The 72,089-nt window shown below is 38.6% G+C and overlaps 2 protein-coding genes across 3 annotated transcripts; one reads left to right on the forward strand and one right to left on the reverse strand.

Annotated features, from left to right (window-relative positions):
- The first annotated feature begins 11,657 nt into the window (after window positions 1–11,657).
- On the forward strand, window positions 11,658–17,931 carry LOC104214175 (KH domain-containing protein At5g56140). 2 transcript variants are annotated; one of them, XM_009763803.2, is made up of 7 exons: window positions 11,658–12,003; window positions 13,171–13,256; window positions 15,133–15,278; window positions 16,056–16,175; window positions 16,248–16,376; window positions 17,009–17,152; window positions 17,266–17,931. In XM_009763803.2, the coding sequence occupies exons 1-7, from the start codon at window positions 11,897–11,899 to the stop codon at window positions 17,413–17,415; spliced, it is 882 nt and encodes a 293-aa protein (XP_009762105.1). In that variant the 5' UTR covers window positions 11,658–11,896; the 3' UTR covers window positions 17,416–17,931. The 2 variants fall into 2 exon arrangements, with proteins under 2 accessions (XP_009762105.1, XP_009762106.1); XM_009763804.2 differs by having other exon boundaries at window positions 16,260–16,376; window positions 17,266–17,770.
- A 5,263-nt stretch (window positions 17,932–23,194) lies between these two features.
- LOC138873410 (uncharacterized) lies at window positions 23,195–23,916 on the reverse strand. Its single transcript, XM_070151880.1, has 2 exons — window positions 23,523–23,916; window positions 23,195–23,418 (listed from the first exon to the last, which is right to left on the reverse strand). The coding sequence occupies exons 1-2, from the start codon at window positions 23,914–23,916 to the stop codon at window positions 23,195–23,197; spliced, it is 618 nt and encodes a 205-aa protein (XP_070007981.1).
- Between the last annotated feature and the right edge of the window lie 48,173 nt (window positions 23,917–72,089).

The following is a 72,089-nucleotide window of genomic DNA, read 5'->3' on the forward strand; positions in this document are numbered from 1 at the left end:
ATAATTTTTTATAAGATGTGACAAAATATTTTTTTGACATACAATAAATATGCAACCAATGATATATACATGCGGCCACACAATAATATCCATTCTCTTTATCCAAGCGCCTACTTAAGACTTACCGTCGAGTTGACAAAGTTTTGTTTGGTAAGTCGTAAGTCAAGTCCTCTTCAAAACAAATTGGTTCTTTGATTGGAATACATATACCAAAATATTACCTGTCATATAATTGGCAAAAGTACTGTAGAACTATGACTTTTATGCACGACAACATTTCAACGATTTTTATTTAATTCAAAAGTTTGAAATCACTTCTTTCCCAAAAAATTTGGAAACTAATGGACGCGATTGGATTAGATATATAAAAATTGAAGAAGTGGCTTGCCCATCAACCCAAAAAGCAATTAAAGAATATAAAAGGAAATAGAAAAATGAAAAAGGTTCAATCAACTTCCAAATTAGCAGGGGGGAATGCGAGAGAAAAGGTCCAATCCTATCTCATTTATGATTACAATATTATTCAGTATCTAAGTTATGTATATAGATGTATAAATGATTTTTTTAGTATTTTATAATTTAATCGACTATTGCAGGTCGTCATTATTTTGTTAAGTTATCATATAAACGGTATTATGAAAAGTTATATGCCATCGGAAGCCAACTTTAACATGAAGGTCTCTAACACCAGTATTATTTATGCACAAAACGTAAACTAATTTTATTATAGAAGTTTGTATTATGATTAATTGAATATCTAAAAAATAACACTCCAACTACTATCTTCCAATTATATGTGACCACCAATTGATTGTTCTCTCGGCTTTGTGTGTTGTATTGGTCAAAATATGACCGCCACAATCAGGTTATCCACGATCCCTTTTTAAGCAATTGGGTAGTGAAAATTAATAGAGTCTACTTCATTTCTCCTCTAAGATATCCGACAAATCGAAAAGAGCAACACTTAGAGTCAAGACCAGAACGTACCATTGACCAAAATGCGTCAAGTCACTCTGAGGGTAAAGGGACTTCGACTATATATATAGCCCAAGAAGGCTTTCACCTGGGGGGAGGTTGATCGAGTGGAAAAATAAAGCAAAGAGCTCCATTCATGTATTCTAGAGAAAAAGCAATTGTAATTCTCTCTCAGAGACTGAGGAGGAAGGCAATATTGAACTTTAATGAGATTATCGATATTTTCTTCATCCCGTGTACATTCATCATTATGAAATCTCTCGGTCTGGAATCAATTAAGTTTGACTATGATTTACCCCTACATCTTTGATTGATTTATTCAAAAAAAAATTTAATATATTTTGAGTCAAACAATTTGGCGCCATCTGTGGGGATTTCCTAGTGAAAACTCCTAGTTTTTCCCAGATCAAAGCTGAGAAACACAATCATTCACCGAAAGAAGCACGAAGGGAGAATCTAACTGACGCGAGACATGGAAACAACGCATTGAGGGAAGGAGAACCAAACAGATTCACAAAGCTTGGAATTCCTCGCCCCATCAGCTGCGAACATCCTAAACAAGGCAAACGGTGCTACAATCTGTCTCCCCCCACCGAACAACCGGACGAGAGCGAAGAACATCTTACCCTCGCCTCCCGCACTTCGTCAAAATAGGTACACAAGATCCGCGTGGGCGAACGTACACAGGGACATCTAGATTGAAGAACAAAAATTATTTCGATGCAGCCGAAACCCTCCCTGCCGACAGTATCTCCAAGCTGAACAGCCGAAATCAGACAAGAAAACTATAACGCGCGCACAATGCGAGCCTACGGGAAACGTTGATGCCTTGTGTCCACCAACGTCGAACCATCTGATGCAAGCAATACCAAGCAAACTGGGACTTCCACGAAAGATTCCCGACTCTCCAGAAACTACGAACGACGATGGGCTGTTATTTCGATAAGTTCAAAATAACACCCTTTAAGGCCAAGGGCCTTCGCCATCAAAGAAAAGAGAAAGGTTCGACCCCGCTCGAACGACAACGGGCTATTATTTCGATCCCTTAAGGCCAAGGGCCTTCGCCATCAAAGAAAAAAGAAAGGTTCGACCCCGCTCGAATGATGACGGGCTGTTATTTCGATAAGTTCGAAATAACACCCTTTAAGACCAGTGGCCTTCGCAATCAAAGAAAAAATAAAGGTTTGACCCCACTCGAACGACGACGGGCTATTATTTCGATAATTTCAAAATAACACCTTTTAAGGCCAAAGGCCTTCGCCATCAAAGAAAAAAGAAAGGTTCGACCCCGCTCGAATGACGACGAGTTGTTATTTCGATAAGTTCGAAATAATACCCTTTAAGGCCAAGGGCATTCGCCATCAAAGAAAAAAGAAAGGTTTGACCCCTCTCGAACAACGACAGGCTGTTATTTCGATAAGTTCGACATAACACCCTTTAAGGCCAAGGGCCTTCGCCATCAAAGAAAAAGGAAAGGTTCGACCCCGCTCGAACGACGACGGGATGTTATTTCGATAAGTTTGAAATAACACCCTTTAAGGCCAAGGGCCTTCGCCATCAAAGAAAAAATAAAGTTTCGGCCCCGCTCGACAACGAAGGGTTATTATTTCGATAAGTTCGAAATAACGCCCTTTAAGGCCAAGGGCCTTCGCCATTAAAGAAAAAAGAAAGGTTCGACCCCACTCGAACGACGACGAGCTGTTATTTCAATAAGTTCGAAATAACACCCTTTAAGGCCAAGGACCTTCGCCATCAAAGATAAAAGAAAGGTTCGACCCCGCTCGACGACGAAGGGTTGTTATTTCGATAAGTTCAAAATAACACCCTTTAAGGCCAAGGGCCTTCGCCATCAAAGAAAAAGTAAAGGTTCGACCCCGCTCGAACGACGACGGGCTATTATTTTGATAAGTTCGAAATAACACCCTTTAAGGCCAAGGGCCTTCTCCATCAAAGAAAAAATAAAGGTTCGACCCCGCTCGACAACGAAGGGCTGTTATTTCGATAAGTTCGAAATAACACCCTTTAAGACCAGGGGCCTTCGCCATTAAAGAAAAAAGAAAGGTTCGACCCCACTCATACGTCGACAAGCTGTTATTTCGATAAGTTCGAAATAATACCCTTTAAGGCCAAGGACCTTCTCCATCAAAAATAAAAGAAAGGTTCGACCCCGCTCGACGACGAAGGGCTGTTATTTCGATAAGTTCGAAATAACACCCTTTAAGGCCAAGGGCCTTCGCCATCAAAGAAAAAAGAAAGGTTCGACCCCGCTCGAACAACGATAGGCTGTTATTTCGATAAGTTCGAAATAATACCCTTTAAAGTCAAGCGCCTTCGCCATCAAAGAAAAAAAAAGGTTCGACCCCGCTCGAACGACGACGGGCTGTAATTTCGATAAGTTCAAAATAACACCCTTTAAGGCCAAGAGACTTCGCCATCAAAGAAAAAAGAAAGGTTCGACCACGCTCGAACGACGACGAGCTGTTATTTCCATAAGTTCGAAATAACACCCTTTAAGGCCAAGGGCCTTCGCCATCAAAGAAAAAAGAAAGGTTCGACCTCGCTCGAACGATGACGGCTGTTATTTCGATAAGTTCGAAATAACATCCTTTAAGGCCAAGGGCCTTTGCCATCAAAGAAAAAAGAAAGATTCGACCTCGCTCGAACGACGACGAGTTGTTATTTTGATAAGTTCGAAATAACACCCTTTAAGGCCAAGGGCCTTCGCTATCAAAAAAAATGAAAGGTTCGACCGCGTTCGAACGACGACGGGTTGTTATTTCGATAAGTTTGAAATAACTTTCTTTAAGGCCAAGGGTCTTCGCCATCAAAGAAAAAAGAACGGTTCGACCCCATTCGAACGACGACGGGCTGTTATTTTGATAAGTTTGAAATAACACCCTTTAAGGCCAAGGGCCTTCGCCATCAAAGAAAAAAGAAAGGTTCGACCTCACTCGAACAACGATGGGCTCTTATTTCGATAAGTTTGAAATAACACCTTTTAAGGCCAAGGGCCTTCGCCATCAAAGAAAAAAAAGGGGGTTCAACCTCGCTCGAACAACGACTGGGTGTTATTTCGATAAGTTCGAAATAACACCCTTTAAAGCCAAGAGCCTTCGCCATAAAAGAAAAAAGAAAGGTTCGACCCCGCTCGAGCGATGACGGGTTGTTATTTCGATAAGTTCGAAATAACACCCTTTAATGCCAAGGGCCTTCGCTATCAAAGAAAAAAGAAAGGTTCGACCTCACTCGAACGATGACGGGTTGTTATTTCGATAAGTTCGAAATAACACCCTTTAAGGCCAAGGGTCTTCGCCATCAAAGGAAAAAAAGGGGGGTTCAACCTCGCTCGAACGACGACGGGCTGCTATTTCGATAAGTTTGAAATAACACCCTTTAAGGCCAAGGGCCTTCGCCATCAAAGAAAAAAGAAAGGTTCGACCCCACTCGAACGACGACGGGTTGTTATTTCGATAAGCTCGAAATAACACCCTTTTAAGGCCAAGGGCCTTCACCATCAAAGAAAAAAGAAAGGTTCGACCTCGTTCGAACGATGACGGGCTATTATTTCGATAAGTTCGAAACAACACCCTTTAAGGCCAAGGGCCTTCGCCATAAAAAAAAGGGAAAGGTCCGACCTCGCTCGAACTACGATGGGTTGTTATTCCGATAAGTTCGAGATAACACCCTTTAAGGCCAATGGCCTTCGCCAAAAAGGAAAGAGTGACAACCGTCGGAGGAAAAGAAAACTGGGACTCATCGGGCGAGCCTCTGTCTTGCACCGAGGCCATGAACAATAAAAATAAAAAATGAAGTACAAGGCAAATAACAAAGAAGAAAACTTATTTATGCAATGTTATAGTGCGGGCTACCGCCTCTTACATATGGCCCAGGTCAACCAATAAAAAAAGAGAAAAAGAAGACGGAACAAACATACGACAATCAACAAACAAAACAAAAATAAAAACAAAGGACAACATTCTTCATTCAGTGTCATCGCCGCCGTCATCATCGCCACTATCATCACATCTCCACGAGGCTCACCTTTATCATCATCCATACCCCCATTGGCTATGGGCATCACCGCTTCGTACCCACAGTTGATGCGAGCCTCGCGAGCCTTCGCTCGCACTTCTTCGTAAGCAGCCTCAGCCACGGTGCCCGTTTCCCACAAGCTCTTATATATGTCCCGCTGGGCTTCAGCATAAATCTAGAGCTCGTGCATTTGGAAAGGGAACAACAACAGAGGATGACTCAACCTGGGCCTGTAATCGCGCATTTTCTTCCTCCAAGGCCGCGACCCGATCCCCCAGAATCGACGCCTCCTGATCGATCGTTCCAATGCGCTCCTCGAGCCTCGCCTCCATAAGGGTAGTTGTCGCTCTTTTTGACTCCTGCTTGGATTGGAGTACGCAGATGGTGTCCTCCAGGGCCGCTGCCCTCACCAAAGCCTCAGACCAAGCTCTCTCAATGTTCTCAAAACCAACGACCATCGCAGTCAGTTTCCTCATCCACTCCGCGCTCATCGCCTCGACCCTAACCAAGTTCTGGTCCATCTCTGACTGCATCGACCTCAACCTGCCCTGCAAATGCTCACACTCCGCTGCGATCCCCTTACCCAACTCGAGCTCCTCGTCCTTGATGCAGAGTTTTTTCTCGAGTTCGCTCTTGCTACAGATTGTCTGCATCAATTCTTGATCCATTTTCTTTAACTCCTCACCAAGAGCCCGGTTGCGGGGATCCGTCCTGAGCTGCTCGTGCATCTCATGACATCTGTCATGGTAGTAACGGTACTTCTCCAGCATCTTCAAGAAAATCCTTGCCCGGACGTTGGCCCGACGAATGCTTTCCGCTTCCACCATGTATGTCTGAAAACCATAAAGACGGGGTTAAACTAACACTTTCGAACAAAGGGAAAGCTTAAAGCGAGAACCAATGCAACGTACCCTCAAGCCCATGACGGCCACCTCGTCCCTCAACTCAGTATCAGGGATATCCCGAAGGGACTCATTCTCAGCTTCTGAACATAACAGACTGAATTATGGCACCAGATCCTCCCCCTCTACCAAGAGATTAACGCCGGAAGGGATCTGAAGAATACGAGCCGAGCCCCCCGCATGAACCACCGAATGAGTAAGGCCCTACTCGAACATCCTGGCATCATCAGGATCCAGGTCTGACTCAGATTCATACTTGTCAATCACCACGCCTTTTCCCATCTCCGGTGCCGAAGGAGAAGCACGACTCGCGACAGAAGATGAGGGCACGTCTAATGTCACAACAACGGCGCCAGAGGTCTGGTTCTCTACCATGACAAGGTGTTGATCGTCAGTAACGTCAGGGACTTCTGGTTGAGCCACGACGGTGGCTGGAGTTTCCGATCGCTAACCGCTGGCGCCAACTTCAACAGCTTGCTCCGCCTCTACGGGGGGAGCCGCAATAACACCTTCTCTTGAGCCCGTTGGGGGAGAGTCATCCAGGGGAATCACTGTCGAGGGCGCCATCTCAAACTCCACTCTCCGTCTCTTTGACAGCCCCTCCTCCTCTCTAGTTGATGGTGAATCATTCATAGTACGGACGACGTTGGTCGGGACCTCGTCTTGAGAAGCAGCCGTCGTTGGAGTGACCAACGCCGCAGATTCAACCGAAGCAGCCCTCCACAAAGGTCGTACAGTGGGCACAATGATAAGACGAGCGGATGTGGCCAGCTGACAAAAAGCTAGCTGAGGGGCCCTTGCTCTCCTCACCCTCCCTGACAACGATGAACGATGCATAAGAGGCTAAACAACAAAAAAAAGAGGAAAAATAGTAGATAAATGTGTCATCTCACCTGTAAGAGGCATGCGTCCAAACCTCTCATGAAAAGTCGACCATGTGTGAACTCCCACTGTGTGGGGAAGAATAGCCTCCACCCATTCACGAATCCCTTCGACAGGCGGCAGGGGCAATCTCTTAGCTGCAGAAAAAAAGGCAGTTTAGCATCCGCAGAAAATGGTCAAACATTTCCTTAATTAAAGATGCAAACTTTCGTGCGAAGTTCCATCTCTCGGGGAATCCCGTCGGGTCCGCCACAATATGCTCGGTCTGCACATAAAAATAATTTTCATAGAAACGACGGTTGGTTCTGTCGTCCATCTTCACCACGAGACCCCTCGACCCCCGAGGACGCACGTGAATCATCATACCACGAATCAGTTGTGGAGCAAAAATGCTAAGCATATGGCCCAAAGTGACCTCACGTCCGGCAAGTTCCACAAACTTGAGTAGCATAAAAAACAACTTGTACAAATAAGGCGAAAGCTGAGCAGGGCAAACCTCGTAGTAATGGCAGAAATCTACCACCAATATGGGAAGAGGAAATTTGTACCCTACAATGAAGGGGTAGGCATAGAACACACAATATCTGGGGCGGTCGAAGTGAACTCTGTCGTCCTCCTCCGCCGGCCGTATCTCGACAAAATTGGGGATTCCCCACCGTTCCCTCAAATCTGCAATTCCCCTTTCTCTCACAACGGAAGCGACGGGTTCCGGCTCCGCTTCACCGCTAAAATTAAAGTCAATCGCGTCCCTCTCGGGGCGAGGCAAAATCTCATCTACCAAGGGAACCTCCTCATCCTCCACCGCATCCACCTCTCCGGTGATCTGAACAGAGCTCTTTGGTACCGGATTAGCAGTAGGGAGATCATCACGAGAAGAATTTTTAGCAGAAAACTCTCCAAGAGAAGTAATACGAAGAAAAGATGAAAGGTTTCAGTGAGCAAGAAGGTAAGCAAGAATTTGAGATATCAGAAAAAACGATATCTGAAAACTCTCTCAAACGAATGATGAAGTGAATCAATCAAATGACAAGCCCCCCTATTTATAAGAGACATAAATTCCCCGAGTACGAAACCCAATAGTCGCCATTTGAATTTGATGGGGCATGAAACGTTTCAGTTTCCCAGAAACGTGTGTCATAATGGTGGCATCCACGAACCAACGCTTCGGTGCCAACCGACGTTTCGATTTCGACACCATCGCAATGGTCCACAAGTACCAAAAGAACACCTCCACTCCGCCAAAGAATCCACAAAACGCGACTAAGGAATGGAAAGTTGGGGGTCAGATTCCTCTCGACTATGCTACAAACATGATTCGTCCGTCGAGCCCAACAAAGGACGACCCCGACAGACGGAGGGACTAACTGTATTGATCAAAATTTGACCGCCACGACCAAGTTACCCACGACCCCTTTTTAAGCAATCGGGTAGTGAAAATCAATAGAGTCAACTTCATTTCTCCTCCAAGATATTCGACAAATCGAAAAGAGCAACGCTTAAAGTCAAGACCAGAACACACCATTGACCAAAATGCGTCAAGTCACTCTGAGGGTAAAGGGACTTCGACTATATATATAGCCCAGGAAGGCTTTCACCTGGGGGAGGTTGATCGAGTGGAAAAATAAAGCAAAGAGCTCCATTCTTGTATTCTAGAAAAAAAACAATTGTAATTCTCTCTCCTCAGAGACTGAGGAGGAAGGCAATATTGAACCTTAATGAGATTGTCGATATTTTCTTTATCCCCTGTACATTCATCATTATGAAATCTCTCGGTCTGGAATCAATTAAGTTTGACTATGATTTACCCCTTCATCTTTGGTTGATTTGTTCAAAAAAGATTTTAATATCTTTTGAGTCAAATATGTGCGACACTATTTTTTTTCTTGTAATACAATTTTATAGTAAGAATTTCGAACAAGGGAGGATTTTTTTTAATTTTACCGTTAGAACCTTCCTTTGACGAGTGAATCCGGGTTTAGGGTTAACTCACCTTGTGAACTTTTTTGCTTTCCAAAATTGAGATGACGGATTCAAATCCATTTCTCCCTCCCCCGTGTAATAATTTGTTTTAAAAAAAAAGTAATTTCTTTTGAATAACAACATTTCAATGGGATTTCAACAACGAGGATATACCTGTTGCTTACTACATATATTGAGAGTAAACATATCCGTGGATGACATCTTCAACGCCAACCATTATATAAAAGAACATAGCTTATTTGATCAGTTTTATAATTGAGCTTTTCTTTTATTATTTATATTGTAATAATAAACCAACTAACTTATTTTTTTGTCTGATGGGAGCGAGGGATGGTTGATAAGAATGTTTGAGCTGCAGTCAATAATCAAATCACTTTTAATTTTCCCTTGATATTACTTCCATTACATTTATTCATCTTTCATAATCACATATATGGTTCATTTTCTTTTGAAGAAATTAGAGTCCATCCCTCCACCAAACCAATATGAGGGAAAGGATATTTAAGAGAGGGTTGATGAGATTGTAGGTTCGAGTCACCAAGAAGGAAAATAGGGCTCCTGAATAGAGATAAAAAATATCTGATCAAATATTACAATATACCTCTAAATTGTTGACGTGCTTGTCATGTAAACAAGTATTTCGCAGAAATCACCGTAAACAATATTTATAGGAAGAATTGTTTTATTCTTTTGTAGTGATATTTATTTTGAAAAAGTTGAAGTATTTCAGAGGAAGTATGCATCTATTTTGCTTGAAGAAAACAGAAGCAAGCAATCTGTAAGGTTTATAGCCCGTTTGGCCAAGCTTCTAAAATCAGCTTATTTTGAGAAGTGCTTTTCTCAAAAGTATTTTTAAAAAAAGTACTTTTGGTGAGAAGTAGTTTGTGTTTGACTAATTAATTAGAAAATCACTTTTGAGCAGTAATTAGTGTTTGACCAAGCTTTTGAAAACTGTTTCTAAGTGTATTTTTTTCAAAAGTGCTTTTTAGAAAAGTGCTTTTGGAGAGAAGCTACTTTTTTCTGCTTCTCCAAAACTGCTTCTGCTTCTCCTCAAAAGCATTTTTTTTCCTTCCAAAAGCTTGGCCAAATACCTCAATTTTTTGCCAAAAATGCTTTTGGCAAAAAAAAAACAAACACTTTTGGCCCAAAAAAGCTTTGGCCAAACAGGCTATTGCTATGCAGTTGTCACTTTGCAAATTTTCGTTTTAGTGAAAATAATTGATTAACACATAATATTATTAGATTGATAATCCAATAAAATAATGTTAAGTAAGGATATATAACAGTCTATCTATAGAATAAAATGTAAACTTTTTACACAAAATTCAAAAGAATTGAAGTTAGTTAAAATTTCAAACTACTCCCGTCCACAAGAAGTGATCAATTTGCCTTGGACACATCTATTAAGGAAATACTAAATTCTAGACAAAAATAGTTAGTGTGACTAAATTACCCTTAATTAAATATTGCAGCATAATTTAAAGTGAGGAGTAAAAGACTTTTTATGAATACGTACATAAGGGTAATTTTGGAGAAAAAATTAAATTTTTCCTTGATTATATAAATGGACCAAAATAAAAAGGTAAATTGATCACTTATTACGGAGTGGAATTAGTACCAGATGTTAATTAATGTGTTTGAAAAGATGTAACAAAAAGGTGGATAGAAGAGTGATTGTTAGGTCAAAAGTGAGAAATTCCTACGTACGGTCATATAAATAGTTGAAGATTGAGGAAGAAAAGTAATGGAGGGAAGGGAGCATTAGAGCAAGTGCAAGCAGCCCACCAACCACAAAATCCCCAAAGTGTGAAGTACAAGGACGGTCTTTGGTTCTACAGTAAAAAGCACTGAACCACTTTTTCTTCCTTTTTTCCCACTTACCACTTATGTTCTCTCCTTTTTTAAAATATTAAAAATTCATATAGTCGATCTCAGTATATTGTTATTGTATTAAACCTTTACTACTGCACAATTTAATCGAGGTTGTTTGGTCTGCTTACATTTATCCTCCTAGACACCGGATCTGTATAGTACGCTAACTAACTTTTGCTCAAGTTCTAAACTAATTTTAATATAAAAATCTGCACTACTTATGGGTAATACAATACTGATATAACTTGTACAAGAATTTATATATTTATATTAATACTAGTGTTATGCACGTGTAACCTATCTAAATGAGTATAAAACTTTTACAAAATCATATAAACGATATTTGAATTATAAAGTAAAAGTGTAATTTATATTTAAAAAATATTGATTTTATATAACTGACTCAATAAAGAATATCGATTTATACCTTCTTTAATTATGTTTTCTTTTTCTCTTTTAACTGTTTCATTAGATTGAACTCATATGTTGTTATATCTTAAGTATTTGCAAAAACTTCCAAATTCTAATCTTCAATTTTTGAAGACTTAAAATAAGATCTACATTTTTATTAGCAGATTTCCAACGTACGTTTATATGCACTTTATCTAAGACATATATGAAAAAAGTCATAATTACTTTATATAATTCAAATAAGCAAAAGGTTTATAATTAATTTTCTATTTGATTTTGAATTCCTAATAATTAGGTGTTTCTATACATATGTAGTTCGAATAAGGTAATATTTAATAACTATAATTTTAGATTATTTTAAAATCCTAAATATTAGGAGAATAACTAAATTATGATTATATCCAATATATAATCTATTTTTAAAGGGTAAAAAAGGCGAACAATATTTCGCTAAAGACCTTCGTGCTTTTAATATAGTATATAAATAGATATATATTATATGAGAAGAGCAGGTTTGTCGTAAAAAAGAGAATTTAATTTCAAGACTCCAATTACAGATCTGAGATTAAGATATGAGAAATTCTATGCCGTTCCAGCAGACAGTGATGATAAAAAACTCTTTTTTTTTTTTTTTCTCTCAACATAATACAAATACAAAAGCTAAATATACCAAATTTTACTCTCCTCAAACCACCGACGCCTTATAATAAATGGACTAATATCAGGTCATTGCCAGTCCAAAAGAGGGAAAGAGGGGGACTCTCCTAGGAAAGTGAAAAGTGGGTGAATCTGGCCGCCGCCGCCGCCGTCGTCGTCAGAATTTTCCTCCGCCACCGGTAAATATGTCGTCCGGCAGGTACATGGCCTACTCACCATCTCCCTCTGCTCCTCACTCTCCTCACATCGGTGGTCTTCGCTCTGCTTCCTCTGCCCTCGCCGACCAAGAAAAGTGCGTTTCCCCCTTTTCTCTACAACTTCCTTTTTATATGTATATAAATTTGAAATCTTCGTCTTTGTGGATTCATGTGGTTATATACTTACTTGTGGATCGTGCTGAACTTGATTAGCTTATATCCGATCTTTAGTTTTTTTTTTAATCTTGCTTTGCCTCCCTTTATATGCTGCTTTAAATCTATTTTGTGATTATGACCTCATTTTTCTTTTTTCCTTTTTGTAGTCTGTTTTGTCCGAAATGAAAGATCTGGTTTAACTGTTTTCTATTTTAGTTTAAAGAATCAGTTTGAGGTTCAATAAACTCTGCCTCAATTCCAAACGGTCAAGGATTGCCCATATGAATTCTTTGCACCCATTCGAATACTTTTATTAGGTTTGTTGCTTCAAAAAGTTGTATGCTTTGTCCCTATGGAAAGCTGTTAATTATTGATTTCCCCTTCCTTCAGATCATTTTGTCCAATCTTCTTCTAAGAAACTAAGAGAATAACAGCTGTAAAGTAAAGATTCACTCTCCTTGCTTGAACTACTCAGGCATTGATAATCCAACTTTCCAAGATCCTTTTTCTCCTTCTACAACACTTATCCGTCGAAGTGGATCTGGGGTTTTAAGTTGGTGGATGTGGAGTACCACTACGCCCAATACTACTTTGTGGCGGTTATGCTTATCATCTGTGGTTCGACCTGTTGCACCCACTGACATACTAAAATTCTGTTCTTTTGATTAACACCCTGGTTCTACTCACTGAAGTTTAGAGCTTATTTTTGCTTATTCTACTGCAGTCAAGTAATAGACTTAACAAGGAGAAGCTTTAAGTGATAGACTTAACAAGGAGACCTCGTTGCACTATGTAAATTGGTTTTTTCGATCTTACAAAAAGTTGTGTGCGTGTAATATATTTGGGTTGGAACAGTTTAGTTTTGAATATTAGTGAAAGACTTCCCCCTCCGGTCCCGAAATGAATTTCCTTAAACATTAAGCTGAAGGATTCAATTATCTGCATTCTTTCATTGGTATAATAACTCAAAAATTGTTAGAAGCTGGAGCCTCTAGCTTGGCAATATAAGCTGAAAATTTTGATAGATGTACGGATGATTTTATTCTTGTTTTGTACGTATACCATAAATTATTGTGAGTCTTTAATTTGTCAATGTGTGTTAACAGGTATCTCTCAGAGTTACTTGCGGAACGCCACAAAATCAGCCCATTTGTGCCTGTCCTTCCTCATTGCTATCGATTGCTGAATCAGGGTGAGTAGGAAGTTGAATTTTGATTATTTTAGCACTTGTGTTTCTGATATCATTAAGTAAACTTTATTGCTTTTGCATGATAAGAAGTCAAAAGATAAATAATGAGGCTGAAAAAGCATTTTAAGTTACTAGGTACATGATTTTTTTTTGGAGAAGATGGTAATCCTCTTATTGAAAAATAATGAGATGGTAAATCCCATTCATGCTTCTGTTTTGCTAATTGAATGTAAATTTAATTCAAGTTTGAGTTTTCTATGTAATGGTGGTCATCACTCTTTTTTCTGGATGATTCACAACTCTACTTGTGTATTCCATGAATGTCTTTTTGTTATTCATGCTTGACTATATATTTGGCCCATAAAACAGGTATTAGTATCCCAACTTTCCTTCTTCCATGGTCTGCTGAGGCGTTTCTGCTTATTGGGAGTGTATTAAAGATGTGTCGTAATAATTCAGTGAGAGAATAGGGTTTACATTTTAACGGCGGAGCTTGTCACAAATTTGTTTGTAAATAAAATTGTGACCACCCACTAGCAAGAGAGAGAAGAGGTTAGGACAGTCATGGTGTTGAATCAGTGTTTATTTCCTATATGTTGGAAATAATACTTGATTGTCCCATTCTTTGTCCCTTGTATCCTACACTTTTGTTCTAGTACTATTTAGTGCTGTAGCCTGTAACTGATCCGGAAAAGAAGAAACGTGCACTTCTGCATGTGCCACTGACTGTCAAAAGGAGTCGATAGAAAGAAAAAATTGGAAACTTTAATATGACCAATTGTCCAACACTAGTAGTATACAGGATTAAGATGAGGACTTCAAAATTGTTCCTTAAGATAGAAGAGGCATGAAGTGTGTTTTTTTGGAGCTTGTCCATTATTAAGGAAGGGTTGATTTGTTGTGTGATGAAACACTCGAGCTAAAGTATGGACCTACATTTGGGTATTTCTATATCGCGGTAAGAGGTTATACTGGGCATGTTATTCCTCTTGTAAATGTGTCTGCAAATGGCGAATGGCATGCCATGGACAGGTTAGACCTATAAGGAAGAATTTTTCTTTTCGTACAACTGCTTTTAAATGTCTAGGAAATGGTGGAGGATATGGCCGAAGACAAGTTGGACCATTAAGGAATAATTTTCTTTTTATTACAACTAACTAATCAGGACCGTGTCAACCTAGTTGTGGTTTTTTGCTGTTGTCCGCATAATGTGCTCCTTCTTCAGCTAGGTTTTGTCTTCTTCTTCTTCTTCTTCTTCTTCTTCTTCTTCTTCTTCTTCTTCTTCTTCTTCTTCTTCTTCTTCTTCTTCTTCTATAAAAACAATTTTTGCTTCTGATTTCTGTCAAGTGTCATACTGAATCCCTTGAAATGGCAGGGGTAGTATTTGTTATTGAGAAGATTGTATATCTTGATGTCACAGTTTGGCATCTTCACATGAAAAAAGGTGCCTTCAAGTGCCTGTACTAATGCGTTGGTTTTTTTGGTCTAATTGTGCCTTAGGTTCTTCGCCCCACGCTTCCTACCCCTACTATTCTTCTCTTCATTGGAGATGCTCCTTCCTCTCCATTTCCTTTTATTATTGTGTGAGGTTTCAGCCATTCATCTGACAGACATTATGCATTTCAAAGAACAGGTTTCTAGAAGAACCACCTAGAGTATTGATCTGTTTGATTTCTGCAAATCAGCAACCCTAGGAGTTTCTTCTGTCCATGCCATTTAACTGATTGCTTTAACAAATTATTTTTTCCTGTAAAATCCGTGAGATAACTAACCAATGAAGGATCCGTCTTGTTGTCCATTTTGTGGTGGCTGCTAACTGATTTATTAACCACTGCTAACTGGTACGTCTTATTCTTGGAAATTGACATTTTTGAAGCAGAACTTTTGCGTGTAACTACACTGTTGGGGAATGCTTCAGTTTTAGATCAAAGTGGGTTTGAACAAGCTAGCCCCCTGGCTTCAGGAGGAATGTATTCAAATGGAGGAGCTAATATGGACAGATGGGCATCACCATTTCAATCAGAAGTATGGATACTAACTATTAACATAACCTCTTTTAGATCTAATTCTTTGTCTTTGAAAAGCTTTTCTGACAAAAGTTTACTTTCCATGCTAACTTGATTCCATTTTAAGTGTTTTTAACTTCTATCTCCACTTGTCTCATGACAGGTAATTGAAGCTAACAACAGCGACACTGATATATTAGTTTAATCTCAGCATCTTGATTTAGGATTTTGCTTTTAGTTACTAGGTGTCTTACTGTTCTGATATACTAACGTCCAGCTAAATTTTAGAAATAGATCTAGATGCCTATGACAGCACAGGAGCATCTTACTCTGTGTTGATTTGAATAATTTTCTCATTAGAATGTTTGGGGCTTGTTATGCAGAACCTGAATAACAAACTCTTTACGTTCAATTCTGCTAACAATTATAGGATGCTTTCAGCCAATGTGACACATTGGAAAATCAGGTTATTGGTTTTTGAAAAATCATCAGCACTTTATTTCCTAGATAATCAAATTCATCAAGATCTGTTCTGTTTAAGGGTCTCACTGTGTGTCTATTTGTTAAAATTGCATTTGTAATTAGTGGCTTGTTGTCTTTATTTGTTTTCTATAAACTTGCATACATCTAGTATGTGCTTTCTTAATATTCCTCTTGTATTTCTTGGATTTTGGGATGTCTTAAATCAACTGAATCTTAAGGAGGTTCAGGGTTGGTTATCTAAAATTAGGAGGTTTCCGTGTTCTCCATACTGTAGTACAAATTGTTTGACCAATTCTGTGGTTATGATGTCCAGATATCGGGTTTAATGCACTCACCATCTACTCAAAGCTGGCTTAATACTCAAAGTAACTCATCAGGCCTCATAGTGAAGCGAACACTCAGAATTGATATACCCGTGGACCAATATCCTAATGTATGAACTATTATGTATTTTTCCATCCTGTTATTCATGCTTTGGCTACATCACCTTGAGTGTGTGTTTTAGTCACATTTGCAGTACAATTTTGTGGGGCGCCTACTGGGCCCTAGAGGGAACTCTCTAAAACGAGTGGAAGCTACTACCGAGTGCCGGGTTCTGATAAGAGGACGCGGAAGCATCAAGGATCCAATAAAGGTAATATTGTGGGATGACGTAATATTTGAGAACCCATGAAATAAACATGAGAGGCGACCTCTGTTTCCTTCTCCGTTCCTCCTGGTCTTGTCCCAGGGTAATTACATTGAGTTGAATTGTTTTGCCGGCTGATTAGCTGTGGTGATAAATGAAGCTACTGGTTCACTTTTTTTGGCCATTAGTTAATAGCCGAAGCTCGTTGCAAAGACTATTATCTTCTTGTAGAGTTTGTATTGCTTATCTAGGTGTGTATTCCAGTACTATTCATATTGGCTGATGATGTGTTTTGAAGTGCTTGATAAAGTTAGAGATAGCCTTTTTTGGCTTGTTCAGTTGATTCATCTGTGATGACTTAGGTTGGGCCTTTCCACACTCAATAGGTTGGTGCAAAATTTATGTATTAAAAGTATTTTGGTTGAGGTGAAATTTGGAATCCAGCCATTAGAATTGTCAGGAACTCTGGTAGTGTCATTGGGTAGTCTGAGGTGGTACTCAGGTTGTAATTTGTACAATTTTGTCGCTTGGAATCATCTTTCTCAACTGTTGTGTGTATGCTGTTAAAAGATGTAATTACTCCTGTTTTCCATGGAAGAGCAACATGTAACATGATAATTTACTTTTGACATATGAAGGAAGAAATGATGAGAGGCAAACCGGGATATGAGCATCTGAATGAGCCTCTTCATGTTATTGTGGAGGCTGAACTGCCAGTGGAGATAATTGATGCTCGGCTATTGCAAGCACGTGAGATATTGGAAGATCTGCTCAAGCCTATGGTAGTTTCAACATAGATTTGCAAGTTGTCATTTTTGTCTAGTATCATACACATTTTCAAAAGTGGAGAGTTGATGTTCACTATTGTCTTTTCTTCATCTTCCTCCAAATGCAGGATGAGTCCCAGGATTTCTATAAAAAACAGCAGCTACGTGAACTTGCTATGCTTAATGGTACTCTTCGTGAAGAAGGTTCTCAAATGTCTGGTTCTGTTTCCCCCTTCCACAACAGCCTTGGGATGAAGAGGGCTAAAACCAGGGGGTGATCAATTCCTTCTCTGGTGGGGTTTGGAGCTTGTGCATTGATACACACCATTAACCAGCAGCAGGTCTTATGCAACAGGTGTTGCTATTAAGTCAAGATGCCTCGCACTGCCATCGGGGCACTGGTGCTGTTCTGTGCCAGTTCTAACTTGTCTCTATATGATATGAAGTGTGTTTATGTTCTGGTTGGGGAAGATTTAGTAATTCATAGTAGTGGACCGGTTAGGGGTTTGATGTCGCCAGGTGGTTTGTCCAGAGCGTTGTCTTACCAATGTCGTTGTATTATTCCATTAATTTCTAGTGATTGATGGTGTGGGAATGCCTGTAATGGTAGCGAGGCGTGTGTGTACTGGAAAAAGGGGAAAAAACAAAAAAAGAAGAAAAAAGTGGGTTGAATATTTACAAGTCGCTGCAGTTGGTGCCTTTTCTGCACTCCTTTTGGAACATGTTCTATTAGTATTATTTTAGGGGAGCATTCATCTTAATTATGTGCACATCAAGCACATGGTATTTATTTATTGTTTGTGTTAAGTCTTTGCGTGTATGCGCTCATGGTTGTATAATTGGTGCATTCCTGCTTACCTCTCATCTTGATCCTAACCGAAGACTCTTTAAGGGTTCGTTTGGTAGGGTTTATAAGAATTGTATTGAGTAGGGTGTATTAGTAATGTTGGAGATTATTTTTTATCGATTGTTTGGTTTGATGTATTAAAAACAACATGCATTGCATAATTTTTTTTTTAAAAATATTTGTTTACAAAAAGGTAGAAAAACTTGGGAAGGATTTGGAAAAGATTTTTGAAAGGGTAGTTTTGTCTTTATAGGTGTTTATTCATGTATTAAAAAATTATAATATTGCTTTTGCTTGTCATACCTCAACCTTGGGAGGTGCGACGGCCACACCCTTAAGGCCTGTACGAACTGACACATGCCCTTACATTTTTTTATTCATAAAATCTAGGCCATTGAGGCTTCTAAGTAATGAATATTAGAATTTAAAATGTGAATAACTATATTGCAAGTGTTATAAAATATAACCCAAAATAACAATATAGAATAAACAAAAATAAACTAAGAGATATAGAGAGAAAGAGAGGAAGAGAGATTCTTATTTCTTCTTCAATTGTATATATTTTCCTATCTATTACAAGGCCTTTATATAGGCATAAAAAGTGAAGAAAATGTGTCATGGAATATGTCATTGAACATACAAAATATGTCATTGAATATGTCATTAAGCATTTGAGATGAAGATCATGGAAAAAGAGTAGACATCCACCATAATGTGATATTTATCACAACACTCCCCCATGAATGTCCATAGATAATGTGCCTCGTAAACTTTACTAGGAAAAAACCTTATGGGAAAAAATCCTAGTGAAGGAAAAAGAGTACACATGTTTAAAAATACGCCTTTTGGTTGCCTCGTTAAAAATCTTGCAAGAAAAACCCAGTAGGACAAAACCTTGTAAGGGAAAAAGAACGCGTATTAACTCCCCCTAATGAGAGCATCAACTCACATCCTTGAGCCTTCGCATCCCAATCTTGTACACCAGTTTCTTGAAGGTTGATGTCGGTAGAGATTTGGTGAACAAATCAGCCATATTATCACTTGAACGAATCTGTTGCATATTGATATCACCATTCTTTTGAAGATCATGTGTAAAAAATAACTTTGGTGAAATGTGCTTTGTCCTATCTCCTTTTATGAATCCTCCCTTCAATTGGGCTATGCATGCTGCATTGTCTTCATACAAAATTGTGGGTATTTTGTCACACTTCAAACCACATTTGTCTCGGATAAGATATATTATAGACCTCAACCAAATACATTCTCGACTTGCTTCATGAATAACAATTATCTCAGCATGATTAGAAGAAGTAGCCACGATTGATTGCTTAGTCGATCGCCAAGATATGGCAGTGCCGCCATATGTAAATACATAACCTGTTTGAGATCGAGCCTTATGCGGGTTAGATAAATACCCAGCATCGGCATAACCAACAAGATCAGGATTGCAATCATTGCCATAAAATAAGCCCATATCGGTAGTCCTTTTTAGATATCGCAATATGTATTTGATCCCATTCCAGTGTCTCCTTGTAGGAGCAGAGCTATGTCTTGCTAAGACATTAACCGAAAAAGTTATGTCTGGCCTTGTAGTGTTAGCAAGATACATTAGTGCACCAATTGCACTAAGATATGGTACTTCAGGACCAAGAAGCTCTTCATTCTTTTCTTGAGGTCGAAACGGGTCCTTATTCACATCAAGTGATCGAACAATCATTGGAGTCCTTAATGGATGTGCTCCATCCATGTAAAACCGTTTCAATACCTTTTTTATGTAGGCATATTGATGAACAAAAATCCCATTTGTCAAATGTTCAATTTGCAAACCGAGACTTAATTTTGTCTTTCCGAGATCTTTCATCTCGAATTCCTTCTTTAAATAATCAATTGCCTTTTGGAGTTCTGTAGGAGTTCCAATAAGGCTTATGTCATCGACATATACGGCAAGTACAACAAATTCCGATGTTGTTTTCTTTATAAAAACACATGGACAAATGACATCATTTATATAACCCTCCTTTAATAAATACTCACTAAGACGGTTATACCACATTCTCCCTGATTGCTTTAGACCATACAAAGATCTTTGCAATTTGATTGAAAATGTTTCCCGGGAATTTGAATTCTGTGCGTTAGGCATTTTAAATCCCTCGGGAATTTTCATGTATATCTCATTATCAAGTGAGCGGTAAAGGTAGGCTGTAACTACATCCATTAAATGCATGTCAAGCTTTTCATGGACAGCAAAATTAATGAGATAACGGAATCTTATAGCATCCATAACAGGAGAATATGTCTTTTCATAATCGACACCAGGCCTTTGTGAAAATCCTTGTGCAACAAGGCGTGCCTTATATCTTTGTACCTCATTTTTCTCATTCCTTTTGCGTACAAAGACCCATTTATAGCCAACAGTCTTAACACCATTAGGTGTTTGGACTACAGGCCCAAAAACTTCACGTTTTGCAAGTGAACTTAACTCTAATTGGATTGCTTCTTGCCATTTTGGCCAATCAAGTCTTTGTCGATATTCTCCAACAGATTGAGGTTCAAGATCCTCACTTTCTTGCGTAATGCTAGATGCAACATTATATGAAAAGACATAATCCACCACTATATCCCCTCGATTCAAATTTGTCTTAATATCGATTGGATTTATTGATAGTTCCTTATTTTCTTGAGTCTCAGGCTCAGTGATTTCCTCATGAATCTCAGGATTGGTTAAATTGTGAATTTCTTCATGAGACTCTTTCGTAGTGTCATCTTGATCATTTGTTTTTCTTTTTCTAGGATTTCGATCCTTAGAACCTAATGGCCTGCCACGTTTTAGGCGTGCTTTTGATTCATTAGCTATGACACTAGAAGATTGTCCAATAGGGACATCAATACATATTGGAACATTCTCTGAAGGGATATGTGATTTTGTTATCCTTTTCAGATTCGTAAATGTATCTGGCATTTGATTTGCTATTTTCTGCAAATGGATAATCTTTTACACCTCTGTGTCACAAATAGAGGCACGTGGATCAAGATGAGACAATGATGTATTTTTCCACAAAATTTCACGTTTGGTTTCACTTATTTCTCCCCCTAATTTTTGGGGAAAATGCCTCATCGAATCAACTCTGCAAATCGAGTAGTGAACAAATCCCCCATTAATATTTCAAGATAGCGAATAATGGAGGGCGATTCAAACCCAACATATATTCCTAACCTTCTTTGGGGACCCATCTTGGTGCGATATGGGGGTGCTACATGCACATATACAGCGCATCCAAAAATTATTAGATGAGATATATTAGGTTCATGACCCAAAACTAATTGCAATGGGGAATATTTGTGATAATTTGTCGGTTTGAGACGAACTAGCATTGCTGCATGCAAAATGGCGTGACCCCAAACAGAAGTGGGCAACTTCGTTTTCATGAGTAACGGTCTTGCTATCAATTGCATACGTTTAATTAAAGACTCTACAAGGCCATTTTGAGTGTGAACATGAGCTACAAGATGTTCCGTTTTTATCCCAATTGATAAGCAATAATCATTAAATGCTTGGGATGAAAACTCAGCAGCATTATCAAGTCTAATAAATTTAATTGGATTATCGGGAAATTATGCCCGTAATCGGATTATTTGTGCCATTAATTTTGCAAACGCGAGGTTGCAAGATGACAATAGGCATACATGAGACCATCTAGAAGATGCATCTATTAAGACCATAAAATATCTAAATGATCCACTAGGTGAGTGAATAGGTCTACAAATGTCCCCTTGTATACGTTCCAAAAATGTTGGGGACTCAATCCCAACCTTTATTGGTGATGGTCTAATAATTAATTTGTTTTGATAACAAGAAGTGCAAGAAAATTCATTATTTAAGAGAATATTCAAATTCTTTAATGGATGCCCATTTGAGTTTTCTATGATTCGTCTCATCATAATTGATCCAGGATAGCCCAATCAATCATGCCAAAGTACAAAAGTATTGGAATTAATAACCTTTTGGTTTATGATAGAATGTGCCTCAATTGCATTAATTCTTGTCCAATACAGGCCACAAGATAAAGATGGAACTTCTCAATAACCCTTTCATGGCCAGAAACATTCTTGGTAACAATGAGATATTCCATATTGTTCTTATCTATTGTCTCAATATGAAATCCATTTCTGCGGATATCTTTAAAACTCAACAAGTTCCTCTTGGACTTGGAGGAGAACATTGCATTCTATATGATAATTATTGTTTCCTTAGGCAGAGATATAATAGCTCTTCCAGAGCCTTCAATTAGATTACTACTACCAGAAATTGTAGTAACATCTGCCTTACACATACTTAAATGAGAGAATTTCTTCTCTTTGAATATTTTATGTGTCGTACATGAATCAATTAAGCAAATATTTTTACAATTGAACTTTGATCCAAGTTTTCTTTGAAAGATATCCATATTTGCTTCCCATAGTTTGACATACAAAAGAAGTATATGAATAAATATTAGTATTTTTTAGAGAAAAATGGGAAAGAAATAAAGTTAAACCAATAATTCAATAGCAGCCTTTAATGCATTTTCTGGCAAATTTTAATTATTATACAAATAATTACGCAACAAAAATAATACAAGTACACATATGATTAATACAACTAAAACAAATTTATTTACATGTATAAATTATTTGCATTTTCCTACATATTGTATGAAAAATAATTGATCCGTGTAAGAAAAGAACATACTCATAAAAAACAATTGAGGGTGAAGTAATAAAAGTTGTTCCAAAGTGCTTGTAAACCTTTTCTTAAAGAGAATTAAAGCAACGTAAAGGAAAGTTAAAATTGTTAAAAGATCACTAAGAATAGAATACTAATTAATAGGATATTACTCCTTGTTTGTGAAATTTATAAAATTTCGGAAATAAAAATATTCTTAAGAACTACATAAGAAGAATTATAAAGTGCAATAAAAATTACGAGATGTTTATTCATTAGATACTATGAATAGGAAAATATAAAAATTAAATTGCTCAATCATCTCTAACGACAGATCCATCACCGATCAAGTTGTTTATTTTTTCATCAAGGTGCTCAAAAATATCTGCCACATCCAAGTGGGTGATGTCATATTCATTGTCATAGACAAGATTGGCTTCAGGGCCTTTATTCTTCAGAGATGCTTGATAAAGCTCAACCAAATATTTTGGTATGTGACAAATTTTTGTCAATGCCCTTTTCCACCGCAACGATAGCATTTAGTTTCTGAACCCTTTGCGTTTTGCTTCTCATCTTTCCCTTTACATTTTTGGAAGTTATTTTTCGTTGGAGGATGATTAACACTAGGAAAATTTCTTCCTTGGACATGGCCACGACCAAGACCACGACCACGACCACGAATATGGCCACGATCTTTTCCACGATTAGCATAATGGGAATACACCTCATCCTCTTTAGGCAATGGTGTAGACCCAGTAGGTCGATTTTCGTAATTTCTTATAAGCAATTCATTATTTCGTTCAGCCACAAGTAGAAGAGAAATCAACTGAGAGTACTTTGTGAAACCTTTTTCTCGGTACTTTGTTGCAAGACCATATTGGAGGCATGAAACATTGTAAACGTTTTTTCAAGCATATCATAGTCACTGATATTATCTCCACAGAATTTCAATTTAGAAGTAATTCTAAACATAGCAGAATTATATTCAGAAACAGACTTAAAGTCTTGGAGCCTAAGATGAGCCCAATCATATCGTGCTTGTGGAAGAGTGATCAACTTTAAGTTGTCATATCTTTCCTTTAAGCCATTCCACAAAACAAGTGGATCTTTAACTGTGAGATATTCAATTTTCAACCCTTCATCAAGGTGATGGCGCAAGAAAATCAAGGCTTTAGCACAGTCTTGAGTAGATGCTTTATCTTTATCTTCAATGGAGTCTCCAAGACCCATTGCATCTAAATGGATTTCAACATCCAATACCCATATCATATAGTTCTTGCCCGAAATTTTAAGGGCAACGAACTTTATTTTCATAATATCAGACATAATTAAAAAAAATACAAATTTGAGAAAAAATATACCTTAATTTTCTCAAAGATCTTCTTGAGATGGTAGAGCCTCGTGCTGATAACGTGTTATAAAATATAATCCAAAATAACAATATAGAACAAGCAAAAATAAACTAAGAGATATAGAGAAAAAGAGAGGAAGAGAGATTCTTATTTCTTCTTCAATTGTGTGTATTTTCCTATCTATTACAAGGTCTTTATATAGGCATAAAAAGTGAAGAAAATATGTCATGGAATATGTCATTGAACATACAAAATATGTTATTGAATATGTCATTAAGCATTTGAGATGAAGATCATGGAAGAAGAGTATACATCCACCATAATGTGATATTTATCATAACAGCAAGGAAACATTGATATTTTATACATATTTACAATTGTTCTTAGGGTGTACAAGCCAAACCGTCAAACCAAACTGAACCGACCAACCAAGTCAAATCGAAGAAAAAAATTGACTTTTGGTTTGGTTTGGTTGGTTTGGTGTTGGAAAATAAAAACCGATCACTCTTGATTTGGTTTGGTATTAACAAAAAAAAAAGTCAAATCGAATCTAAACCAAACCGGCATACATACATACATATATATACATATATATATATTTATACATAAAAAATTATCATTAAAATCTAATTTGTATATATTTTCTAAACTATTTTATAATTGTCAATGTCTTGAGATATTATTTTTGTGTGGGCTTATAAATTCACTATCCACTAAGTAGATTCTATCTACATAACCTAAATTTGAAGCCCAAACTGAAACCCGACATATCAGTTCTCTTCTTTTCCTTTGTACTCATTTTGACTGCATCTTGACATCCGCTAATTTTAACATATTGGACTTGGATGTTTCAATAAAAATATTTTATATTAATGGAAGTTTTAGTCTTTGGTAGAGGTTATTTTAGATTTTGATTTCTCTTTTTAATACATATTTGGTGCAGTTGCTTGTCATTATGCTAACATCATTGGCGATTATTTTAGTGTTGAGGTTTATCAAGTTTACAGTGCTTTGCTTTATCACATGTTTGTTGTCATTTTCTATTATGGAAGGTCTTGGAATTATGATTCATACGAACAATTGGTATTCCTCATAGATTATTTTAATGAATAGTAATCATGCGGACAATTGATGAGTATTTGATCTCTTTTTCAAGCACAATATAACTAAAAAAAAATCGAAAATAATCCGAAAAATCGAGGAAAACAAGAAAATCGACTAAAACCGAAACTGAAAAAATTGAATTTATGTTGGTTTGTTTTGATTATAAATTTAGTAAACCGACATAGTTGGTTTGATTTTGGTTTAATAAAAAACCGAACCAAACCGCCTCATGTACACCCCTAGTTCTTAACATAGTTGTACAATTGGTTAACAAAAAAACATTGGCGTTTTATATATGATCATCGCTGCCACCGACATAGTCATACCTAACCTTACATGCAACCGAATGCTAGTTCTAGTATGCAAGCCTCTAAGAGTACTAAAAGAAACATACGTTTACACAACCTGGATGGGATAGGGCCCACCATACCCAATACATTTATAACATTTGCTTCAGTACCTATTGACTTCTGAACAACTACTCTGAGGAAGTGGAGAGCAACAACAAACAGCTGGATCGTACACCTACTAGGGAGGAGCATCACCAGGTCTATCTATACATGTGGGCATGAACACAACACCGAAAAGCTAGTTCCCGTGGAGTGAGTCTAGTGCTTCCTTTTAACCTAGAAGAACTCAGTGAGCCTTCAACAATGTCCTTCCTGGCCTGTTTTTTGAGTTGACCGAAGGCGGCGGGCGGAGGGAACCAAAGACGTTGACGATCGATTCCCAAAAGAAATGGGCGTCAATATAAATAATGTACTGAGTATGGAGGAACAAGAGAAACAAGTAAATCAGAGTCATAGCATAAGAGATATGGGTACATGATTCCAACCTGAATATCGAAGACAAGCCACCAGGGGTGTAAACCAAACTGTGGGAACTATGGACCATGGATCAAAAATGCATGCAAACTTTTGTAAAACCAAGTCACTCATTGGGGCCATGCATTAGTTTATATATATATATATATATATATATATACCTTCAGCAACTCTTTGGGACAATTTTCAACCGACCTCATAGGGGACTCGGTCATACCCCACCACATGAGGGCTCGGTAACCTTACATCACACGTCACTCCATACCCGGTCTTGTAGAGGACTCGGTCATACCCGAACTCAAGAGGTCTCGGCTGTACCTGATCTCAATAGAACTCAGCGTAGCCGGCCTCAAGAGGACTTGGTAGCCTCACATCACACATCATCGTACCCGGCTACACAAGGGCTCGATAATATCTCATATTATATCTCATCATATCCAACTGATCAGTAATTGCACAGCAGGTGCCGTACCCGATCAACTATAACATAACTCGGTAGAGTAAAATAAATACATATATATAAGTGCAAAACAATAACAGTTTCAAGAGGTAATAAGTTTAAACTCAGAATGAATCATACTCTCCGACCATATGATACCAACTAAAAATAATGCCGACTTTGAAAGGAACACTACCAACAAGAACAGACAAGAACATGACAACGTCATTGAGAGTGCTTAGAAATACCAAACCTTACTGTACATGAATCTTTTAGAAGGAAGAAGAGACTTACACTAACTCATTCCAAGAAAGAAGGTTGCCCTACATACCTTGTTGAAGAGCTAACTTTACTTCTATGGCGGTTAACTTGGCCTTTTAACAAATCTTCAAAATCAATGCCACCAGATGATGGGTGTTACAAAAACGATTCCAAGTTCCTTCAAGCTAAATCCTATTAAATTCAGATTCACCTTCGACTTTGCCTTAATTTTCTAGGAAATTCTAAATGGGCGTTGAGAGTATTTTGAAAGGACTTCTTTAGGTGATATCTTCTAGAATGAAAGAGAAAGAGTCCCACTGCCCATTTATACTATTACCAGGTATAGGAATTTTTTTCACTTCCACATGTAAAATGGGTCGCCCCACTTTTGCTGTCGTCCCCAATGAGACAACTGGAAAAATCTGGTCTCTTGCAGTTGCCTCCTCTGCTCGCTAACTTGTCGCCCTTTGATTGGTTGTGCGTAAACCTCATAGATCCTCCAACTTCACATGTGGGGTGTAGCATCATCTTTCCTTCGAAACATTTATCCTCGAATATTAAATAATGGCGCATCGTGATAGACGTATTGTTGCCTTCCATAGTAGGGAATAAATAGTGGTACCTAGATTTCATATCTTCTTTAGCTTACCACGTCATTTCTTCCTTATTCTTGTTCCTTCAAAGTACTTTAACTGAAGTCACTTCTCTAGTTTGCAATTTACGAACTTGTCGATCTAAGATGGCTATCAAAATTTCTTCGTAAGATAGGTCCTCTGAAACTTGGACATCTTCAACAGGGGTAATACGGGATGGATCACTTAAGCACTTTCGGAGCATAGACACGTGGAATACCAAACACACTAATTCCAATTCCGGGGGTAACTCAAGCTAATAAGCCACTTGGCCGACCTTCTGTATGATTCAGTATGGTCTGATATACCGGGATTGAGTTTGCCTCTTTTGCCAAATCTCATCACGCCTTTCATAGGTGACACCTTCAAGAACACCTAGTCTCCCACAACGAACTCCAAATCTCGCCGCCAGTTATTCGAATGCAATTTTTGCCTTCTTTGAGCTGCCAACAATCAGTTTCGAATTAGCTTTACCTTTTCTACAACCTGTTGCACCAACTCTGGTCTCAGTAACATTATTTCACCCACTTCAAACCAGCCGATATGAGATCTGTATTTTCGTCCATATAGGGCCTCATATGGTACCATTTAAATACTGGCATAGTAGTTGTTATTGTAAGAAAATTCGATGAGTGGTAGATGATCCTCCCAATTTCCCTGGAAGTACAAAACACATGCTCGTAACATGTCCTCGAGAGTTTGAATAGTGCGCTCGGCTTGGCCGTCGGTTTGTGGATGGAAGGCTATTCTAAGATTGATCTTTTTTCCGAATCCTTTTTGGAATGATCTCAGAAGTTAGTTGTAAACTGGGTACCTCTGTCTGATATGGCTGAAGTCGGAACCCTATGGAGTCGAACTATCTCCTTAATATATATCTTAGCATAATCTTCACTCGAGAAAGTAGTTCTTACTGGTAGGAAATTAGCTAACTCGGTGAGTCAATTCACAATAACCCATATGGAATCGAACCTCTGGCGTGATCGTGGTAACCCAGTAATAAAATCCATGTTGATTACTTCCATTTCTAGGTCGGAATTTCCATATTTTGCAGTAACCTTCTTGGTTTCTGATGTTCAACCTTGACTTGCTGACAATTGGGGCACTGAGCGACGTATTCAACAATATCTTTCTTCATGCCGTTCCACCAGTATAGTTGTCGAAGATCGTGGTACATCTTGGTTGACCCCGTATAAATAAAATATCGGGACCAATGAATCTTTGCCATGATCTACTCTCAGAGTTCCCTAACATCAGGCATGCATAGCCGGTCATGGTATCTAAGGACTTCGTTCTCGGATAGCTCAAACACTTGCTCCTTTTGAAGGGGAGCGCTTTCCCTCATTTTCACCAAGGTCGGATCGTCAAATTACTGTGCTTTTACTTCGGCTACTAGTGAGGATTCAACAATATTTCGAACTATGGCTCCTCTGCTACTGGTATCGAGCAACAGTTCACTTAAGTTAGCCAACCGATATAAGTCTTTAGTCATTTCTAACTTATGTTTTTCCACGTGTTGTAGATTGACCATGGATTTATGACTTAATGCATCATCCACAACGTTTTCTCTCCCGAGATGGTACAAAATATCAACATTGTAATCTTTTAACAACTCAAGACATCTCCGCTGCCTCATATTTAATTCTTTTTGCTTGAATATATACTACAAAATCTTATGATCGGTGAATATGTCAATATAAACTCCATACAAGTAGTTATGCCATATCTTTAAGGCGAATATAACAGCTGCTAGCTCCAAGTCATAAGTTGGGCAATTTCTCGTGTTTCCTTAGTTTCCTCGAAATATAAGCAACAACTTTCCTGTATTGCATTAGAACACTGTCCAATCCCCTCTAGAGGCATCACAATATATAATGTACCCCTCGGGTCCCTCAAGAAGCGTTAGGACTGACGCCGAGGTTAACATATCGTTTAACTCTTGGAAGCTCTTCTCACAAACATTGGTCCACCAAAATTTTGCTGTCTTATGCGTTAACTTTGTTAATGGAGCGGCTATAGATGAAAAGTTCTCCACAAATCTACGGTATTAACCGGCTAAGCCTAAGAAGTTGTGTACCTTAGTAGGAGTTATGGGCCTTGGCCAATTCTTAACTACTTCAACCTTTAGTCAATCAACCTTGATACCTTCACCGGATAATATATGCCCAAGAAAGGTCACAGAGCTCAACTAAAACTCGAACTTGGAATACAACTTGTGATCCCAGAGTGTGCGTAGGACCTTACGCAAATGCTCCACATGTTCTGCCTCCGATCGAGAGCACACCAGAATATCGTCAATGAATAAGATCACAAAGATATCCAAGATGGTCTGAATACTCGATTCATCAGATCTATGAAGGCCACTGGTGCATTGATTAGGCCAAAAGACATGACGAGAAACTCGTGATGGCCATATTTGGTCCGAAAGGCTGTCTTCGGAATGTCTTCTCCTTGAGATCAATCTTCGAGAAATACTTATCACCTTGAAATTGATTGTACAAATCATTGATCCTTGGAAGCGGATACTTGTTCTTGATGGTTACCTTATTAAGTTGCCGGTAATCAATATACATTCTCAATGATCCATCCTTCTTTCGAATAATAATACTAGGGATCCCCACGGGGAAGTACTGGGTCAAATAAAGCTCTTATCAAGAAGATCCATCGACCGATATTTTAATTCCTTTAATTCGGCAAGAGCCATCCTGTATGGGGAATCGATATTGACTATGTATCAGGTATCGATAACAAACTCAATCTCCCTCTTGGGTGGAATACCCGGGAGCTCGTTAGGGAACACATTGGGGAATTCACGTACGTCCGGTACCGACTGAAGGGTGGGAGGATCCGCCTCCGCATCTTGCACCCGTACCAAATGATAGAAACGTCCTTTGATGGTCATATTCCGGGCCTTAAGGTAAGAAATAAACTTTCCTTTTGGCGCTGCACATCACCCTTCGATTGAATAGTAGGCTCTCCTGGAAAGTTGAAGCGAACAAATTTCCTCCAACAATCCATCGTAGCATAACAAGAGGCCATCCAATCCATTTTTATAATAACATCGAATTCTATAATTTCTAATTCATTCAAATTGGCCAAGGTATGTCGATCATAAATCATCACATCACAACCTCGATACACTTGTCTAACTACCACGGACTCGCCCACTGCATGGACACCTCAAACGGTTGTCATAGCAATTCAGGTACTTTATCACACTTACTAGCAACAAATGGGGTAATATATGACAGGGTGGAACCTGGATCTATCAAGGCGTACACACTAATGGAAAGAACGAGTAATAGACATGTGACTCTAAATTCTAACGACCTGACATGCATAAATGCAATTTTGTTGTTGCCCACCTGGGATGAACATGGACAGTCCACCTCTACCTCTACCTCTCCCCATCGTTGGCTACAATCCTTGCTCACGTGGATGCGTTGTCAATGAAGAAGCTACCGCTGATCCCGTTGGTGGTATCATAACACCCACATTCCTTGCCGGGCAAAAGCGTATGACATGACTGGGCTGCCCACAAGAATAGCATAAATATGAACCCTAGCAGCAATTCCCAAAGTGATTCCTACCATATCATCCACAATACGGCACCGAAAGCCTTATCATACTAGGGTCTCCACTATATTGTGAGCTATGTCCTCGGAGATTCTAACTCTGACCAGAATAGGTGATCTGACCACGACACTAATCCTAAAACTATGACATTGCACTTGTCGTCGGTTGAGATAGATGATGAGGAAATGAGAATCTAAACTTACCTCGTGACTCTCCTATATCGCTTACGGATCGGGCAAACGACCCCTAAGTACTACAACTTCTTGTGATACTGTTCAAGTCGCGGATAAAATGACAAATTGTGCCTTGCTTTTTGGATAGCTCTAAGATCATATTTTAAATGTATCCTAAAACGTTTTTAGTCCTTTAATTTTTTTTGAGAAACAAGGTATCAAAACTTTAAACCAGTTTCCAAATTCGTACAGGTAATGTTGTCTTTCAAAGTTAAAAAGACCAATAAAGGAACATATCAAACATACTAAATTGTCATACTAACAAGAACAAAAAGCATGTTTAGCACCAACCCTCCTTACAATTCATCATCCTCATTTCTTTGACTTCTTAGATCCCTGAGCTGGTTGGGTTGGTGCGGCAGTAGCCGGAGCTGAAGGTTGAACTGGCCTCTCTCCCGGTCCATGTGCCAAATGCTCCTCCCTCATAGCGAACTTTGTTTCCTGTTAGCTTTGTTCTTCGCCCTCTTGGCCTCAAATTGGTAAATATTTACTTTGCCAAATGACACATGATCATTGCATAACTAACCAAAATATATCAAAAGCTCTTTTAGCCCCTTATATTAGATTTTTCTTACATTTATCTCCTTTTTTTAATCTTTAACTTCATGAGTTTCACACTGTCACTTTTGCTCTATATTTGCAGGTCCTTGCTGTTTAGTTTGGCTATGACATTTGTTTACTCGTAAAATGGTATAGTTGAATTTGTAACGTGATTTATAGATACGTGAATTAATTTTAATACAAGAATATTAAATAACTAAGAACAGAAATAAATTAATTAAAATAACTTGAAGAAAATACAAGTAGGGCTATGGGCTCAACTTCTCCGATAGCAATAATAAGGGCAACATTAAGAACAAAAAGAGAGAAAATTGTTTAATAGATTGAGAGCAAATTTTGGCTTTTGTGTATAAATGATTTTTCATGTCCTATAATGAATACAAATTCTCCTATTTATAGTTCAATTCGGGGAGACAAGATCCCCAAATCAAGCTCTTCTTTAATACGAATAAAACCCCTTTTGATGGTTGCATAAATGTTGAACATTAATACAAAGATTTTTTTTAATAGCGGCTCATTGAATGCTATCTTTTTCAACTGATGTCTTTCTTTTAAATCTTCGTTCCCGGTTCAATGCCTTCGAAACTTATTCTTCACCGGTCACATATTTATAACCGGCGCTAGCTATTTACTAACTCATATCTTACATGTCTTTACTTTCACGTGTCAAGTCGTCGAATATCCACCTATCGTTTATCAATTTTACCCCATACAGATATAGTCTCCCTACTTTCTGGCGACAAAACTTGGTATTACCGGGAAGTACATAAGACCTTTCTCCTTGGTGGAAAAGTTCCTGAATGGTTTAAGAAACTTTAAAGGACGCACATATCCTTGCATTTAATGAACCGAACACGTGTTATTTCGTGATTTGGAAAATATTTTTGCCAGTTTTCAAGGTAAATGACCATAAATTCTGTCTCCTATAAATTTCTACACTACTCATCATTTTTACCTTTCATTTTTGCAAACTCTTCTTCTTTGAATTTCCTTAGAACCCTACTTCAAACCCCTCTCTCTCAGTAAAATCTTCTTACTCAGATTTTCTACCACCATGTCTTCTATTACTTCTGTTCCCAGAAACTCTGGCCTTCTCATCAGTGGTGGAACTTATAAAAAGAAAAAACCCAAAGAAGCTGATGTCGGTCCTCCTCCTACTAACACAAGCATCTCATCTCAATTAAATTATGATTTGACCTCCAAGTACAAAAAACTATCAACCCCAAAAATGATAGAAATTGGCCCGCCAACAAATATCCTTCTTCCATTCGCCCTGTTAGTATTCCTGTCATGAAGTAAGAGTGTGATTGGAAAAATATTGAAATCTTAGCCCCTAATGAAGTTGAAAGGGTCACCTTTAGCAAACCAGGGTTCATGTACGTTTACAAATACCCTTTTACTTTAAGAATGTGCCAAGAAATTGATCTTATTATCCTAGAACTGTGCCACCATTATCAACTCTGCTTTTCCTAGGTAATCCCATCAATATGGCATACAGTGGCTTTCCTTCGAGTTTTGTCCTCCCAAGCCGGAAACCCTCACTCTTGCCCATCTGATCAACATCTACTCCCCTAAAGAATTTTTGTGGAGGCATGATCAAACACAGAAAACACGGCTACCATGCCATCATTACTAGTGTTGATGATGACAACGACTGTGGTTGGATGGAACAGTACATTTTCATTGCTACATGGGACATCCTTCCGGAAATAACATCTTCTATTCCCGAATCTTGGAACTTTGCTCGTAAGCTCTGCACATATCTTTTTTCTGTTGAGTTAAAGAGAAGTCCCTCCTTTGCTAACTTTTATCTCTTTTGTTTCAGCTACCCATTGGGTTCCACCATCAATTAAGAACTTTACCCAATGGGTACAGAAAAGTTTAGACATTTCCACACCAGATTCCCATAGGTGGAAAGAAATTTCTCCGAAGTTCAACTGGAAGGCCAAGAACCATGGTAAATAAACTTTCCTTTTTCCCCATTCAATTTCCAAAATGACTTAGTACTAGTTTGTTGACTCTCTTTTGTTATACACAGGTCTTCTGAAGGTCTGTCTACCCCATTGTTGAGGTTTCACCTAACCCAATGGTGGCTCAACAACAAATTCAAGAAATCATTGACCAGAAGAGAGTTGGTGAGGCCTATCTTACGTCTTGTGAAGGCCCATCTTCCATGAGTCCCCAGCCTAAGGAGAAAAACCCAAAAGAAAATATACCTCTAAACATGATACTCAGGAAAAGCCTTCAACAAATAAAATTCCAACCGGACCAACCACAATGATCCTTTATGAATAAGAAACTAAGGATGATGACGAAACGGTTTCTCTTCAAAGAAAAAGAAACGGATCTTCCTCTGCTCAACCGGATGTCCAACATGACAAAATTCGAGGACTCTTCACAGAAATGGGCATAGTTAAAAATGCCGAGTCCCGTTACTGAGCTCCTGTTGTTGCTTCCAGTCAGTGGAGTTATTCCTTTGATGTTCCTTCACCTCCTACTTTAGCATCAACTACAACACCATTTGCTCCCGCTTCACCACCGGTCCCAACAGAACAAATGCAAAATGTTCGTTCTCCTCGGTCATGGGAACATAGAACACTTTTTCGGCACCCATCTAAAACCCCGACAGTAAATGCAATGTCATTCTTGCAATTTCGAATGAATGCCACCTACTCAATTGGTGGGGGTCGCCAACTGCTTGAAGCCTTTGGCTTCGAACAAAGATTGGAGAAAAATGGACGCTCTTTCTTTTGAGCGTCTGATTAATAACAACATGCACCTTGCTGCACAGATATCAATTTAATCTTTTTCTCTTCCCTCTTATGTTGCTAGACATTGTCCTTATAACTTTACTCTTTGATCTTTTAGACTAACCTTTTTGTCTCCGAGGGCCTACAAAAGATAATCTTGGAAAAATAAAAACATACCGCTAAATGGGATTAGTTTGCTACTAAACGAGATCAGCTCACCGAGTGCCTTCCAGTTTTAGAAGCAAAAGTTGCTCAAATGGGAAATCTCAAAGCCCAATTAGAGCAATCTGAGCAAGAGAAAATGGTTCACTGGCGAGAGGCTACTCAACCACATGAAGAGCTTAAGAAGTTGAAAGCCAAGTGGGGGTGAGCTACATGATGCTCTAACTGTTGCAGCCGTACATAAGTCTGCTTCCATGGAGAAAACTAATAATTTGGAAGCAAGCGTACGTTCCAAAATCAAGGAAGTTGTTGTTGTTGCTGAGAAGAAGAGAGCTAGGATGGAGGAAAGGCTCAAAAAGGTTATGGAGCAGAACCGTGAACACCCAACGCAAATACTAACTGTGACAACTCGGCCAGTCGTCTAATGAGTTACCGCTTCATTTCCCCCATTTCTGCTTCTTTATGCCTTGTTATCCATTTGTGGTATCTGATTGGTCGGATAGAATCTGGAATGATTTTGGTAAGATTTGAGACACTTAGTCTCTTTTAAGGAAGTTTAAGTTGGAAAAGTCAACCGAATATTGACTTATATGTTAGAGAGCTCGGATGTGAGTTCCGATAGTTTGGTTAGCTTTGGGAGGTGATTTGTGGCTTAGGAGCGCGATCAGAATGAATTTTGGAGGTCCGTAATAGATTTAGGCTTGAATTGGCGAAGTTGATATTTTGGCGATTTCCGGTTGGTAGGAGAGATTTTGATATAGGGGTAGAAATGGAATTCCGAGAGTTGTAGTAGTTCCGTGGTGTCATTTGGGATGTGTGTGCAAAATTTCAGGTCATTTGGACGTGGTTTGGTTGGGTTATTGATCGAAAGCGTAATTTGGAAGATTTTAGAAGGTTTGGCTTGAATCCGATGTGTTTTGGGTGATTTGATGTTGTTTGAGGTGTTTTGATGATTGGAACAAGTTTGAATAAGGCATTAGGATATGTTTGTGCTTTTGGTTGAGGTCCCGGGGGCCTCGGGGTGATTTCGGGTGGTTAACGGAGAAGTTGAGATGTTAATGCAGCTGCTAAAAATGCTGCTTCTGGTGTTTTCGCGCCTGCGGTTTGGGGACTGCAGGTGCGGCGCCGCACTTGCAGAAGTGGAGCCACATAATCAGATTTGGGAGGAAGTGTCAGGAATCACAGATGCGGTAGTTTGACTTCACCTGCGAGTTGCAGGTGCGGAGAGTTGACCGTAGATGCAGATTTGGCTCATTAAGTAATTTCCGCAGAAGCGGAGGAAAAACCGCATATGCGGTACTGCATAAGCGGGTATTGTGCCGTAGATGCGGAACAACTGGGCAGAACATATAAGTTATTTTATTTCGCAAATTTGAGTTATTTCACCATTTTTGACTTCGGCTTGGGAGCTTTTAGGGCGATTTGAGAGAGGGATTTCAAGAGAACTTCATTGAGGTAAGGAATTTGGACCTAAAACTCGTTCCTATGCTATTTTTTCATTGATTAGAGCTAGAAATTATGGAAATCAAAGGTTAAAATTGGGGAAACTAGGGCTTGGGAATTTAGGCCTTTAATTGAGGATTTGAAGGACCATTTGAGGTCGAATTTAAGAACTTTTGATATGTATGAACACGTGGGGAGATAAGGAACCTATTGATGTAAAAATTATTGAATTCCAAGGCGTGGGCACGGGGGTCAGATTTTGGTAATTTCGGGATTTGTGCCCTTTATTGATTGTTTTCGCGTGGACTTTGTTCCCTTAGCATATTTTGACGTCCTCGTTCTGATTTTAGATAGATTCGACATGTGTGGAGGCCGATTCGAGGGGCAAAGGCATCGCGAGCTAGAGATTTAGCCGGTTCGAGGTGAGTAATGATTGTAAATGATGTTCTGAGGGTTTGAAACCACGAATTGCACATCGTAGTGCTATATTGAGGTGAGACACACGCTTGATGACGAGTGTGGGGTTTTGAACTATTGGGGATTGTGACTTGGTCCGTCCCGATTGATGATTTTACCGTGTATTTGATTGAAAACTATTTGCTATCATCATTATTTGGGCTGAATGCCATATTTGGGCTTCGTGCCAACTGTTTGAACCTTTCGGGGGTTTTTTACTGATATTTCCTCACTGTTTGATTTTATATTTGAACTTAGTCATGCTATTTTTTTCATACTCAGCCATGTTTACTCAGTTTTATTACTTAAATGATATTTGAAATGATATTTGGGCTGAAAAACACTGTTTTACTATTGTCCGAGGGGCTTGTGAGGATTTTGACTGAGTAAGGCCGATGGCCTATGTTGTGAGGAAACACTGATATTGATTTGAGGCCGAGGGCCTGAGATATGTACGCCACGAGGTGGCTTGAATAATATGAGGCTGGGGGCCTAGTGATGATGCCACGAGGTGGCTTGATATTGCGCTTGGGCCGTAAGGGGCCCCTCCAGGAGTCTGCACACCCCTAGTAAGCGCGGGTATCCATTATGATGTGAGATTAAGCCCGAGGGGCTAGTACTATTCTAAGATGTTGCCCGAGGGGTGGATTTGTTGATACTGTGCCCGAGGGATGAACTTCTATTAGTTTACTTTACCTTAACTGCTCGTCAATTACCTGTTTTCTTATTAAAAAAAGGATTTTACTTAACTTTCCTTGGTTTATTGATTTTAAATGATTTTACTGCTTCATTATAGAATGCCTTGTGCCTTACGTGTTTTCTTACTTTCAGTCATTATTTACATTTTTTACTCACTGAGTTGGAGTGCTCACTTTACTCCCTGCACCCTGTGTGCAGATTCAGGCGTAGCTAGTCCCGCTCACGAGTGTTGATTCATTCCAGCTTCAGGTGGATCTCGAGGAGTCTTTAGGTAGCTGTTGGCGTTCGCTGACTAGAGCTCCTCCCTATCTATTTTCCTTATGTCCTTAGTTCAATGTTAAACTCTGTAGTTACATTTGAGTATTCATTGTTGTTAGATGCTCGTGACTTGTGACACCCCAGTTAGGGCTGTGTTGGGTTGTACTTCCGCACTTTATTGATATTATCCGCTACTTAGTATTGCTAAATCATGTTTTAGACTGCTTTTATCTTGTTTAGCTGTTTAAAAGGTGAATTGGGTTTACATTGGCTAGCCTTGTCTTCACGAGAGTCGCCATCACGATCGGGTCCGGGTTTAGGGTCGTGACAAGTTGGTATCTGAGCCTAGGTTACATAGGTCTCACGAGTCATGAGCATGTTTAGTAGAGTCTCGCGGATCAGTATAGAGACATCTGTATTTATCCTCGAGAGGCTGCAGAACTTTTAGGAAAAACTTCATACCCTTGAAATTCTTGTCGTGCAAATTTGTTGATCCAGGCACTAAACTTTTGTTGTTCTATTCTCTCACAGATGGTGAGGACACACGCTACCGGCCAGGGTGGACGACCACCAGTGCCACCGAATGTGGCCACCAGAGGCCGAGGACGCAGTCGTGGTCATGGTAGTGGCAGAGCAGCTAGGGCAGAACCTGTAGATCCACCAGCTGCCCTAGTTCAGGATTAGGTCCCAGTTATGGACGTTCCTGCAGCACCAGCTCAGGCACCAGCTGTGCCCATTGTGATTCCGGGTCTTTAGGAGGCCTTGGCTCAAATATTATCAGTTTGCACTGGCCTAGCTCAGGCGGTTTCAGCCACTACAGCCACAGCTACTTCTCAGGCCGGGGGAGGCAATCAGACTCCCGCCGCTCGCACACCTGAGCAGGTCTTGCAGGGACTTAAGATGCTGGGGGCATATCCAGCCCAGCCGGTTGTAGCTGCTCAGGACCATGTAGTTCCTGCTATGCCAGAGGATGATCAATGTAGATTGGAGAGGTTTGGTAGGCTTCATCCTCCAACCTTCAGTGGTGCAGAGGGCGAGGATGCCTAGGGTTTCTTAGATAAGTGCTAGAGGATGCTTCGTACAACGGGTATTTTGGAGACCAGCGGGGTCACTTTCACTACCTATCAGTTTTTAAGAGCTGCCTTTACTTGGTGGGAGGCTTTTGAGAGGCGTAGGCCTGTTGGTGCAGCACCCCTTACCTGGCAGTAGTTCTCCGTTCTCTTTCTGGAGAAGTATGTGCCGCAATCCCGCAGAGAGGAGCTGCGTAGAGAGTTTGAGTGGTTACGTCAGGGAGAGATGACTATGATGTAGTATGAGATGAGGTTCTCCGAGTTATCTCATCATGCTATTTGGATTGTTTCGACATATAGAGAGAGGATTATGAGGTTTGTGGATGGCCTCACTTATCAACTTCGTATTCTCATGACCAGGGAGAGGGTGATTGGTGCTACTTTCAAGGAGGTTGTGGATATTGCCCGTGAGATTGAGTCTGTTCGTCGCCAAGAGCGTGAGGAGTGGGAGGCCAAGAGGCCTCGAGGATTTGGTAGTAACAGTGGTACTCCTTCGAGGGGTCAGTTTCAGCACGGCAGAGGCTGTCCATTCAGGCATGCTCAGCCAGCTCGTCAAGTTATCGTGGGGCGTCATCGGGTCATGGTTCTCATCAGGGCCAATTATCACTTAGTGCCCTTTCAGCTCAGAGTTCGTCCCGTGCTTTATCAGTTTAGGGCTCTTCTATACCGAGTACATCTACTAGTCACTTCGGTGTGAGAGGTTCCCTTCAGTCCCCTTCTCCAGCACCTGGGAGTTGTTATGAGTGTGGTGAGATGGGTCATATGTGGAGGCAGTGTCCTCGTCGTCTTGCGAGTTCATCTCAGTAGAGGGGTCAGACATCGGCTTCAGCGCCAGTTACTTCACCTCCACCCGTCGAGCCAGCTAGGGGTGGAGGTCAGTTAGCTAGGGGTCGCCCCAGAGGGGGAGGTCGATCAGGTGGCGGTCAGGCCCATTTCTATGCACTTCCAGGCAGACCTGATGCTATTGCTTCAGATGCTGTCATTACAGGTATTGTTCCAGTGTGACACAGAGATGCCTCTGTATTATTTGATCTCGATTCCACCTTTTCTTATGTGTCATCATACTTTGCTCGTTATTTGGGTACGCCCTGTGAGTTTCTTGCTTCACCTGTTCATGTATCTACCCTGGTGGGCGATACTGTTGTTGTAGACCGTGTGTACTGGTCATGTGTGGTGGCTATTGGGTTCTAAAGACCCATGTGGATCTTTTATTATTGTGTATGGTGGACTTCGATGTCACTTTGGTCATGGATTGGTTATCTCCGTGTTGTGCTATTCTGGACTGTCATGCTAAGATAGTTACATTGGCTATACCGGGTGTGCCACGGATTAAGTGGCGAGGTGTGACTGATTATGTTCCCAGTAGAGTGATCTCATTCTTGAAAGCCCAGAGTATGGTTGAGAAGGGTTGTCTTTCGTATCTAGCTTTTGTGAGGGATGTCGAAGCTGAGACTCCCAGTATTGATTCTATTCTAGTTGTGAGGGATTTTCCCGATATGTTTTCTACAGACCTGCCGGGCATGCCACCGGATAGGGATATTGATTTCGGTATTGACCTGGTGCCGGGCACTCAGCCTATTTCTATTCTGCCGTATCGTATGGCACCAGCAGAGTTGAAGGAATTAAGGGAGAAGCTTCAGGAACTCCTTGATAAAGGGTTCATTCGGCCTAGTGTGTCACTTTGGGGTGCGCCAGTTCTATTTGTGAAGAAGAAGGATGTCACAATGAGGATGTGCATTGATTATAGGCAATTGAACAAGTTAACAATTAAGAACAAGTATCCTTTGCCTCACATTGATGATTTATTTGACCAGCTTCAGGGAGCGAGAGTTTCTCCAAGATTGATCTCCGTTTAGGTTATCACCAGTTGAAGATCAAGGACTCGGATATTCTTAAGACAGCTTTCAGGACCCGATATGGTCATTATGAGTTCTTGGTGATGCCTTTTGGGCTGACCAATGCCCCAGCAGCGTTTATGCATTTGATGAACAATGTGTTCCGGCCTTATCTTGACTCGTTTGTCATAGTCTTCATTGATGACATTCTGGTATATTCGCGTTGTCAGGAGGAGCACGCAGAGCATTTGAGAGTTGTGTTGCAAAGATTGAGAGAGGAGAAGCTTTATGCGAAATTCTCCAAGTTTGCGTTTTGGCTCAGGTTAGTGGCTTTCTTGGGGCACGTGGTTTCCAACGAGGGTATTCAGGTTTATCCGAAGAAAATAGAGGCGGTTTAGAGTTGGCCCAGACTGTCCTCAGCCACGGAGATTCGTAGCTTTCTTGGTTTGGTAGGATATTATCATCGTTTTGTTCAGGGATTCTCATTTATCACATCGCCCTTGACCAAGTTGACTCAAAAGGGTGCTTCATTTGTATGGTCGGAAGAGCGTGAGGAGAGCTTTAAGAAACTCAAGATAGCTTTGACCACAAGTTTAGTGTTGGTGTTGCCATCAGCTTGAGGTTCATATATCGTGTATTGTGATGCTTCGAGAGTTGGGATTGGTTGTGTATTGATGCAGGACGGTAGAGTTATTGCTTATGCTTCTCATCAGTTGAAGCCCCATGAGAAGAACTACCCCGTTCATGATTTGGAGTTGGCTGCCATAGTTCACGTATTGCAGATTTGGAGGCATTACTTGTATGACGTATCTTGTGAGGTGTTCACTGATCATCGCAGTCTTCAGCATTTGTTCAAGCAAAAAGATCTTAATTTGAGATAGAGGAGATGGTTGGAGTTGCTTAAGGATACTGATATCACTATATTGTACCATCTGGGAAAGGCCAATGTTGTGGTCGATACCTTGAGCTGAAAGGCAGTGAGTATGGGGAGTTTGGCATATATTCCAGTTGGGGAGATACCTCTTGCAGTTGATGTTCAGGACTTTGCCAATCGGTTTGTGAGGCTAGATATTTCGGAGCCCAGTCGGGTATTAACTTGTGTGGTTTCTTGGTCTTCCTTATATGATCGCATCAGAGAGCGCCAGTATGATGATCCGCACTTGCTTATCCTTAAGGACATAGTTCAGCATGGCGATGAGATGTGACCATTGGAGATGATGGGGTGTTGAGGATGTAAGGCCAGATTTGTGTGCCCAATGTGGATGGGCTTCGGGAGTTGATTCTGGAGGAGGCCCATAGCTCGCGATATTCCATTCATCCAGGTTCCACGAAGATGTATCAGGATTTGAGGCAACACTACTGGTGGAGAAGAATGAAGAAAGATATTGTGGGATTTGTAGCTCGGTGTTTCAATTGTCAGCAGGTGAAGTATGAGCATCAGAGATCGGGTGGCTTGCTTCAGCAGATGGATATTCCCTAGTGGAAGTGGGAGAGGATCAGTATGGACTTTGTAGTTGGACTTCCATGTACTTTGAGGAAGTTTGATGCTATTTGGGTGATTGTGGATCGGCTAACCGAATCCGCGCACTTCATTCTTGTGTGTACTACCTATTCTTTAGAGCAATTGGCAAAGATCTATATCTGGGAGATTGTTCATTTGCATGGTGTCCCAGTTTCCATCATTTCAGATAGGGGCACTCAGTTTACTTCACAGTTTTGGAGGTTTGTGCAGCGAGAGTTGGGTACTCAGGTTGAGTTGAGCACAACTTTTCACCCTCAGATGGATGGGCAGTCCAAGTGCATTATTCAGATATTGGAGGATAGGTTGTGTGCTTGTGTCATTGATTTTAGAGGGTCATGGGATACGTTCCTACCACTTGCGGAGTTTGTATAACAACAACTACCGATCGAGTATTCAGATAGCTTCATATGAGGCTTTGTATGGGAGGCGATGTAGATCTCTAGTTGGTTGGTTCGAGCCCAGTGAGGCTAGGCTATTGGGGACAGATTTGGTGCAGGATGCTTTGGAAAAGTGAAGGTGATTCAGGAGAGGCTTCGTACAGCGCAGTCGAGGCAAAAGAGTTATGCTGACAGGAAGGTTCAAGATGTGTCCTACATGGTTGGTGAGAAGGTTCTGTTGAAAGTTTCGCCCATGAAGGGTGTTATGAGATTTGGAAAGAAAGGAAAATTGAGTCCGTGGTTCATTGGGCCTTTTGAGGTACTTCGGAGGATTGGGGAAGTGGTTTATGAGCTTGCTTTGCCATCCAGCTTGTCGAGTGTGCATCTGATATTTCATGTTTCTATGCTCCGGAAGTATATTCGGGACCCGTCTCATGTTCTGGATTTCAGCACGGTTCAGTTGGATGATGATTTGACCTATGATGTAGAGCCATTAGCTATTTTGGGTCGTCAAGTTCGAAAGTTGAGGTCAAAGGATATAGCTTAAGTGAAAGTGCAATGGAGAGGTTGGCTCGTGGAGGAGGCTACCTGGGAGACTGAGCAGAAGATGCGAAGCAGATATCATCACCTGTTTGAGGCTTCAGGTATGTTTCTTGATTCGTTCGAGGACAAACATTGTTTAAGTTGGGGAGAATGTGACAACTCGGCCAGTCGTCTCATGAGTTACCGCTCCATTTCCCCCATTTCTGCTTCTTTATGCCTTGTTATCCGTGTTTTGTGGTATCGGGTTGGTCGGATCGAATCTGGAATGATTTTGGTAAGGTTTGAGACACTTAGTCTCTTTTAAGGAAGTTTAAGTTGGAAAAGTCAACCGGATGTTGACTTATGTGTTAGAGGGCTCAGATGTGAGTTCCGATGGTTCGGTTAGCTTCGGGGAGGTTATTTGTGGCTTAGGAGCGCAATCGGAATGAATTTTGGAGGTCCGTAGTAGATTTAGTCTTGAATTGGCGAAGTTGATATTTTGGCGATTTCTGGTTGGTAGGCGAGATTTTGGTATAGGGGTCGAATTGGAATTCTGAGAGCTGCAGTAGTTCCGTGGTGTCATTTGGGATGTGTGTACAAAATTTCAGGCCATTCGGACGTGGTTTGGTTGGGTTTTTGATCGAAAGCGTAATTTGGAAGATTTTAGAAGGTTTGTGTTGAATCCGATGTGTTTTGGGTGATTTGATATTGTTTGAGGTGTTTTGATGATTGGAACAAGTTTGAATAAGGCATTAGGATATGTTTGTGCTTTTGGTTGAGGTCCCGGGGACCTCGGGGTGATTTCGGGTAGTTAACGGAGAAGTTGAGATGTTATTGCAGTTGCTGAAAATGTTGCTTCTGGTGTTTACGCACTTGCGGTTTGGGGACCGCAGGTGCGGCGCCGCACGTGCGGAAGTGGAGCCATAGAAGCATATTTGGGAGGAAGTGTCAGGAACTGCAAATGCAGTAGTTTGACCGCACCTGCGGAGTCGCAGGTGTGGAGAGTTGACCACAGATGTGGATTTGGCCCATTAAGTGATTTCCGCAGAAGCGGAGGAAAAACTTCATATGCGGTACCACAGAAGCGGCTATTTTGCCGCAGATGCGGAACAACTGGGCACAACATATAAGGAATTTCAAGAGAACTGAGTTATTTCACCATTTTTGACTTCGGCTTGGTAGCTTTTAGGGCGATTTGAGAGAGGGATTTCAAGAGAACTTCATTGAGGTAAGGAATTTGGACCTAAAACGCGCTCCTATGCTATTATTTCATGGATTATAGCTAGAAAATATGGAAATCAAAGGTTAAAATTGGGGAAACTAGGGCTTGGGAATTTAGGCCTTTAATTGAGGATTTGAAGGACCATTTGAGGTCAGATTTCAAAACTTTTGATATGTATGAACTCGTGGGGAGGCAAGGAACCTATTGATGTAAAAATTATTGAATTCTGAGGCGTGGGCCCGGGGGTCGGGTTTTTGTAATTTTGGAATTTGTGCCCTTTATTGATTGTTTTTCGCGTGGGCTTCGTTCCCTTAGCATATTTTGACATCCTCGTTCTGATTTTGGATAGATTCGACGCACGTGGAGGCTGATTCGAGGGGCAAAGGCGTCGCGAGCTAGAGATTTAGCCAGTTCGAGGTGAGTAATGATTATTCATGATGTTCTGAGGGTTTGAAACCCCGGATTGCAGATTGTAGTGCTATATTGAGGTGAGGCACACGCTTGATGACGAGCGTGGGGTTGTGCACTATTGGGGATTGTGACTTGGTCTGTACCGATTGATGATTTTACCGCGTATTTGATTGAAAACTGTTTGTTATCATCATTATTTGGGCTGAATTCCATATTTTGGCTTCGTGCCAACTGTTTGAACCTTTCGGGGCTTTTTACTGTTATTTCCTCACTGTTTGACTTTATATTTAAACTCAGTCATGCTCTTTTCCCACTGTTTTCATACTCAGCCATGTTTACTCAGTTTTATTACTTAAATGATATTTTAAATGATGTTTGGGCTGAGAAACACTGTTTTACTATTGCCCGAGGGGTTTCTGAGGATTTTGATTGAGTAAGGTCGGGGGACTATATTGTGAGGAAATACTAATATTGATTTGAGGCCAAGGGCCTGAGATATGTACGCCACGAGGTGGCTTGATTGATATGAGGCCGAAGGCCTAGTGATGATGCCACGAGGTGACTTGATATTGCGCTTGGGCCGTAAGGGCCCCTCCAGGAGTCTGCACACCCCCAGTGAGCGCGGGTACCCATTGTGATGTGAGATTGAGTCTGAGGGGCTAGTACTGTTCTGAGATTTTGCCCGAGGGCCGAATTTGTTGATACTGTGCCCGAGGAGCGAACTTCTATTTGTTTACTTTACCTTAACTGCTCGTCAATTACCTGTTTTCTTGTTGAAAAAAGGATTTTACTTAACTTTCACTAGTTTATTGCTTTTAAATGATTTTACTGCTTCATTATAGAATGCCTTGTGCCTTACGTGTTTTCTTACTTTCAGTCGTTATTTACATTTGTTACTAACTGAGTTGGAGTACTCACTTTACTCACTGCACCGTGTGTGCAGATTCAGGCATAGCTGGTCCCATTCACGAGTGTTGATTCATTCCAGCTTCAGGCAGATCTCGAGGAGTCTTTAGGTAGCTATTAGCGTTCGCAGCCCGGAGCTCCTCCCTATCTCTTTTCCTTATGTCCTTAGTTCAGTGTTAAACTCTGTTGTTACATTTGAGTATTCAGTGTTGTTAGATGCTCGTGACTTGTGACACCCCGGTTAGGGATGTGTTGGGTTGTACTTCCGCACTTTATTGATATTATCCACTACTTAGTATTGCTAAATCGTGTTTTAGATTGCTTTTATGTTGTTTTAACTATTTAAAAGGTGAATTGGGTTTAAATTAGCTGGCCTTGTCTTCACGAGAGACGCCATCACGACCGGGTCCGGGTTTAGGGTCATGACACTAACCTTTGCCAGACCTACGACATCGTGAGAGCTGAAAATGAATAGTTGCAATCCAAAATCAAGAAGCTTCGAGCCAACTCCAAGATCAAGAAGATTCGTTCCTTCTTGAAAGGACTTATGGGATTTACCACATGAGGAGAAAAACTTTGAAGGAGGAAAAAGAAGGCATTGAAAACGTAGATGATTGCATCACTGAGGCTCATGAATTAGAAACAACTGCCTTCGAAAACATTCATGCTCGACCCACTACTTCAAACTCTTCGAGCACTGATTTTGCATCTTTGGTAACCGAAGAGGAAGTTGAAGAAGAAGAAAATGATAAGAATAAAGGCATTGGACCGGATGCAGAACAACCTTCATCTGCAAAAGAGGTAAAAGACACTTCTCTTACTTCGGACTATTCAGGCAAAACCAATTTATGTATATATTTTTCTCTTCATATAGCTGTTGAAAAATTCTCTTTTTATTTAACTTATAAAGCTCGAATTTTTTTACCTCCGATAACTTTAATCTCGGGCATTTATTCTTCCAATGTCTACACTTTGACTATGGCAGTTTCATAAGAGAGGGCCCTTATGTTTACGGTGCTCTTGAAGAGGACGTCTCATGTTCATTCCGGCATAAACATTTGAAGTTTAACTAACTTTCAAAGGAAAAAAGATCTTAACAAACGATTTGGACAAAAAATAAGATAAAAACAATAGGAATTTGATATTTCTTCCATTTCTAAAAGTATATTTACATAAATATTTATTTTCTTAAGTAAATAAAGCTTCCAACACATGTGGCTAACTTGTACAATTTATTTTTACGGGGATGATCATGCAGTCTCGGGTCTTGATAAGATATAGCTCCTAATTCTAACAGTCCCCAGTCTTCGTGACACTTATAGTGTTCTAATATACAATAGTTCCCCCAAGTGTTCGGATGCTAAGTATGAGAATTTGAACACTATATTTCTTTCTATTGCCCATGATCCTTCTTCGTAGTGATCTTTACATTGTTGCCTTATTAAAAATCTTGCTAGAAAAACCCAATTAGAACAAAAATTAGATGAAGAAAAAAAGCGTGTAACACATACTTTCAGTATCAACAAGGATCTTCTACAATAATACCTTTTGAGGTAAGTCACATTCCAATTTCTTGACAGTTTTACTCTATCTTGATTTTCCAACTGATATGAACCTTTATCGGTTATAGATGAAATCCGGTAAGGCCTTTCCTATGTCGGTCCTAGCTTACCATCATTGACTTCTCGGGTGCTTTCAGTTACTCTCCGTAAAACCAAATCTCCTATTTTGAAGTATCAAAGATTTGCTCTACGGTTATGATATCTTTCCATCCTTTGCTTTTTGCCACCATCCTCTCATTATTTCCCTCCTTGTTTACCCGGGAATACCTTATAGTCGGTTCTCTAATATCCACCGGAATCAAAGCCTCCGCGCCGTGCACAAGGGAAAATGGCATTTCTCCCGTGCTTGACTTTGTCGTTGTTTGATATGCCCATAACACTCCCGATAGATCTTCTGGCCAATTACTTTTAGCATCCTCTAATTGTGTTTAGAGGTTCGATTATAACTTTATTGGTTGACTCTACTTATCCGTTAGCACTTGTATGATATAGAGAATATATGATCCTTTTGATCTTCAATCCTTCCAAAAACTTTGGAACCTCTAAATTGTGGCCAATTGTTACAAGCAATTTTTTTGGTACTCCAAACTGACAAATGATGTGATCCCATATGAAATCAATCACTTCTCGCTATCCAATCTTTTTTTAAGAACCTTCTTCAACCCATTTAGTAAAATAATTAGTTAAAACCAAAAGAAATTTTACTTGCCCGGACCCTTGAGGTAAGGGACCATCTATGTCCTTCTCCTATTTCATGAATGGACACTGTGACATTACCGAATACAAAAGCTCTGCCGGCTGATGCACTAACTGCGCTTGATGCTGAAACTTATCACATTTTTGTACAAATGCCTTCGCGTCTTGTTCCATTTAGGGCCAATAATAACCATCCCTTATCAATTTAAGAAACAACAATCCGCAAAAGAATTATTTCCACAAACCCCTTCATGAACTTCTCTCGCCACATAATCAGCCTCTGATGTCCTTAAACACCGAGCGAATGGTCCTTGAAAAGATGTTTGGTGTAATTGACCATCAACGAGGCAATATCGAATAACTTTAGTTCGTAGTGTCCACGAAGCTTTAGGATCTTCAGGCAATTTTCCATGCCTTAAGTACTCTATAAACTCATTTCTCCAATCCCAAATTAGGTTGGTTGAGTTAACTTCGCAATACTCATCTATGTCTAGTACTGAATGCAACAGTTGAACAACTGCACTGGAGTTAACTCATTTTATTTACGTGGATGATCCTATATTATCCAATGCATCCGCCTCCAAGTTCTCTTATCTTGAGATATGAATAATCGACCACTCCTTGAACCGTAAAAGTAGAACTTGGATCTTATTCAAGTATTGTTGCATGCACTCCTCTTTGGTGTCAAAGACTCCATATACCTATTTCACTATCAGCTGGGAATTAAATTTTACTTCAATCACCTCGGAGCCTAGTACCCGGGCTAATTCAAGTTTTGCAACCAAAGCCTCGTACTCGGTTTCATTGTTAGTCAAAGGAACATTTCTAATGGCTTGCATTAGGATTTCTTCCAAAGGAGTGATTAATACAATCCCACGACTGTAACCTTTTGCATTAGAGGCTCTATCTGTAAATAAAGCCCATACACTAGAAACAATTTCTGATATTAGAGCTATTTCCTTATCAGCTAAAGGCATAATACCAGGACTAAAATCAGCCACAAAGTCGGCCAAAACTTGTGACTTAATTGTAGTCCGGGGCTTATACTCGATATCGAATTCACTAACTTCGCCCACCCATTTAGCCGATTTACCTGATAACTCAGGCTTATGAAGGACACTCTTCAAGGGAAATGCCATCACAATAGTTATGGGGTGACATTGAAAGTAAGGTCTAAGCTTTTGGCAGATGACTACGAAAGCTAGAGCCAACTTTTCCAGGTGCGAATAATGTGTATCCACTCCCGATAAAATTTTAGTAACATAAATAAACAGAAAATTGTGTACCTTCATCCTCTCGGATCAGAACTTCACTCACGACAACTTTCGAAACTACTAAATAAATTAATAATTGTTCACCTTCCTTCGATTTGACACCGGCGGAGGACTAGACAAGAATCCAAGAAATTTCCCGTAACCAACTCCAAAAGCGCATTTTCAAGAAAACTCATCAATTCATGCTCGACCATAGCATCGATTATTTGGTCGATGTTCGACAATGGAAAAGAATCTTTAGGCATGCATTGTTTAAATCTTTATAATCTATACACATCCCAAATTTATTATTCTTTTTAGAAACAACCACTACGTTAGCTAACTAATCCGGATAATTTACCTTTCGAATTGAACCTATATTTAATAATCATGTTACATTCTCCTTAACAAATATGTTCCTGACCTCAGCTATCGGCTTTTTCTTCTGTTTTACCGGAGGGAAGTTAGGGATTAAACTTAATTTGTGGACAGTCACTTCCAACGAAATACATGTCATATCTGAGTGAGACCATGCATCGAAATCAATGTTAGTTATAAGAAAATCAATAATTTTAAGTCTTAGTTTGGAGCACAACCTCGTTCCCAAATGGAACTTTCTTTCTAAGAACTCCATGAACAAAACAACTTGTTTGAGCTCCTCAAAGTTACTTTGTTGCATTTGTTTCCTCCGGTACCTGGAAAGACCTCGGTACCTAATAGAAATCTGACGACTCCTCTTCCCATTACATTCAATTGGGATGGAAGAGGGCACCGGTCCCTATATTTGCTATTTGCTTGTTCCTTCTTCCTTGCTACTGGACAAGTTAACTACATTCATTTGCCTCATAGCTGGTTGATCTCCTCTAATTTGTTTGATCCCCTCCCGTGTAGGGAACTTCAACAATTGATGGTAAGTCGATAGGACAACCTTCATTTCATGAATCCATGACCTTCTAAGGATCATATTATATCCCATATCACCATCCACCACTTTGAATAAAGTGGTATTCGTTATGTATTCGACATGTGTGGGCAGTAAAATCTCTCCTCGGATCGTCATACTTGTTAGGTTGAACCGACCAGAAGCTTCATTGCTAGAACTATATTTCCAGTTAACTTTTCTTATTCCAAAACTCTCAACTGAATAATATTGACTGAACTACCTGGATCAACCAACACACATTTAATTTTAAAATCTAAAATATTAAGTGCTATTACCAAAGCATCATTGTGTGGTAAAAGAAGGCCAACATCATCTTCTTATGTGAAGGTAATTTCATCTTCTTCTATTACTTCTTGAGTCCTCTTATCATGAATTACTGATATCATTGTCTTCTTTGCTGCTAAAAATGTCACTTCATTTGCTTCAACACCACCAAAGATCATGTTTATTGTTAGGCAAGGTGACCCTGCAGTCGGTTTGGCTGGTTTTGTAAAATCTCAATTCCTCCCATAAATTCTCTTGGCCCGGTCACTCAAAAGTTCTTAAAGATGACCATTCTTTAACATTGTTGCAATCTCTTCACGAAGATGTCAGAAGTCCCCAGTCCTATGGCTATACGTTCCACAGAATTCACACCATAGATTAGGATTCCTTTGATTAGGATCTGGCCAGATTGGTTTCAGAAATCTTGCCTCTTTGATGTTTCTTATAACCGAAACTAGTTCTACCAAGCTTATATTGAAGTTGTAATTAGATAACCGGGGGTAAGCTTAATCTCGGCACCCCGATGGTTCCTTCTCCTATAAAAATCTGCTACTCTGACCATGATCCACCCTTATATCCGATAAAAACCTATCCTGTAACTTAAAATCATTATTTCCACGTCCATCAGTCCTTTTGTAAGGATGGAAACTTTCCTAGAAGACCTCCGTTCTGCATCGAAATTAGTTTTGAATTTTTCCTGATTTTGATCATGATTGCGTCCTTTAGAAGACATCGAGGAACTTAATTGATCATCTTCGATTCTGATCTTTAATTCATAATGATTATGGACGTTTTCCTATGCGGTTGCCTGGGACTCCAACAAACTTTCCTTCTATTTCCTAGAAGCATTAGAATTTAAAGGATTACAAACCTTTGGTGACCTTTGGTAACCTTTGGTGAACGCTTCAGCCGGCCACTCATCCGGTACCATTAGTAGCAACATCCTCTCCTTTTGAAATTGGATTACAAACTCTCGTAACAGTTTGGACTCTCCTTGAGTGATTTTGAATATGTCCGCTATCCTGGCTTGGACTTTTCTTGCCCTAGCATGAGTTTTAATGAAATAATCTACACAAAAGAGTCAATTGAATGCTCTGGTAAAAAAGAATACCATGTTAAAGCACCCTTTGTTAGGGTTTTACCAAATTTATTTAATAAGACGGATTCGATCTCATACTGGGCCAAGTAATTTTTCTTTACAACCATCGTGTAAGTTGTGATACGCTCTTGTGGATACTTCAGAATATTGGGCATCTTGAATCTTTTCGAAATCAGTTCCAAGGTCGCACTTGGTTTGAACGGCAACTATGTATACTTTTTTGAATCTGGTCTCTTCAACAACAATGGTGCTTCCGAGATCTGTTCCATATGAGCATGGAATTCTTTAGCATTTTGGTCCATTTATCCATCCATTCATTTCAATCATGAATATCATGATTTTGGGTTTGAAAAGATCATTGTGTTGTTGTCGTTCCCGGATCCACTACCTTCACCACCTGCCTTATTTTCATTAAAACTGAATTCCTCCCTCAAAGTGATGTTTCCAGTTCTCTGTGTCGTTTGATTTGTAGGCACACCAGGAGGGATTCGAACTCCTCCACTAGAATTATTGGAAGTAGCCGAAAGCGCCTACTTCAACTCCATCATTACCCGGTCTTGTCTTAAGAAATGATTCAAAATTTCCCTTTGTTGCGGTCTCAATATTTTGTCTGTTTCAACAACACATTCATCATCCATATCATTAGGGGTTGGACTTCTCACATGTCAAGGATTTTTTTTTGCGAATCGGAGTTATTTCATATACTACATCGCGAGTTTCACTAGTTGAATTATCATGCTGGAACACATCCTCACGTTCGTTATTTGTTCCAACATTGAAAGAATTGTTCACATCGTTAACTGCCATATCTGATTTTACTTTTACTAAAAGAAAAAGCGTCAAAATGCGTTAGTAATAGATGAATAGATCAAAGTAATAACACAATTGTCTATGCCCCACAGTGGGCGCCAAATTATTTACCCGTAAAACAATATAATTGAATTTATAACGTGGGTTATAGAAACATTAATTAATTTGATCCAAGAATATAAAATAACTAAGGACAAAAATAATTGATTAAAATAACTTGGAAAATACAAGCCTGACTATGGGTTCAACTTCTCTAGCAGCAATAATAAGGGCAATATCAAGAACAAAAAGAGAGAAAGTTGTTTAATAGAATGAGAGCAGATTTTGGCTTTTGTGTACAAATAATTTTTCATGTCCTAAAATAAATACAAATTCTTCTATTTATAGCTCAATTCAGGGAGACAAGATCCCCAAATCAAACTCTTTCTTTAATATGAATAAAACTCCTCTTGATGGTTTCATAACGGTTGAACATTAATACATAAGTTTTTTGTAATGGCTGCTCATTGAATGTTGTCTTTTCCAACCAATGTCTTCCTTTCAAATCTTCATTCTCGATTTCAATGCCTTCGGAACTTATTCAACACCAGTCACATGTTTGTAACAAATGCCAGCTATTTGCTGACTCATATCTTACCTGTCTTTACTTTCACGTATCAATTCGTCGAACATTCATATGTTGTTTATTAATTTTAACCCATACAATATTTGTTATGGTGGAGTTTTACCATATCAATAAACAAGTTAGGTGCAGAAAAAAAGAAGATAAACAAGATATTCAAATTTAGTCCAAAATGATCAAATTGAGTTATATATGTTATCTGCGTTACCTTCAAATATGCTCCTAAATAATTGAAAATGTTCGAATATATTTTCTGAATAATTGAGAAGGTTCGAATATGTTCCTATGTGGCTTGATCAAGTTTTTCACAGTGAGAAACTGTTAGTGAGGGGTATATTAGAGATGAAAAATAACGATGAAGCCTCCTATAAGATGAAAAGTAAACTGTTGGTATATTTGAACTTTTCCCCCTGTTTAACCCAGAAATTGGTTTTAGAATAAAGAATTAAATTTATATTGTAAGACCACTAGAAAATAGATTTATCCTAATGAAATATGGAACAATAATGATAATATGGACAAGATTAAAGAGTGTAAGAGAGATATTCTTATTAAATGTTGGATGTGGCAACACAAGAACACAATACAATTCTTCAGGGATATATCTAAGATAATAACTTGTAGAATGTTTGTATTAGGTAAAATTCAAAGTTTACAGGTGGACATCTCACGAGCTGACAGAATAGAGATAAGTCAGCGGTTAAATAATACCGGATAGAGCCATGTAATTAGTACTGTATAAGTTTAGGGGACCCAAATACTAGAGGAATGAATTTGGAAATAAAACACCAGTTGAAGGAAATAAAATTAAAAGGGTAGCCGTTATAGAATATCTCAGCATTTGTACCCAACGTTATGCAATCATTAAGAATGGAGTTTACTTGTAACTACCCAATCGGTCATTTTGCTTTCTAGAATTTCATTCCCCTAAATAAGATTCCCTATACGTGATTTTACTATTTTATGACTTGCGGGGATGGTTAGTTCGGGATTTGAAAGAGTTCGGGCTGAAATCGGAACATTTGGTTCCTTAGGTTGGCCTTAAAAGGCTAAATTTGACTTCGGTCAACGTTTTGATTAAACGACCTCGGAATCGGGATTTACTATTCCAATAGATTCGTGTAATAATTTCGGACTTGGGCAAATGTTCGGATCGGATTTTGGATAACCCGGGAGCGTTTCGACGCCTAATAGTGAAAGTTGGCTCTATGAAAGTTTTAAAGTTTTCTAAATTTGGTTTGGAGTAGGTTTTGATGTTATCGAGGTCCAATTGGGATTCCGAGGCCGGTAACAGTTCTATAATATCATTTAAGACTTGCACGAAAAATTTAGCGTCATTCTGATTAGTTTAAGTATGTTTCGGCGCGTTCGGAGCAAGTTGAAGAGCTTAAAGTTCAAAATTTTGATTCAATTGGTTTGGGGTGAGATTCTTAGTTTTGATGTTGCTTTGTGCGTTCCGAGAGTTCGAGCGAGTTCGTTTTAAACTTGTTGTTACGTTGGGGCGGGGACCCGGAGGACCCGAGCGTTAAACAAACGAGGCTCGGATCAAGTTGGGACTTGAAGTAAAATGCTGAAGCTTTCAGCTTCTGGTGCGATCGCACCTGAGCTTGGCCAGCGGTAGGAGCGAGCTCGCGGGTGCGAGAAATGAGCCACAGAAACGGACTAGCCAAGGCTGCCCAAGATTGCAGGAGCGAATAATTTTGCGCACCTGCGAGCCTGCAGGTGCGATGACAATGACCGCAAAAGCGACAAGGTCCGCATGCACGGGAAAATGGTCGCAACAGCGGTTGCGCAGGAGCAGCACCAGCTCTGCAGGTGCAAACATTGGCCAGCTGGGGGAGGACCGCACCTGCGAGGTTTTCTCCGCAAAAGCGAAACCGCAGGTGCGGCAGTGGCTTCGCGGGCGCGGGAAACACGGGGTAGTGAGGTTGTTTAAAATCGGGGTTTGAGCATTTTTGCTCATTTCTTCACTTCTTGGGGGCGATTTTGGAGCTGGTTAGAGAGGGATTTTCACCAACTATTTGAGGTAAGTAATTTCTTTCTATTGTGAGTTAAATACATAGTTTATGGGAAGATTATAATGTAAAAATCTGTAGAAATTGTTGGTTAGATGTAAAAACCTAGATTTGGACAAAAATAGAATTTAACCATGAAATTTGTTGTGGAATTGAGTAAAAATTACATATTTTAGTTCGTAAGGCTATGAGTAACGATGTGCTTAAAGAATTTTCGGAATCCGGGTATGTGGGCCCGAGGATGAATTTAAAGAATCGTTCAAATTGGGTTAGGTAATTGCTTAAATTGGTAAATTATGAACTTTCGAGCATGTATTCATTAATTTGTATAAGATTTGACTAGTTTCGGATTTTTCAGCATTGAATTGAGGCTTTTAGAGCGGAATCTTAGTCGGGAAGTGAGCTACGAGATGAGGTAAGTCTCTTTTCTAACATTGTAAGAGAAAACTCATTCCCCTAGGTATGTTTACTAAAAGATTTATTGTGTGTGGGGAGCTACATACGTACTAGGTGACGAGAGTCTGTGCGTAGCCATATTTTATGTGATGTCCGGGTAGTCTTAGGATTCACATCATGCTTTGTTGTTATCGTTATTTGATTATGCTTTATTAATTTCTTGAAAAGTGTTGAGGTTGAGGATTCTGAGATTTAAAGCTTTCAACTAGCTTCTCTATATTAGAGAAAGAATCGAAGAATTATTTAATAATTTAAGAAATTTATATTCATTCGCGTCGCAAATGTTTCCGCGGGCGAAAAAAAGTTCCACTACTTTCATGGGAGCGGGTTGTTCGCCTCAACAAGTTAATAGATGCATCTATGGTTCATGCTATTCGACCCTAGGCAGTGCACACAGTTTATGTATATGTATTTTTGGATCGGGCCAAACGTCCTCGGCATAATTCGTGCGTAATAATATTTGAAACCCAATTATACTTGATGTTGTTTCATTGGCTGGAAAGGTAAATGATTAAAGTATGAAAATTCAATCTGGAAATCATTATCATTGAAGGAATTGTTTATTTATTGCTTATTATTGGATTTTAATGTCATTCACATATTTCATGCTTATAAATAAAAATTTCGATCTTTTTATTGATAGACCTTAGTAAGTGTCGAAGTCGACCCCTCGTTACTACTTCTTCGAGGTTAGACTAGATACTTACCGGGTACACGTTGTTATTGTACTCATACTATACTCACTACCCGTGCAGGATCTGAGGCAGGAGCATCTGGTTTCACCCCGGCTCGCACACCTGATACTACGAGACTTTGTGGTGAGCTGCCTCTAAGCTCGTTTCCGCAGCACCCAGAGTCTCCCTTTGTTATTTATTTTTTGTCTTATTCATTTCAGATAGTATTGTAGTATGTTTTGTATATTCTGATAGTAGCTCATACACTTGTGACACCAAGTCTTGAAATTTATGCTAGTAGAAAATTGTCGATATTGATAATTACCTTTTCTCATTTACTCATTAACTGTTCAATAATTAAAAATCAATTATTTCTAAATTATTAAAAGAAAAAATCACACGATTAGTTCACGATTGGCTTGCCTAGCGGTAACGTTGGGCGCCATCATGACTTGTAGGAGAAATTGGGTCGTGACATTACTCATCTTTTGTGATGATCCGTCCAGTCGTCTCATGAGTTACCGCTCCGTTTCCCCCATTTCAGCTTCTTTATGCTTCGTTATCCGTGTTTTTGTGGTATCGGGTTGGGCTGATCGAGTCCGGAATGGATTTGGTGAAGTTTGCGACACTTAGTCTCTTTTAAGAAGGCTTAAGTTGGAAAAGTCAACCGGATGTTGACTTATGTGTTAAAAGGCTCATAAGTGAGTTTCGATGGTTCGGTTAGCTTCGGGAGGTGATTTGTGACTTGGGAGCGCGATCAGAATGAGTTTTGGAGTTGTAGAGAAGATTTATGTTTAAATTGGCGAAGTTGATATTTTGGCGGTTCCGGTTGATAGGCGAGATTTTGATATAGGGGTCGGAATGGAATTCCGAGAGTGACAGTAGCTTCATTGTGTCATTTGGGATATGTGTGCAAAATTTTAGGTCATTCGGACGAGATTTGATAGACTTTTTGATCGAAAGCATAATTTAAGAGTTCTTGAAGTTCTTAGGCTTGAATCCTATGTTAAATTGGTGGTTGATGTTGTTGTGAGCGTTCCGAAGTTTTGAACAAGTTTGAACGATGTCATGGTATGTGCTGGTACAATTGGTTTGAAGTTCCGGGAGTTCCAGGTAGATTCCGGGATGTTTTAGGCCGAAAATCATAGTTGTAGCAGGTCCAGAAGGGTTGCAGGCCTCGGAACCCATCCACGCGGTCCGCACAAAAAGAAGTGCGGCCGCGGTATGTGCTGTGCGGACCGCACAAAATGAAGTGCAGCCGTGGTAGGTGCTGTGCGGACCGCACAAAATGCAGTGCGGCCGCGGTGGGGAACATTTCACTAGTCCTATTCAGAAGCTCATATCTTTTGATCTACAAGGAATTTTGAGATGCTTCAAAAACGAAATTTGTAGCCCGTCGTGTCTAGCTTCTAGAAAGGTGAAGATATCACAATTTGGACATCTGTAGCGAAAGTTATGGCCAAAATACTAAAGTCTATCACTGCAGAGGAAAGCCTGTGCGGCCGCGATCATTTTTGTGCGGACCGCACTGGTTTTGTGCAGTTAGCGGAGGTGAAAATCTGTGGGGTACTCTATAAATACGAGGTTTTGGATTTTATTTGATATTTTGACCTAGAGAGCTCGGAATTTGGCGATTTTTCGAAGGTTTTTCAAGAAATTCAGCGGGGTAAGTGATTCTAACTCAGATTTGGCTAGAGTACATGAATCTATCATTGAATTCATCATTTAATTTGTGATTTGGGATGGAATTTGGGAAGAAAATTGTGAAATCTTTCAAAATATAAAATGATGATTTGAAGGATCAAATGATATAGGAATTGGATAATTTTCGTATGGTTAGACTCGTGAGAGTATATGATTCTAGTTTTGTAAATTTTGTCAAATCCGAGATGTGGGCCCGGGGTTCGGGTTTGACCAATTTCTGGAATTTTGTGGTAATTCGATTGTTTTCGTTTGGGTTTGTTCCCTTAACATATTGTGATGTATTCGTTCTGATTTTGGATAGATTCGACGTGCGTGGAGGCCGATTCGAGGGGCAAAGGCATCGCGAGTTAGAGATTTAGCCGGTTCGAGGTGATGGTAAATGATGCTCTGAGGGTTTGAAACCCCGGATTGCACATCGTAGTGCTATATTAAGGTAAGGCACACGCTTGATAACGAGCGTGTGGTCGTGTATTATTGGGGATTGTGACTTGGTCCGTCCCGATTGATGATTTTGCCGCGCATTTGACTGAAACTTATATGTTATTATCATGATTTGGGCTGATTGCCATATTTGGGCCTCGTGCAACCTATTTGAACCCTTTAGGAATTTTTATTACTATTTCCTCACTGTTTTGACTTACTAATTGAACTCAGTCATGTTATTTTTCACTGTTTTACTACTCAGCCATTTTTACTCCGTTTTGAGACCTAGATGATATTTTAAATGATGTTTTGGGCTGAGAAATACTGTTTTACTAATGCCCGAGGGGCTTGTGAGTATTTTTGACTGAGTAAGGCCGAGGGCCTAGTTGTGAGGAAATAATGATACTGATTTGAGGCTGAGGGCCTGAGATATGTATGCCACGAGGTGGCTTGTTGATATTGTTTATAAGACCGAGGGCCTGAGATATATACACCACGAGGTGGGTTGATTGATATGAGGCTGGGGGCCTAGATTTGATGCCACGAGATGGCTTGATATTGCTCTTGGGCCGTAAGGGGCCCCTCCCGGAGTCTGCAGACCCCCAGTGAGCGCAGGTACCCATTATGATGTGAGATTGAGCCCGAGGGGCGGAAATTGTTGATGCTGTGCCCGAGGGGAGAAGTTCTATGTGCTTACTTTATCATAACTGTCTGTCAATTACTTGTTTATTTGTTGTAGAAGTACTTTATTTTGCTTTTCATTGGTTTACTGCTTACAAATTACCTATTTAATTGCTTCATTATAGAATACCCTGTGTATACGTGTTTTCTTACATTCAATCATTATTTATCTTTATTACTCACTGAGTTGGAGTACTCACTTTACTCCCTGCACCCTGTGTGCAGATTCAGGTGTAGCTGACACCGCTCCTGAGTGCTGTTTCCTCCAGTTCCAAGCGGTTTTTCGGAGACTACGAGGTAACTGTTGACGTCCGCAGCCCCGTGTCTCTACTTCTCTATCATTTCTGTTTCCTTTCAAACACTTGTAGTGGTTTATGAATTTAGCAGACTAGTATAATGGTTTAGAGATGCTCGTGACTTGTGACACCCCGGTTAGGGCTGTGTCGGGTTGGACTTTCCGCATTGTTATCGATATTTCCGCTATTTAGTATTGTTTAAATCATGTTCAGACTATTTTCATGTTGATTAACTGCTTTAAAAGTTGAGTTGGGTTGAACTGGCTGGCCTTGTCTTCATGAGAGGCGCCATCACGACCGGGTTCGGGGTTACGATCGTGACATCTTTATGAGGCGAGATTTGAGGATCATGTCTCCCTATATCTAATTATAAACAAAGACATTTATACTCATTATAAGAACACCATCCACAAGAAATATCAAGAGCAAACTTTTTTTCTTATATAGTTTTACATAAAAAGTATTTGCTTGAGCGTTGTTATCAACTTCACTCTGGTGGATTACATCCGAAATTTAGGCTTGTTTCATTCTGTATAAGGTTTTATATTTTTATTTTTCATTTGTAAGAAAATCAAACCATCTTAATCCATATGTCTAGTAACACATACAAATTCAATTGTACCTCTTTTTGAGTAAACAGTTTGGCACCCACCATAGGCCTAAACAATTGTGATATTAATTTGGTCTATTATTCGGGCGATTTGCAGTCGTACCCTATTTTTATGTCACCTTTTAACCTATACCTTATTTTTAAAAATAATTAATTTTGTAACCAACTAACAAAAAATCCGTAATAATATGACCATTATACCCCTTCCAAAACATATAAAAGATGCATCAAGCATACCCAGATTCAAATTCCAGATCTTCTCCGTATCTCCTCCATCAGTCCGTCTCTCCTGAGATCGCCTCTCGCAAACCAGATTTGAACCAGATTCAAAATCCAAATTCAAAATTACAAAATACATTGTAAGTATTCAAATTCATCTTCATAATTCAAAATAGTTTTTGAATTATATGTTTTCTGATTGATTTATTGAGGTTGTTTGGCGAACTTCACTGATATACTGAATTTGCATTCTAAATCTATTTGACGATGAATTCTAATATTCTAATCCGACAAATATGCTGAAACAAGCTAAAGTTATTTAGTTCATATCTAAAAAATTCAATAAAACGAGCTGGCAAATAACACAACGAAGAAAAAATTATATTAAAACATTATATGAGTGTTTTAATATTTAAAACACCTATGCGCAAAAACTTCGGCATAGGTGCCGAAGTTTTTTTGTTAATATTCCTATTACACTGGGTAAAAAAAAATAAAACATAAATTAAAATTTCATATTACACAAAAAACTTCGGCATAGGTGCTGAAGTTTTTTAGTTAATATTTAAAAACTTCAGCAGGAGGAGCTGAAGTTTTCCTATTACACTGGGTAAAATAAAAATAAAACATCAATTAAATTTTCATATTGCACAAAAAAATTCGGCATAAGTGCTGAAGTTTTTTAGTTAATATTTAAAAACTTCAACAGGAGGAGCTGAATTTTTCCTCCTACACTGGGTAAAAAATAAAACATAAATTAAAATTTCCTCATGCTTGAAGTTTTCATCAAGCACTGTGTATTTTATTATGATTTTTTGAAAAAACTTCATACCAAATTAAACATAAATAACAAAAAGACTTTGAATAAAATTAACTTTTTGAAAAAAGCACTGTTGAAGTTATATAGTTCATTTCCTCTACTATTTTTCGACTTTGAATAGAATTAATATTAAAAAAAACGCAGAAAAAAATTAAAACAAAAACTGAATATTTCATTAACATCAAAAAAGATAAATAAATTACATAAATAACAAAAAGAAAAACGAATCGTCCATATCATCATCATCATCATCGTCGTCACTACCAGATGGACGAGCATCTTCATCAGCAAGATTATCTAATCTTGCATACATCACAAGCGTATCAAGCTTGTTGTTAATTTCTTCCAGCTCCCTGTCGTACTTGTATATGAGCTCATCCAGTTTCAGCTCAAAAGCCTCTATAATGTCTTGCTTGATTTCTTCCACTATTTGCCTGATGACATCATCCATTTTTCTCCCTTTTGTATTTTATGTCTGCTAAAATATATGTGTTTGAGTGAATAAATTCACAAGGAATACCGTGCTTATATAGGGGAAAAAAACTTCTGCATGGTATATGAAAAGACAAAGAGGAATTTTAAACGTTGTCTAATGAAAAGCGTGCATGAATGTGATAGGAATGTAATTATTACACTAACACATACCCCAACGCAATATAATTACTGCTTTAATTGTGTAGGTTACTCCTGTATACTATGCAATTAATGCTGAAACATGCTCAAGTTTGTTGAATTCATTTGCTAAAACTTCAGCCCAATGTGCTGAAGTTATTTAGTTCATTTCTCAAATCTTCAGCACCTAATGAGCTGAAGTTTTTTTCCTTGCATTCATGAATACCTGTCATAAAGCTTTTTCAAAAAAACTTCAGCTGATATGCTGAAGTATTTATGTTTATTTGTAAAAACTTCTGCACTTAATAAACTGAAGTTTTCTATGCAGCATTCATTAATTATGTCATACATCTTTTTCCAAAAAATTTCAGCAGAAGATGCCTAAATGATTTAGTTCATTTGTAAAAACTTCAGCACAAACAACCTAAAAATTCTTCTGTTCACTTTCCTAATACTTGCCACTAAACATGAATTTGCAGGATGAGTTTAATTTGCATTGTTATAACTTTCAATGGGAGTTGGACTCATGATTTCAAATACTTGGATCATGATACAAAACTTGTTCTACTTAATAAGCACATATCATTCAATACTTTCCTGAAGAAAATTAGTGAAGTTGCAAATATTGATTCAACCAGATATGCACTAAAAGTATGGTTTGATATCAAACTAAATACAAGCAAAGGAATGCTTGTAACTTCATATGAAAAACTCACTACTTGTATATATTTGCTTACAACTGATTCACCCTACAAGAATTGTCATTTCATCATCGAAAAAATACAATCTTCAGAATCTGCAACATTCAAACAATCGGTTGCATATGAGATAGATTCAGAACCTTTTGCTGATTATCAACATGAAATAGGACAACCAATAATGGAAGTAGACAACGAGCAACAACCTTGTAACATTACAACTGCTTCAGAATATATAATGTTGCAACAATTACCCCTCCTCCAATAAATTCATACCAGTTTGTTGATGACCAAAAAGAGGAAGGACATCTAATAATGCAAATTGACAACCAACACACAATCCAACAAAGCTTTTTGTTACCTTCTCCAATGATAAGTAACAACGAAGATGAAGTAAACATGGAGCTTATACCGATACCATCAAACAGAATTGAAGAAATTGCTGAAAGTTCTTGTGCTTCTCAGAAATCAAGAAAAAGAGTGAGGAGAAAGCTGAAAGAATCTCCACCATGTAAAATACTTAGGCACGATGCGTTGCCTGACGAAGTAAGAGTTGGATCAATTTTTGAGAACAAACAAAACATGACTAAATTTTTCTGCAGCTTGGAGATAAACTAGAAAGTTGAATTAAGATATACAAGCTGAAATGCATCATGGACAAATGTGGTTGGAATGTACGTGCTACCAGAATAAAAAATTCCACACTATTCAGGGTGATGAAATATCATAACATCCATGAATTCTCGGTTGATGCAAGAAAATCAGATCAGAAGCATGATACATCAAATTTTATAAGTGAACAAATTATAGAACATGTTCGAGACAAAAAGATAAAGGTTACACCAGCCTTTGTAGAAAATGAAATGAAAAAGAAATTTGGAATTGACATTGGTTAACACAAGGCATGTCGTGCTATTCAAAAAGCTGTTGCTTGCATAAGGGGAACACCTGAAGAGAATTACCAGATTCTTCCTTCATACCTACACATGATGGTGGGCAAAAATCCAGGAATGTACACAAGCATAAAAAGAGATGCGTAGAATAGGTAAGCAAAACAATACTAACCATCAGCCTGAAGTTTCAAATGTTCCTATTTGAAAAACTTCACACCTTATGATTTATTTTTTTGTGTTTCACTATACAGATTTGCTTTGTTTGCTCCTGCGGCGTCAATAGCTGGTTGGTCCTACTGTAGACCCGTTATTGTAGTAGATGCAACGTTTTTAAAGTCAAAATATCGTGGTGTTCTATTTGTTGTTGTATCAAAGGATGCAAACAATCAAATATTTCCTCTATGTTTTGGTGTAGCAGATTCAGAAAACAATGAGGCATACATTTGGTTCTTCGGGGAAATGAGAAAAGCAATTCAAGTCCATCGTGAACTGGTTTTCTTGTCAGATAGAAACCAATCGATCGCAGATGGTATTAGAAAAGTTTTTTCTGAAGCTCACCATGGTATCTGCCTTTATCACTTTGAGAAAAAATTAAAGCAAAGACATGCAAAAGCCACAGTAATAAATCTTTTTCAAAGTGCTGCAAGGTCATTCAAACGTGAAGATTTTAATAAGTTAATGTCCCAACTCAAAAGTATTGACAAGAAAACATACAATTACATAATGGAAGAGCCCCCCGAGAGATGAGCTCAATCGTGGTTCCCACGGCGACGTTATGATATGCTAACAACAAACACGGTAGAATCAATGAATTCCGTTTTATTAAAAGGGAGAGAAATGCCTATTTTACGAATGTTAGATTTCATCCAAGAAAAGTTGGGAGAGTGGTTTTACGAACGGAGAAAAAAGGCAAATGAAACTTTTCACAGAGTATCAATATGGGCAAAAGAAGAGATGACTAAGAAGATGGACTTGGCTTGCAAAATGTTTGTGAGTATATTTATTAACTTCAGCTTTTTATATCTGTTGCAGTGATTTACTGCTTACATTTAAAAAATTTCATACTTTTTTTTGAAGCAAAAATACACTAATATAGTCTGTCTTAATTTTTTATTCCTTGTTAGATGTTCAACCTTGACTCAATGTTGTTTAGAATAAATAGTGAAGGAATCGAATTCATTGTGGACTTAAAGAAGAGAACTTGTGACTTCCTGGAATTCCAACTTGATGAATTGCCCTGTCCACATGCAATTGCTGTTATAAATAAGAGATATTTACAGAAATCTGATTACTGCTCAAATTGGTATTCAAGGGAAACATGGTTGAAAACATATGAAGGACATGTGAATACCGTGGGAGATCAAAAATCATGGGATATACCATAAAATGTACAATCTGAGATCACAAAACCTCCCGATGTAGAGATTTTACAAGGAAGAAGACAAAAGAAGAGGCATATACCTGCGACTGAATCAGTACCATTCAAGTCTACCAAATGTAGTCGATGTAAACAAGTTGGGCATAATAGAACAACTTGCTTGTCTTCTCCAGCACCTCATCCATATTCCAAGAAACACACTGAAAAATACTCCAACCTTCAATAATCCTTGGTCTGAATTTAGACTTTCTTTATTGTATGACATAATTGAAATGTGAATTTTTTCATAGGAATAAAAAAAATCTCTTGGACTATTTTATATACTGCTAAAGTACAAATCACTCATTTTTGTTGCGCAGGCTTACAAGTTTGGTTGCATTTTAAAAAAGTACGCAATGACTTTTGTGACAAAAAACTTCAGCTTACAGTATATGAAATACATATCCTTAAACAAACACACATACACACATACACACTCTCACACATACACACATATGCGTACAACACACAAAAAGAAATGCATGTACAAACAAAAGCTGCAGCATCTCTAAGCTGAATTTATAGAAAAAGAACTTAATAAAAACTAAGAACCATACTGCAACTAAGAAATATAAAGCAAATACCAACAAATAATAAGGATAATGCAATAGAAAGCTAAGAACAAAGAGGATGACAATTACATTGATATAAAAGGAGATGAGAATAACAAACAAAGTACAAACAAAACTTCAGCTCTATGGGCTGAAGTTATACAATATGAACCTAGAAACTTCAGCTCTATGGGCTGAAGTAAACAAAAAAGCATAGCATTAAAACATAAAGAAAAGGATTACAAATACTAACAATCATCACCATCATCATCATCATCATCATCATCATCACAGTACTCCTCAATTTCTCTAAATATCTCATCATCATTAGTATCAGAGATAACTATAGGGTAGTCAGGCAAAAGACCAATGAATCCAAGAAGATCAATCTTCAACTTGTTGAATTCATCACGCAACTGACTTTGTTCGACGATTACTCTATCCATAAGAGGAAGAAGAGTCTTCAGGTTGTTTTGCAGCTTGGAATAGTCGTTCCAGCTGGGAAACTGAAAACTATCAAACTGATACACAACCTTGTCGAATGAGGTTGAATAACCTCCACAACTACGTTCCAGGTTAAGCCTGTTCTGGAATGATTCATTGGCAAAGAGATTTGGTCTGATTCTTTCCCAATCAGCCTTTATTTGATCCCACAAAAGCATAAGATTAGCCATCAGTTTGTTATTGTACCACTCAATTTTCAAACTCTCCCACTTCTGCATAATTCCATCCATATTAGGCTTCCTACTTCCGCTTGCACCAGACATTTTTTCTTTAACAAAAGCTGAATGACTAAGGATGAATATAAATTTAAAGAAATATGATGGAAGTCTATGAATGACTATGAAATTTTCAAATGAAGATATTGTTAATATAGACAAAGAGTTCACCTAATCAATTTAATATCTATAAATGTAAAAGTAACTTTTCGGCTGTTTTTACTATTTTACGTTCAGAGAAATTGAATGAAACAAGTAGGTGATAAAAACAAGTATGTGGTAAATGCAAAAAGAAATGTAACTTTAGCCCTAATAAAGCCCACCATTTTTCTATAGTAAAAAAAATAACTTCAGCCTGAAAAATATCTTTTCAGATAATTTACTATATAGTATCAGCCTCCTTCACATATGAAGTATTTCGACTTCTCCTTCACTATCTTTGCTTCGCACGAACTCCCTGCTACACCCAATAATCATGTCTTAGCCAACATTTTCTTGTTTTTCTTTGAATGCAAATCTAAAGAAATATGATAGAAGTCTATGGATTGTTAATATAGCCAAAGAGTGCACCTAATCAATTTAATATCTATAAATGCTGAAGAGATTGCTAACTATTTTTTGTTCACAGAAATTGAATGTAACAAGATAAGTAGTTGGCAAAACAAGTAAGTGGTAAATGCTAGTAGTTGGTAAATGCAATAAAAAAATAGTAAAAAATAAGGCCACAAAATGTAGGTGATATAGGTGATAAATGACAAAAATTAGCTAGAAAATGCAAAAAAGATAAGTATCAAGTTAAAAAAATACCAAAACATGCTAAAGTTTTTGTCGTAAAGCTTTTTCAAAAAACATCGGCCCAATGTGCTGAAGTTTTTTATTATATTTCTAAAAACTTCAGCACCTGATAAGTTGAAGTTTTTTTGTTGGATTCAATAGTTTTTGTCGTAAAGCCTTTTCAAAAAACATTGGCCCAATGTGCTGATGTTTTTTAGTATATTTCTAAAAACTTCAGCACCTGATAAGCTGAAGTTTTAGTTTTTGTCGTAAAACTTTTTCAAAAAACTTCGGCCCAATGGGCTGAAGTTTTTTAGTATATTTCTAAAAACTTCAGCACCTTATAAGCTGAAATTTTTGTGTTGGATTCAATAGTTTTTGTCGTAAAGCTTTTTCAAAAAACATCGGCCCAATGTGCTGAAGTTTTTTAGTATATTTCTAAAAACTTCAGCACCTGATAAGCTGAAGTTTTTGTGTTGGATTCAATAGTTTTGTTATGACTTTTAGCCAAAACTTCAGCTTAAAAAGCAGAAGTCATTTACTTCATGCTTAAGTTTTTTCAAACAAAAATGTACTTAAAATTCATGATAAAAGACACAAACTTTTTTTTATGACACAAAAGTGAACTAAAAAAGTAATTAATGTATATTCACAAAATCCAAATTATGTTCAACCAATCCTCTAATCAAAAAATTCATACATAGTCTCTTCAAAATCTCCATAATCATGTCCTTCTTGTTCTTCTGGAGTTTCATAGCCGCTATCTTTTTTTCACTTTCCATGAGCCCAAAGATTGGCAGCCTATTCTCTCCTGAATGTCAATGACTGACTTTAATCGAAATTGAAGACATCTTCTTTCTTTAACCGCATATCAATAAACTTAAGAGAAAATATACCACAATCAACACTACAAAAAATACATGAAAAAGAAATTGAAGAATAGTTAACACAAGGGCAAAAAATAATAAACATAAGATGCATAGTAAAACATATGCGAAACATGCACTTGTTAGTCTGTTGCGGTGTCTTCATCCACATAATTTGAAAATTTTCCACAGGACTTTCCCCATAAAATTTATTGTGTGCCCCAAAATCCAAGAATTTGAGACAGTGTGGGATCAACCGGGCATATACTCTGACATGTTCAAGCGCACGATCATATGTTACACTGCCCATGGAATCATACACATATATATCTTTAAAGTCCAAAATTCCAAAAAAGTAGTGCGTAGATGTCTGGCCCGTCCTTGGCTTAAGTCGAAATGGAAAGAATACTTTTTTGGCAGATGCCCATGAGATACCAAAGGAAAGGTCGAGGCCTTTTACTTAGTTGGCCACCTTTTCATTCGTTGATTCTTCCTCAAACCAACTAAAGTCCGTAAGTGGCTGAATAACAACTTCTTCTTCTTCTTCTTCTTCTTCTTCTTCTTCTTCAGCCTGTTGTTTGGATATCCTCTTTCTCTTTGATTTGCTCTTTTTTTGATCCTCCATTCTCTTTTGCTTGTTAATTATCTTTATCTTTTCTTCTGAAGGATGAATACCATCCAACTTAGTCATATACTGATCGAAAAGTAAATCTGTTACTGCACATCTTGATTTTGGATAACGTGGAAGGTGATAAAAATATTTTTTGCGCAAGTAATATGCCCACATCAATATGCTGCAAATGAACAACAACAATTGATAACATGTGAAATTACCACTATGAAGTTTAGAAAAAAATGCATTACAAAACTACAAACAACATGACAAAAACTTAAGCATATTCAGTTTGAAGTGTTAGGCTGAAGTTTTAGCAAATAAGCTAAAAAACTTCAGCAATTTACTATGAATAAAGCTGAAGTTTTCCAAATTACAGTGCAAAAACTTTACTATAAAAAATAAGCTAATGTTTTGGGAAATATAGTTGCAAACCAATTCAAAAAACAAACTTAATAACTTACTTCATCCGCAAGATCAGAGTCAGGATCCATAAGCTCGATAAAGAATGATTTTGCAATATCAAATCCAGCTAATCTGAATCGATTGGAATCATATTCACTGGCATCCATCTCCAATCCTCTGTAAATCTTTGCATCAATCCACTGTCTTGATTAACATATTGGAAGGGACAACTTCTTGTATTCTTTCTTACTTTCCAATCTTGCCCCCCCCCCCTTTTTTTTATAAACTACATAAGGAGATATCAATCAAATACTTTCCATACGAATCCTTTTCCCTTTTTTATCTGATTTTCCTTTTGCTTGCTCTTCCTGCTGTTCCGTCACAACTAACTGTTGTTGTTCAGCATCAGGGGGAAAAACTACAGCCATCGTGGCAAATGCTTGACCAACTCCCTGCTGTTCACGACGTTCTTGTGTCTCTTCACGAACAACAACAACATCAGAATTACCTTCTGAATCAGTCCCTTGTGTACTACCAAGTGAAAATGAACATAAATTGAAGTTGGGGATATCACTGGTGTCACACATAGGAGAACTGGAAATCTTCCTTCTCTTAGGTTTTGGAAGAAGTTCCGATGCATCAGATGAGATCTGCAAAAGCAAGGAAAATATAAACATAAATAAAACTGATAGAAAACACACATTAGGCAAAAAAAATAGCCTTGTAATCGAATTGCAGAAAATATCTACCTGGTCTAAGTGTTGCGACACAGATGGTGTTTGCATTCCAACAGATCCTGTATCTTCATGCAAAAAAAACTAAATAATACTGACTAAATTTTATAAAATAATACCAACACACTTCACACCTGTCTGTGAGGCAACATGTGTGAATATATATATTTTTCCTTTTTCATATAGCTGCATAAGCTCACCAAATTCTTTTTGAGTTTCCTCGAGTCTTTTTGAAAAATCATTCAAAAACATAAAAATGAAAATAAAGTATGTAATATTTCAAACTGTAAAAAATATACTTCAATCAAATATAATAAATTCATGATCTATAGAATACTTTGACGTTTGTCTTCCGTTGTGGTTTCCCCAGGCTGCATGCCTTTGTCAATATCAGCATTTACAACTTCATTCAATTGTGAACCAATGTCGAGGAGCATTGGAGTATTCTCTAGAAGGTTTTTCTCAACTCTACTTTCATTCAATTCAGCATCATCAGAGAGTTTTTGAGTTGTGTCAATTGAAGCACAACTAGTTTCAACTTCCACTACATATTCATAAAAAGGGTGAATACATCAACTAGTCTTTCTATATATATAACATAGAAAAAATTTATACCTATAATGAAAATTTTACTACAGGATATTATAAAAAAACCGTTAAAACTTCAACTCTAAGAAGGCTGAAGTTAGACAGTCACAAACAAAAACTTCGACAGTTACAAAAAAAAACTTCAGCTCTAGAGCTGAAGTTCACCAGTTACAAAACAAAACATTCAGCAAAAAAACATGATGTAATTTTTACAAAAAACACAAACACATGAAACAAAACTTCAACTCCAATCTAAGGTATCATTGAAATATTATAAACTTCATACTTTGTACCTGTAGTAACAATTTTCTGTGTATCACCATCTAGAAGTTCTTTGCAAATAGCTAGTAATCCTGCATAACGATTGTCTTTCCCAATAGTGCTAGACACATCACTCGCTTTCAGTTCTAAAGTACAAACAGGTGCTTGATCTCCATAGCCAAACAAGTTTCCTTTTCCAATATCACTTTCCAAAGCACAACTCGGTGCATGTTTTTCAGTGCCAACAACTTGATCATCTGAACCTTTCTCAGTTGTTAACTCTTCATCATTTCCATCTTTACTCTGTCTACAAACACTGGATTGTTCCTCTCCACCTTATTGTTGAACATATTCATCGCCTTCAACAGTAGCTTCCTTATATGTAGCATTATCATCTGCGACTTTACGCAATGCATCATGAGCATTATGTTCTTCAGTCTCAACAACTTGATTATCTGCACCTTGCTTGCTTCCAATATTTTCAGTTGATAACTGTGCTTCATCATTTTCATCTCTGCTCAATCTATCAGCACTGTGACATTCCTCTTCAAATTGTTCTTGAACATGTTGATCGCCTACAAAAGCCGCTTCCTCACGTGTAGCATTTACATCTGCGACTTCATCTGATCCATCATCAACAACATTAATATCCGATGGATGTTCGTAACAGTCGTTTCCCCTATCATATTCTCGATGGTTACTCCAATCAAAATTGTCATCGATCATTCTATTTGATTTGTTGATAATCTTAAACAACTGTTCAAACTTCTCATCGAAGTATTCCTAGAAAAACAATTACTAACAATGATTAATCTGAATAACATCAGCAGAAATAAAAAAAACTTCCCTATAAATTAGCTTACCTTCACTTTTACAAAAACCGCATCCACAAAAGCAGATCGCTCCTCCTTTTTAAACTTATCGAAAACTTCTTTCAGGATTGTGCTTCTTTCTTTTCTACATGCCTTTGAACCTCCATCGTTAATCTCTAGAATAGACACACATCAAAAATTCAGATATAGAAGAAAACTTCAGCTCAAAAACATGTTGTACTTTTACAAAACACAAAACCAAAAAACTTCAGATCAAAACTTACAGAACATATTGTGTCGAGTAATTCATTGTCACCAAAGTCACTTGTAGAATGGTTAGAACGACTTTGGGTACGAGATGATTCGCTAATAAAAGGAGTTCGATTCGCTTCTTTTGATCGACTCCGACTACGTGGTGATTCACCAATAATAAGAGTTTGATTCAATTCTTTTGATCGACTTAGAGTACATGGTGATTCACCAGTTGAAGGACCCGCGTTAAGTACCTTTGAACGAATCCGGCTGCATGGTAATTGACCAATTAAAGGCATTGAATTCAATTCCTCTTCTATAGGAATTATATCCAATACCCTAAAGCTGCGATATTTCTATTTAATACAAAAAAGTATATTATGAGAAGAAGAAAACTAATACGTCAACATATTAACACAAAGACAAAAAAAAGTAACTTACTTCATGACTACTAAACATCTCAAAAAGTTCGGAAAATTTAGGCTCTCCCACACATACATAACGTAACATCCTGAGAACCTGAGGGGTATCAAGGGACTCATCCTCTCTTATATACTTCTCCCGAATATCTAGGAAGCGCTCATAGAACCAAGCATATAACGGATAATGAAATCCACCAAGTTTATACTCAGTTGCATGGAATTTGTTCTGCTTGTCTAATGCATGTTTCAGTGAGTAAATGAGCTTCTCATAAGCCACATTACCCGAAGGATATTCAGCACAAACCTTATCATCTTCAATAATAGATGCATACTCCTCCATCACAGATGACTCGGTCTTTTTCCCAAACAAAATAGACTCTACAACAAGAATTTTCATAAGCTTCACAACATCATCATAAGCTTCACGTGTATGTGATTCACAGCATTCTTTAGAATTTCATTCCGAGTCATAAAATCTCGAATATCCTTCAAAGTCACACCCTTGGACTTACCAAAATAGCGCTTCAGAATATTGCTCTCTCGATTAATTGGTTTTTCAACATTACGTGTTGTGATCCGCAAACCACACATAATGTGAAAGTCTTCAAGAGCGAAGGAAACATCATGGACAAAAATCTTGAAACTAATAGAGTCTCGATCATTCGTGAATATTCGAGAAAAACACAGATAATGAACCAACTTCATGCTGCATTTGAAATTTTCCATAGCCATAATGTATCGAAATGTACTATTATGAAGCTTATCCCGTTGTGTAGGAGTCAAGAAAGTTGCAATTAATTTCTTCAAATCGTAGTTCCCCTTCCAGTAACCCTTAGAGTTAAACCAATCTCGAAACTCAAAATATCTTTGACCTGTTCTTATAGGTGGAGGAGCAGGGACATAAGGACCTGGGGGTATTACCGGTAGTCTAGGTGCTTTAGGTGCATTAGCTGCTTTGCGTACTTTAGCTGCATTAGGATCTTTAGGTGTTTTAGGTGTCATCTGTTCAAAAAGGTAAAACATACAA

The sequence above is a fragment of the Nicotiana sylvestris genome, chromosome 7 (assembly GCF_000393655.2).
Source record: "Nicotiana sylvestris chromosome 7, ASM39365v2, whole genome shotgun sequence".
Classification (NCBI taxonomy): Eukaryota; Viridiplantae; Streptophyta; class Magnoliopsida; order Solanales; family Solanaceae; genus Nicotiana; species Nicotiana sylvestris.

What these genes read in the sequence shown, in the direction of transcription:
- LOC138873410 (XM_070151880.1), bottom strand. Translation starts at nt 23,916, where the DNA reads ATGGGTCTTGGAGACTCCATTGAAGATAAAGATAAAGCATCTACTCAA. An exon ending in CGAGAAAAAGGTTTCACAAA is followed by an intron (nt 23,419 to 23,522) that starts GTACTCTCAGTT and finishes CATTGCCTAAAG; the next exon opens with AGGATGAGGTGTATTCCCAT.
- LOC104214175 (XM_009763803.2), top strand. Translation starts at nt 11,897, where the DNA reads ATGTCGTCCGGCAGGTACATGGCCTACTCACCATCTCCCTCTGCTCCT. An exon ending in GCCCTCGCCGACCAAGAAAA is followed by an intron (nt 12,004 to 13,170) that starts GTGCGTTTCCCC and finishes GTGTGTTAACAG; the next exon opens with GTATCTCTCAGAGTTACTTG. An exon ending in GCATCAAGGATCCAATAAAG is followed by an intron (nt 16,377 to 17,008) that starts GTAATATTGTGG and finishes TGACATATGAAG; the next exon opens with GAAGAAATGATGAGAGGCAA.